We start from the raw sequence: 72,089 nt of genomic DNA on the forward strand, positions 1-72,089 counted from the left end.
ATGTTGATTACCTTTGTGTAATTAGTGACACATCAAATTATAAGGTTTATTTAGTAAAGCTTGTTTGTAAGGTTTTATGTAATAAAAGCTGTTGTATCCATATCATCACTCTTAATTTTTACAAAAATCCAACAAGTTACCGAATAAGAATTTAGGTGATTAAATTATTAGAAGATCCATCATCACTCAAAATTTACAAAAATCCAACAGATTACCAAATAAGAACTCAATTAATTAAATTATTAGAAGATCAATGTTTTGTCAAACTTTGTCTTGAAGTACAAACATAGAGTGAAACGATGGGACAAAAATCTTGCAAATTTCAATTTTTTGAAAATTACCAAAATTATATACAAGTGCTTGGTTAAATAATATTATGAGAGTTTGATATCACATGACATGACCTTAATTTCCACAATTTATAAGATTCTAAAGTTTCACCTCGAAGATAATAATTCAAATCTCGTGTTATGCACTAAATTAAAATGGTAAAAAATAAATCCCTGAAACTAACTTTGTTTTTTTCAGGTCTCACGTTCTCCAATGGCCATGTGATTTGTTTTCCTCTTGCCAAAATTAAAATTTTATCAAGAATTTAAACATACATAAGTTCAAATTAAACTAATGAAAATTAAGTTTTGCAATATTAGAAAATCTTACCAATCAAACAGGAGGCCCGAAGACAAAAATGCTAGCTTTTACCCTTGAGAGCACCTCTTAAATACACGCTAATATATATAACTGAGTCTCTCGATTGTGAATTTGACACCATACTTCCCTCTTGCAATCCTATTTATAGCATGTGTGATCCTCTCTCTCTCTCTCTCTCTCTCTCTCTCTGTGACATAGAAGCACAAAACACGTTCTTGTACGGACAACGTCATTCTCACAAGTATACAAGCATCTCAATTTCACTTTTTCCTGCTTTAAATTTAAGAGTCAAGACTGGCATTTTTTTTTCACTCTTCTCACAAACATAGTAGCAGTATTTTGTTCCATAAAGCAAAAACCAGTAACTATCGCAAGCATTCTTAACTATTGGGAATATCATGTGTACATTTTTTAGGTTTCTACAATCATATAAAATAAATCACAAAACACGTTATTGTACAAACAACGTCATTCTCACAAGTTTACAAGCATCTCACAAACTATTTCACTTTTTTCTGCTTTAAATTTAAGACTGGCATTGATGATGCCGAAAATAGTATCACCAGTGAATCACACGTTCTTCGTACGTCGCAAATGGCACCTACACAACAAAAAGGAAGAACCTAGCAGAGAGTACCAGTGTGATACCGGCCAAACACCCTCCGAAGGTTAAATCAAAACTATTCTCACTGCTCTAGAATGCTAGAGAGGGTAAAATTATGCGTACCTTGGTTTGTGAGGGTGTTTGGGTTTTTATAGTAGCGAGGGCTGCCCCTCTTTTCCTTGGAGTAGAAGTCTTTTCCTTATAGGAGTCTTCTTGGGCGTATTTTACGGGATTCTTTCCATATAGGAGTCCTTAGGTTTCATGAAACGTGGGGAGCAAGTTATTTACTTACACACGCAAACGTGGAGATCAAACATTCCATAGACTGACGCCATCAGTTTATGTTATTCCGTCAGACTAAGACCCGTCAGCTTCAGGATGTCCAGCTTTATGGTACTCAAAATGTGAAGTTCCTTCACTTCAGGTCCCCGTCAGCCTTGAAGAAATGCTGACGACAAACACATCTCATCACCCTTGTCAAGGCGTGTACCGTCACTCTTGTCTATTTAATTTTATCCTCATCACTTGCCCCCTACTCCATACCTCCGTCAGACTCTATATTGACGGGTTATGGAGTTTTTTTTCTAAAGAGGTAGGGATATCGTTCGCATGGATCTGTGCATTTAATGCCTTGGACAGGTGGCTCGTTTCTATTGGCTCTGCTTCTGACGAGACGTCGCTTCGTCTTCCGCGCCATTTTTTCCATATATAAACAGCACTTCCCCTCACTTTTCACCATTTCAACCTTGCTGATCTTTTGGAGAGAGAGACCATCGCCCACCTTTCGTCAGCTTCACTTCCGTCGGCTTATTCGTCGTTGTCTTTAGAGTCATCCAGAAGGCCTCCATACCGGTAAGTTTTCATCTTCTCTCTCCTTCCTTCTTCTTTTTTATTTTTTTATTTTTGCCTCATTAGTGAGGACGTCAGCCTAGGTACTTAGTTTGAACCCGTCACTTGTAGGTAGTCAGATGTCAAGTGACGCGTCTTGTGAGGAGTCGTCAGTCCGCGAAGGAGCGAGCTACGACGAAACCTTTGGTTCTGGAAATGAATTAGACTTCTCCCTTCCGTCAGAGAGAGAGTCGTCAGCCTAATCTCTTGACGGCGATGAGAGTTTTGCTGAGGGAGATGAGGATAAGGGAAGAGGGGATGGAAACGACGGGGATGGAATGGATGTTGACAGAGAGGATAGTGACGGGGATGAGAGATCCAGTGAAGGAACCTCGGAGGGTCCCGGAGATAACCGTCCCTTCATTCTTCCTGAGGATTGGGCCGTCAACAAATTTTCGCCTGGGATGAGTGGTAAAGTTTTTAGGGAGTTACGGGTTCGTTATCAAATCCCAGACCACATCCCCATCCGTCTCCCTAGAGAGGATAAGAGGTGTTACTCCGAGAGGACAGCTGACGTTGGCATGTATGATGCCATGTTTGCTGCGGGCCTGAGGTTACCGTTGACGACTCTACACCGTCAACTCGCTGACTTCCTAGGAATATCTGTCACCTAGATTGCCCCAAACGCCTGGAGGACTTTTATAGGAGCTAAAATCCTATGGGGCAGCCTTAGTGGAGGACACCGTCAACTCACGCTAGGAGAATTTTTTTATTGTTATAGGCCTCATCATATCGCCTCGTCTAAGGGGACATATCACTTTAATGCCCAGGAGAAAGGGTTACGGCTAGTGTCAGATATGCCAGATTCAAATAGGAACTGGAAGAGTAGGTATTTTTTTGTTGAAGGGACGGATTGGATTTGCCGTCAGGAGGAGTGGGCGACGATGCCCCGCGGTTATTTTGACAACACCTGGGCCTTTGTCAAGGATTCAGGTTAATCCCGTCAACTATGTGACTCGTGTTTTTTTTTTGAAGCGACGCTACTAACACTTGTTTATTTCTTTCAGCTTATACCCGTCCGCACATAACTGACGAGCAGGAGGAGTTCATCCAACAGATTCTGGAAATCCCTTTGGAAGACCGTAAGTGCAGGGATTTAATCACCCTTGACACCCTTCACTTATACTGTGGGGGTCCAAATCCATCAGCGGAAGCTCGAAGGTTGGAAGAGTTTGCACGCCGACGTGAGTAGACTTTTATTTTCCCCGTCAGTTTCATTTTTCCGTCCCTTTCCCCAACAGTCTTTCTTGTGTTATAGAGATGGAATCCGCGAAACAAAGGACACGGGCCGCCGCAGCTCGTCAGAAGGAGGAGAGGAAGGCTAAGGAGGCAGGGGGGGACGCCTCGTCAACCCCCAAGGCCGTCACTAAAGTGGCGAAGAGGAAGCCCGACGAGAGCGACAGCCGTCCCTCAAAAAAGGCTGCCGTCACTCCTGCAGACTAACCATTGAAGGAAAAATCCCCTCCGAAGCCTAGCCATGGCGCGAGAAAGGGGGTGATGACTTCTACTAGTCCCGTCAACGAGGGTCCCTGCCGTCTCCTAACCCATAAGGAATATACTGTCGGGGAGGTTGAATCCCTGATAAAACCGACGGACGTAGAGCCCTGTGACCAGGTGGGGACGGAGGATTTAGGGGCGTCGGCCCTCTTCGATCTCTCCAGGGTATGTTTATTACATTTTTGGTTGAACAAGCTTTATCTTGTTTTGGTATACTTTTTGACTGACGGATATGTTCTTTTAGGCCTTGGTGCGTGTCAAGGCCCTTCGCGACCGTTGTGTGGCGAAGGAGGGGGTTGTCACCCGAGTTCGTAAACATAACACGAACCTGTTGAATCAGCAAGCTCAGTACAAGGAAGCCGTCCGTCTCCTCAACAAGGAGCTGCAGGAAGTTAAGGAGAAACTGACGGAGGTCAGCGGTCAGAATGACACGCTCCAGGGAGAGGTGACGGCTCTGGGGGAAAAGTTACAGACGGCGGAGACTGACGCGATTAGAGACTTCAAAGTGTCGCAGTCTTTTATTGACTCATGTGCCCAATATTATGGCACTGGGTTCGATGATTACCTTCGGCAGGTCGCGTTGGCCTTCCCGGAACTGGACTTGTCTGGGATTACCATGGATGATGGAGACAACGGCTCTCCTCAGCGCAACCCTACTCCGAAGCATGACGGTAGTGTAGTCCTAGCCCAGCCTGCTGCTAATCCTGCAGTTTCTGATTCTCCAGCCGTGATAGTGGATATTGAAGACCATCAGGCTGACGGCGACCCTGCTGACGTTCCTGCTGCTTAGTTTTTATTTTGCATTGTAGCTATGTACAAAATAGTTGCATTTTAAATATTTGGAAAACAGTTGTAATTTTAAACAATGTTTAAGTGCCTTTTTGGTTTTCTTCGAGCTTTTGTTTATGTACAGTTGTGTATGTGTTCAATTTCCGTAGCTTTTACATTTCTTTATTGATGATGACCCTAGACGAAATTTTGGTAAAAATTCTCGTCTACTTGGAACACGTCAGCTCTTTGAACTGTTGGAAGCCCCCGTTGGCATGACATCGTGCCTAGTCTCCAAGCCCCGTCAGCTTGGTGACCGTCGGTTTACAGCTCTTGCTGGTTGGTCGCACCGTTTTAAGGTCGTCAATCTCTTAAGACCGTCAGCCTTTTTTTAGTTTTGGCCTTGATGACGGTCATTATTGTAGGTCTTTTGGTTTGAGGGCCACGTCCATATGATGGTAGCTTCATCTATGGGACCGTCAGGTTTCTGGCCTAAGCTCTTGCTGACCTTGTTATCATAGTGGGTCCATTGGTTTTAGGACCCCGTCCATATGATGATAGCCTCATCTATGGGACCGTCAGCTTTTTGGCCTTAGCTTTGCTGACCTTGTTATCTTAGTGGGTCCGTCAGCTTTTAGGACCTTGTCCATGTGATGATAGCTTCATCTATTAGACCGTCAGCTTTTTAGCTTTAGTCTTTCCGGACCGTCATTTTCTCGGCCTTAGCCTTGATGTCTTTGATATCTTTTTTAGTCCGTCAGTTTTTAGGCCTTGATGTCTTTGACACCTTTGTTGGTCCGTCAATTTTTAGGACCTTGTCCATATGATGATTGCTTCATCTATTGGACCGTCAGCTTTTTAGCTTTAGCCTTTTCGGACCGTCATTTTCTCGGCCTTAGCCTTGATGTCTTTGACATCTTTTTTGGTCCGTCAGTTTTTAGGCCTTGATGTCTTTGACACCTTTGTTGGTCCGTCAATTTTTAGGACCTTGTCCATATAATGATTGCTTCATCTATTGGACTGTCAGCTTTTTAGCTTTAGCCTTTTCGAACCGTCATTTTCTTGGCCTTAGCCTTGATGTCTTTGACATCTTTGTTGGTCCGTCAGTTTTCTAGTCCGTGTGTTATGGACTTAGTCGTTTTGGGCTGTGAACTTAGTGGACCGTAGAAAAAATAGATACTTCAGCAATTTTTGAATAAACTCCTCTTATTGCCATGCATTTAAATAAAAGTAATTAAAATCAAATCCTGCCCTTTGGGCTAAAAAGTATTTGTTGCAAAAAACTAAAGTAAATGATAAATCTGAGGAGTAAAACTAAAATTTGCTGGAATAAAAAAGAGGTTGGTCTTCATGCTGCCGCTCCTATTGGTAATACTTTCGTAGGTGCTCGGTGTTCCATGGGTGTGGTAGTTTCTGTCCTTCCAACGTTTCCAGGTGGTAAGTACCTTTTCTCTGTCACGATGTAACTCGGTAAGGTCCTTCCCAATTGGGGCCGAGTTTCCCTTGGGTAAGGTCCCTAGCGGCGCCCATGACCTTTCTAAGAACAAGGTCTCCAACTTGGAAGTCTCTATGTCGGACTCGAGAGTTGTAGTGTTTGGCCATGCGGTCCTGGTACCTAGCGAGCCTTTGTTCTGCTGCTGCTCTGATCTCGTCCACTAGGTCGAGCTGTAGTCGCATAGCCTCGTCATTTTTGTTCTCATCGTGGTTGTGCACCCTGTAGCTTGTGAGTCCAACTTTGGCCGGGATAACTGCTTCGCCTCCGTACGTCAGTCGGAACGGTGTCTCTCCTATGGGTGTTCTTGCCGTCGTCCTGTATGCCCATAGTATACTTGGCAATTCTTCGGGCCATATACCCTTTGCCCCCTCGAGCCGAGTCTTGATAATCTTGAGCAAGGATCGGTTCGTGACTTCGACCTGTCCATTAGCTTAAGGGTGGGCAGGGGAGGAGTAGTGGTTCTTTATTCCTAACTATGAGCAAAAATCCCGAAAGAGGTCGTTGTCGAATTGTCTCCCGTTCTCCGAGACAAAGACTCTAGGAATGCCAAACCTGCATATGATGCATCTCCAGACAAAGCTCCGCACGTTCTTCTCTGTAATCGTGGCCAAAGCTTCAGCTTCCACCCATTTCGTGAAATAGTCAATGCCCACTACCAGGAATTTCAGCTGTCGTACGGCTGTAGGGAATGGTCCCATAATATCTAATCCCCACAGTGCGAACGGCCATGGGGCCATCATCGGGGTCAGCTCTTCGGTTGGTTGTCTAATAATATTGCTGAACCTTTGGCATTTGTCACAGGCCCTGACATAGGCTTCGGCGTCCTTCTGCATGGTGGGCCAATAGTACCCTGCTCGCACAAGCTTGTGTACCAACGATCTGGACCCTGAGTGGTTTCCGCAAATTCCTTCATGTACCTCTCTCATGACGTACTCTGCCTCTTCCGTACCCAAGCATCTCAAATATGGTCGGGAGAAACCTCTTTTATACAGGACGTCTTTTATCAGGACGAACCTCGCCGCCTGGACCTTAAGTTTCCTTGCAGCTTCCTTTTCGTCTGGTAAGACCCCATCTTTTAGGTATGAAACTAACGGCGTTGTCCAACTACTGTCGGAGCATATATCCTGCATGTTGCTGAGATCTATTAGCGGAGAAAGCTGCACTAAAGAGAGTACATTACCCGGGATGACCATTTGTTCTGCTGAAGCGGCCTTCGCAAGGTGGTCGGCTCGCTCGTTTTCTTCTCTGGGAATTTGGACAACTTTGGCTTCTAAGTCATCCACTCTCGCCCTTACTTCATCAAGGTACTTCTTCATCTTTTCGCCCTTGCACTCGTAGTCTCCATTTATTTGGTTAGTGATGACCTGTGAATCGCAGTAGATGACTACCCTCGCGGCTCCTGCTGCTTTGGCGAGGTCGAGCCTTGCTATCAGAGCCTCATACTCTGATTCATTGTTGGTGGCAGGGAAGTCGAGACGGACCATACATTCAATGGTGTCTCCTTCGGGCGATAGTAGCACAATGCCGGCCCCTGCGGCTTGTTTGTTGGACGATCCGTCCGTATATATGCTCCATTGAGGGGACTTTGCTGCCCCCTTGTCTTCATCATGAGTGAACTCAGCTATAAAGTCGGCGACGATCTGTCCCTTGATGGCGGTCCGCGGGCGGTACTGAATATCAAATTCGCTCAATTCTATAGCCCATAACGCCAATCGTCCCGCGGACTCAGGACTGCTCATTGCCCGCCTTAAGGGCTTGTCAGTCAGGACGTTCACCGTATGAGCTTGGAAGTACGGTTTGAGCTTGCGGGCTGTCGTAACTAATGCAAAGGCAAGTTTTTCCATGGGCGGGTATCTTTCTTCGGCACCGTGAAGCGCTCGACTTGCGTAGTACACGGGCTTTTGCACTTTCTCTTCTTCTCTGACCAAGGCCGCGTTAACGGCTGCGGGGGGGACGGCTAGATAGAGAAAAAGCTCTTCTCCTGGCTGCGACGGGCTCAGCAATGGTGGGGAAGAGAGGTAAGCCTTCAATTCTTCGAATGCTTGCTGGCATTCGTCAGTCCACTCGAAGGATTTCTTCAATGTTCGGAAGAAGGGCAAACACTTGTCCGTTGCCCGTGACACGAACCTATTTAGTGCCGCTATCTTTCCATTGAGGCTTTGCGCCTCCTTCACATTTCTTGGTGGTGCCATATCCATAATGGCCCGGATCTTGTCCGGGTTTGCCTCGATTCCCCTCTGAGACACCATGAATCCTAAGAATTTTCCTACCATTACTCCAAAGGCACATTTTCCTAGATTGAGCTTCATGTTGTAGGAGCGAAGTGTGTCGAATGTTTCTTTGAGATCTCCTAGATGATCTTCCTCCCTTCGGCTTTTTACCAGCATGTCGTCCATATAGATCTGGACATTCCTCCCAATCTGCTGCGCGAACATTTTGTTCATGAGTCTTTGGTATGTTGCGCCTGCGTTCTTCAGGCCGAAGGGCATCACCTTGTAACAGAAGAGGCTTTAGCTGGTTACGAACGACATTTTTTCTTGATCAGCTTCATGCATTCGGATTTGGTTGTACCCCGAGAAAGCGTCCATGAAGCTCAGCAACTGGTGTCGGGCCGTAGAGTCTACTAGGACATCGACCCTCAGGAGGGGATAGCTATCCTTGGGGCAGGCCTTGTTAAGGTCGGTGAAGTCCACACACATCCGCCATTTCCCGCTCGCCTTTTTGACCATCACTACATTTGCTAACCAGTCGGGATAGAATACTTCCCTAATGAAGCTCGCTTCCTGTAGCTTTCTGACTTCTTCTGCTATGGCTCGGTCTCGCTCGGGGGCAAACACTCTCTTCTTTTGTCTGATAGGTGGAAAGGCGGGCGATACGTTCAACCTGTGCACCATGACTGAAGGATCTATTCCCGGCATATCTTCATGACCCCACGCGAATACGTCTCGATTGCGTCTGAGGAAGGTTATGAGCTCCTGCCGGATCGTGGTGTTAGCGAGCGTTCCAATTTTGGTCATTCGGCCAGGATCGGAACTGTCAAGGGGTATCTCTTCTAACTTCTCAACCGGCTCCGTTACCGTCCGGTGCTCTTCTATGCTTAAAGCCTGAACCTGATCCTCCATTTCCATCATGGCTATGTAGCATTCGCGCGCAGCCATCTGACTTCCATGCAGTTCCCCTACTCCGTAGTCAGTCAGGAACTTTATCATCAGGTGGTAGGTGGAAGTTACTGCCTTTCATGAATTGAGCGTGGGTCGCCCAAGGATAGCGTTGTAGGCTGACGAGCAATCGACTACCAAGAATGTCACGTCCCTGGCTATCTGTTGAGGGTAATCGCCCACAATTACGGATAATGTGATCGCGCCCAATGGGAATACCCGGCTCCCGCTGAAGCCAACAAGCGGGGCATTTGTTGGGATCAATCGCTCCCTGTCGATCCTCATCTACTGGAACGCTGTGTAGTATAAAATATCTGCTGAACTGCCATTGTCGATCAGCACCCGGTGCATGCTGTAGTCTCCTACCCGCAAGCTGATGACGAGGGCATCGTCATATGGATGGTGAAGGCGTCGCGCGTCTTCTTCTGAGAATCCGATTACAGGACCTTCTCTCCACACTATTTTCGACACGACTCCCGTCCGCTGAACATTTTGTACCATCCGAAGATAGGTCTTGCGGGCTTTCTTGGATGACCTGGCGGCAGCCGTTCCTCCTACGATCATCCTTATATCCCCAATCGGGGCCTCGGTCGCTCATTGTCCCGTCGAGGGTGTTGGTCTTGTGCGGGGGGATCCGTTTTCTCCTTGCTAATGAATCTCTGCAGCTTTCCTTGTCTGATAAGGGCCTCAATCTGCTGCTTGAGGTCATAGCAATCAGACGTGTCGTAGCCATGGTCGCGGTGGAAACGGCAATACTTATCCCGGGAACGTTTGTTGGGGTCACTCTTCAGCTTTCCCGGGAACGTCAGAGCCTCTTCGTCCTTGATTTGCATAAGGACTTGATCTATCGGGGCTGTCAGCGGAGTGAAGCTCGTGAATTTTCCCCCCAGGGGCTTAGGGCGCCTCTCGTCCCTTCGGTCTCCTGTTCTTGCCTTCTTTCGGCCTTGGTCCTACCGAGTGTCTTCCTGCCTTTCTCTTTTCCTGGGCCTCTCTTCCCGAGCTAACAGCGCATCTTCAGCGTTTATATACTTTGTGGCGCGATAAAGTACTTCCGACATGGTCTTTGGGTCGTTTTTGTATAGGGAGAACAAAAACTTACCCTTCTTCAAGCCATTCGTGAATGCCGCAACAAGTATCTTATCGTCGGTTTCGTCGATCAAGAGTGCCTCTTTGTTGAAGCGGGAGATGTAGGCTCTTAAAGTTTCATCTTCTCGCTGCTTCATACTCATCAAGCAAGCCGTAGACTTCTTGTATCGATGGCCTCCAATGAAGTGTGCGGTAAACTGAGCGCTGAGCTCTTTGAAGGTGCTGATGGAGTTTGGTGTCAGTCGGCTGAACCAAATTCTCGCTGCGCCCTTCAGCGTTGTAGGGAAGGCCCTACACATGATGGCGTCCGTTACTCCTTGAAGGTGCATTAAGGTCTTGAAGGTCTCCAGGTGGTCCAGTGGGTCCTTGATCCCGTCATAACTGTCTATCTGCGGCATGCGGAACTTACTCGGTAAAGGGTAGGAGTTGACGGTGGCGGTGAACAGCGAGTCAGTTCGGTTGACAAGGTCGTCAAGGTCGCTTGATACTCGCCCCTTAAGAGCATTCATCATAACCTCCATTTGTTCCTTCATGGCTTGCATCTCCGCGATAACAAGTGGCGGAGTGGTTTCTGCGAGGGAGGGGATGCTTATGTTCTGCCGTTCTGGCTTGCTCGGGGCGTTGCTGGCTTGGGGTCCCTCCTGGTTTCTTCTGTCGGAGCTAGTTCCTTCTTGATCTGCTCCTTGGTTATTAGGAGCCGCATTTTTCTATTTCAGCTGCTCTTCTAGGTCGTGGTTTTGTTTGGTGAGGCGCTCTACGGTTGTGGCGAGTGTCCTGACCTGTCTTTCAAGCGCAATCGTAGGGGCTTCTTCCTCTTGAACGTCGTTAGTGGTCGCCATTGAGCGAGTGAGTACCATGTAACTCTCTTATCTAGGAAGCGATAATGTGCTACGTTTCCCACAGACGACGCCAACTGATGATGCCGAAAATAGTACCACCAGTGAATCACACGTTCCTCGTACATCGCAAATGGCACCTGCACAACAAAAAGGAAGAACCTAGCAGAGAGTACCGGTGTGGTACCGGCCAAACACCCTCCGAAGGTTAAATCAGAACTATTCTCACTGCTCTAGAGTGCTAGAGAGGGTAAAATTATGCGTACCTTGGTTTGTGAGGGTGCTTGGGTTTTTATAGTAGTGAGGGCTGCCCCTCTTTTCCTTGGAGTAGAAGTCTTTTCCTTATAGGAGTCTTCTTGGGCGTATTTTACGGGATTCTTTCCATATAGGAGTCCTTAGGTTTCATGAAACATGGGGAGCAAGTTATTTACTTACACACGCAAACGTGGAGATCAAACATTCCATAGACTGACGCCGTCAGTTTATGTTATTCCGTCAGACTAAGACCCGTTAGCTTCAGGATGTCTAGCTTTATGGTACTCAAAATGTGAAGTTCCTTCACTTCAGGTCCCCGTTAGCCTTGAAGAAATGCTGACGGCAAACACATCTCGTCACCCTTGTCAAGGCGTGTACCGTCACTCTTGTCTATTTAATTTTATCCTCATCAGGCATTTTTTCACTCTTCTCACAAACATAGTAGCAGAATTACTATTTTGTTCCATAAAGCTAAAACCAATGATTATCGCAGAACATTCTTTACTTGTTAACACAGCCACAGCCTATACTGTGGCAGCTTCTTGTTTCAAAAAGCGACAATAGCATTATACAAAATGTGGCCCCTTGTTGCTGTCCCACTCCGACGCGTAAATCATCAACACATAAATGGAGTATGTATGTTATCGGCTTAGAACAAAGGGTACCAAAAATAACATGCAATATTAGCTAAAAATTGTTTGAAAGTTGAAGACTACAAGATCTTATCAGAAAGATAACGTTGGTATAAAAAATGTTATAATGCAAATTGCACCCTCTAAGTCTAGTTGAAATTTATTTCAATTTTCTAACTTTACTTTTATTTAACTCTAAATTTCAAATTTATTTAATTTGGGCATTTTTTTCCAATTTTGTTAAAAATTTTCACTTAAAAAAATATTATTTTCACATGAAAAAAAGCTATAAAATTAATAAAAATATTTTATAGAATTTTTTTCAAAAAATCTTTTTCACTAGTTAATTGCATATTTAACAACAATTTTTTTTAACAAAATTGGATAAAAGACCTGAATTGAATAACTTTAGAATTTAAAGAACTAAATTTCAGTCAAATTTAGTGATCATGCACTTAGTTTAGCCAAAAAAGAAAAAGGTTTGTGTGTGTTTTATTTAGCTTCATTACTTAAAGCTGTCACAATTAAATGAAATGGATGGTACACATAAAAGGTAGGAATGTTTACCAAATTGGTTATTTTCCCAGGCATAAAACATTACACTTTTTTTTTTTTTTTAGAGAGAGAGAGCATAACGCATTACACTTGGACAAGAATAATCAGGTACCCCTATTGAACAAAGGAAGCTGTGTTATGCATCTAGTCGATCAGCCAGGAGAGATGTACAAAATCCAAAGCTAAGAGCACCCAGGTGTGCCAAATATTTGGCATTTAGCACACTAAACATCAAAAAACCTCTCTAGCATATATGAATAGTACCGTTCCAAATTTGGAATGGTACAGACACCAATGCTAAAAAATGTTAGTTTTTAGACTCTAAACACACAATGTTTAACCTAATTTATTGGCAAGTTGATATTTAAGTCAATTATGAAGGTCTAGGTTAAACATTCATCATACATATCATGTAGCGAAAAAGTAAATAAGTCATAGATATGATGACTCAGGAAAACCAATTAAACAATCTAGTTTCAAGGTAAAAAACTTAGAGGAAAACTATCCTAAGATAACAATCCACTATATCAAATAGAAGTTTATAGTCAAGACTATTTAATTCGTAGTAAACTTAACTATGATTACCAAATCTAGTTCTAAAACCCTCAGGCTTCTTTGATGTGAATCTGCTTTAACATGAACCTCCAATTCACACTTAGATCTCCGACATAGACCTCCAGTCTATGACTCCAAGACCACTCATGAAGGTTTAGATCTAGCACTTTTGATAACTAGTATGCAGCAACTCCAAATCTACCGATCCTAAGGATATGTCGATTGATTTCTGGTAATGATATTAAAAGGAGAAGACATAACATTTTAGATCTCAAAAGAGTAAATTCAAAGTCTTCTTCAAAACGTGACTTTGAAAGAAAAAGGCCTTCGATTATACCATTTATCTCGAATTTTGGGATCGTCAACAAAGGTTGCGTACGTTCCAAGCACCCAAAGCATTTCAAGCATAGTAAGCAATCTAAGAGCCACGAGCAAGTGAAACATGGACATATTTCCGTGGGATGCTACTTATCCAATTGAATGTCAAGTAAGCCATCCACTTCATCCAATTTCAATATCACCCGTCTCGTAAAATTGTGTTGCAGTATATACAAAGTATGCAATATGATTTAATATATACTAGTCACTAACCCATGCTATGTACTAGAAAGTTCAAGAAATTTATTTTAATATATTATATGTTTCTTTTTTCTTTATTAACCACTAATAAATAAATTTTGTATATTTGAACAAATAAATCATGGTTTATAGTAACAATTTCCACATTAAAATTGCAATAATATAACACCAAAAACTTACATACAAATAAATACAAAAATAATTTGTTTATGCTTATATGCTTCCACTTCTCATGGCTGAAAATCTTCATTACTGTATACAATTGTATCTTTGTATGATGTAATCTCATTTTTAACCTCAAGACAAAGTTAAATCATGGTCCCAAAGAGCAACATAAAGTTGTTTTCAGGCCCCTAACAGTGTTCTTTCTTTTCCATGGTACCCTACATCTCCCAAAAGTGTAGCTTATATGCATTGAAAAAGAAAATATCTTATAACTTCCTTGACAATAACAAAGACCCACCACATGAAAATGTCCACTTAACAGAATAAGAATCATATTATTTAGTTTCACTAATCCACAATTGAATTTAGTAACTCACATTAAAGATAACACCAAAGACTTTAAATTACATTTAGTCCATCATTTCCATCATGAAAATCAAAAGATATGAGCATGTGGTTTGAAAATCAACCTACAAAATTATCAACCTGCAAAAACATTGTATTTTTCAGACAGAAACACTTAAATTACCAAACAGTATCATAAAGAAACATGAGCATCTGCAACTTTAGGGCCATCAAATATCAAAGGCACCATACATAAGGACTTCCCCAATTGCCATTCCTAAATTCCTATTGAACATTAGAATAATCAACACTATAGTCATTATCACTGTAATTTAACACCCATAACAATTCTTTTTATTATACTGTAACTTGTATACATGTCACGCACAGATGCCCTTATTTGAGAAAAGATTACAACCATTAATTGAAGACATTTCTGCTTGCATTAACTTTTCTCAGGAAGAAGATCATGGAATCCTAATGTCTTCTTAAAGTGTCCAAAGATTGCATTCAAATACAAGAAGACTACTGTATTACTCAACTAAAGGACTATAGTCATCAGTTATCACAAATAGTGTGCTACTCTACTTGAAAGTTAGAAATCCTTAATCCTGAGAATGGAAAAAAGTTAAAGACACAAAGGAGCAATGCTAACTTCATGCTTCTTCATGATCAAGATAGATAAATACACAGCAATTGCAAGAAAAGCAATATTCCCATCAGAGAGGCCCTAACTGCTTGGAGGTAGGAAGCATGTCTAGTACAGAAAAATTACTGTTTGACTTCGTACGTTTTTCATTGGTATCAATGCCCTCTTAGTGTTTTTTGTCCAAAACAGAATTTATCATTCTCAAAACAAATAAAGGTTATCAATTTACTTTGATTCTGTTTAACAACCTATAGTGTGGTGAGTCAATAGTTCTTTCTATATTGTACTTTAGGCTTGTTGCCCCTTTCTACCAACATCCTTCCATGATAAATTTTAATTACGATTGATTAACAGCTGAATCCAAACAAAGCTAAAAGAAAGTACATGACAAGAAGTTGTAAATACCAGAAGATTTTCACACAAACCAATGTAAGTGTGAAATCGTAAACACAAATGCAGAACAGTCAATAGAAGATCATCCTTAAAATAATAAAATAAAATAAAAGGGTATTTACAACCCTTCTCTGATTGAACAAATATGATACTCTCCTACTCAAAATAAAAACATCAACCTCTAAGTTACCTATGCATTGAGGCAATTAGTTTGACACTCAGATAAGATTGCCTTCATCAACATGCTTGTGGATGACATCAAAGTATGTTGATGGATACAAAAATACGTCGGTAAACAACAATGCTGGAGAATTCCACACACACACACACACACACACACACACACACACACAGATATATATATATATATATATATATATATCAAAGTAACAGCTGAAACCCTGTTAGCCAATGTTTTGTGACAACTACATTACAGTGTCACAGGACTTAAAGTATAAATCTCATTATTTTCTTAAGGCATTGTGAACGACAATTAACAAAGACAACAGCATAAAAATGACTACAGATAGGGCATGAATATGAACAATGTACAAATACAAATATGAAACAGGCACAAAATTTACTAACCATCCAGGCTTAAACCCAGTAGCACATGTCACAGCTTCAGAGTCATCACCTATAGCTTCTGCTAGCCTCTCAGAACCCTCTGTTACATTAGTTCCATCAAACCCCATCTGTTCTATAGATCATCATGCACAATTCAAAATCCCATGCAACCCTAAAATCCCTTTTTTTATGAAACCAAAAGGAATAAGTTTCAAATAATAAAGCTCTAACATAAATTTTCTAATTCCTATTGATCAACAGCGAGTCAACAATATCAATAAAAAAATTTTGAAATTTGAAAAAGATCAGATTGTAATTTTTCATACATGAAAAATAGTCCAACATCAGAAAAGGATCCCAATTCTTTAGGTCAATCTTGAAAATTTAATACCCAGAAATGAAGTAGGAAAAGCTATGTGAACATGGGATTATGGAAAATATATGAAATTTTCCCCTGTTCATTGAACACCATATGAGTTGTTATTTCAGATTAGTATGCATGCCCAAGCTGAAGGAAATTAGCAAGAACAATTGGAGTCAGTAAAACTTTTATTAATTTAAAGGGAAAGAGAACATCGTTCATCTAGAATCGAACTCCCCCATATTTCGCAATCGCAGATCTTCAAAATGGTTTTTTGCTTTTGGGTTGTGGGTTTGATATGGTCTGATTATGGTTGTTTGTGGGTGTGGTGGGTTCTGATTGAGGAAGGAGAAGGCAGAGAGCTATATTTTGAGGAAGGAGAAGGAAGAGAGGTTTTTTATTTTGACTGAAATGGTAGAAGCATATTATACGAAAGAAAAAATAAAACAAAAGAAAGACAATAAGAAGCCCGGCCCAGGAGCTTTACAAAACATAGGACGGCCCAGAGAAACACAAACGTAAAAATAATCTATTGGGGAGAGTCTCTAGTATTCTCCAAGGCAGAGAGGTTTAGAAAAGTTTTATGTGCGTGAAATTTTTTTTTTTTTTGTGTTTATTTTTTTTTTAATATTATGCTGATTTGGAAAATTGGGGAAGTTTAAGAGGTTTCGGTTTTATATATATATATATATATATATATATATATATATTGATTATTTTCTCATGCAAAATAAAAATATTTATCTAGTAAATATCCTATTATATAATATTTAATATTGTCCTTTTTTTTAATGTGAAAAGTTTGTGTCTTACCAATTTTATATAATCTATATAATAAACACCAATGTAACATGCCTAAACATATACAAGTAATAAAAACAGAACAAAAAAGATGTTTAATTTTCATTAATTGATGACAATTGACAATACAATAAAAAGATATAACTCCTAGCTACAAAATTTGCAATTTTATGTTCTTCTAAATATAAGATAGATATAAATAAATAAATAAAAATAGGTGTCTATATATTTCTAACTTTTAAGTGAAAAATAAATAAATAAATAAAGAGATTTGTTTTTGGAAATAAAGAAGGCTTTAATTAAATAAATTTACTTATTTCTAGGAACATATTTAAATATGCTTTGGTTTAATGGGTATTATAATAATAATAATAAATTACGTTTTTAGACATTAAAATAAATGTAGTGCTACTTAAAAAGAAAAAGGTAAATTACATATTTAATCTATATTCTTTACAAAATATTTCAATTTAGTGTCTAACATTTCAATTGTATCGATTTAATCTCTATCCTTTTAATGTTGTCTCAATTTAGTTCATGTCGTTATCTCTTGAATGAAAATTGTTGACGTGACAAATAGCCAAAGTAAAAAATTAGTTTTTGTTGATATGGCCATAAATTTTTTTTTTTTTTCTAATTTTGGTTGTATGTCACGTCGTCAATTTTCATCCAAAAAGTAACAGCAAAGATTAAATTGACACGGTATTGAAAGGTAGTGGCAGCTCTAGAATTTTTTTTAGGATGGTTACTAACAAAATTTAATAAAGAGACAATTTGAATATATCAACATCACAAAAAAAATATATGCAAATACATGAAATATTATAATTTTTTGTATTAATAAAGAGAATAAGAAAAAAAATAGACTAATAAAAGATAAAGTCCAAATTGAAAATAGTGATGTGAGAATAATAAAGTATCTACAATAATTTCATAACAAATCTTATGCAACAAGTTGTTAGCCTATAATTGGTGGGTAAAATATGTAAATATTGAACCCAAATTAGAATTAGTAATAGCTTACCACATAAGATATATATTTTGAAAATATTGTGAATGTAGCATTACTCTTATATTTATTGAACTCAAATTCTTATGAGTCTCAAGTAAAAGTGTTCAACATTTTTATTAGAGTGGTCAAAATAGGTTAATTTAGTAAATAAATTTTTTTTTAAGTATATATATATACAATATTTTCAAGTTAGGGTGGTCCCAAAACATATTATTTTAAAATAATATTAATTTAAATTGACACAGTAACAAAAGGTAATGGCGTCTCTATAATTTTTTTTTTTTAGGGTGGTTACTTACAAAATTTAATAAAGAGACAATTTGAATATATCAACTTCACCAAAAAAAATACGCAAATACATGAAATATTACAATTTTTTGTATTAATAAAGAGAATAAGAAAAAAAATAGACTAATAAAAGATAAAGTATAAATTGAAAATACTGATATGAGAATAATAAAGTAACCACAACAATTTCATAACAAATCTTATGCAACAAGTTGTTAGCCTGTTATTGGTGGGTAAAACATATCAATATTGAACCCGAATTAGAATTACTAATAGCTTATCACATAAGATTTGTAAGGATGCATTTTGAATCCTACACCCAAAAAGTAAGTGGATCTAAGCCCAATGAGCCCAATACAATAAATTTGTAGAGAGTGGGTTAAATGGATCTAGGCCCAATGAGCCCAATACAATAAATTTGTAGAGAGTGGGTTGGAAAATTAGGTTATAATGAGTTGGGTAATAATTATAATAGATCCAGATGACAATAAAGTAAAAGTGGACTGATTTTATCTTAAGAAAATCGTCATCGACATAGTCCGAAGATATCAGTTCATGTATATATTACTTAAAGTTGGTTACAAATACAGTATTGATGGCTACAGTATTTTTCTCTTCAATTCTCTGATCCCTTTCTCTTAGGGCTTTCCCTCTAATTTATACTATCTTTCCCTTCACATCTTTACCCTCCACGTGGATAGTAGATTGCTTGTGTTGAGCTTTGTCCCATCAGCACCCTCTTGAAGTCTTTGGGGGTAACTATAAGGCTAAAAAATATTGTTCAGATATCACTTCCTCATTAATGCGGCCAGAGAGTTAGCTACAGAGTATTCAATGCAGTGGTAGCAGCTTTTTCTTAGATATTTCCTAGCTCCCATCCCTCCTGTACAGCCATAAGGCCTATCCTTATCAATAAAACTTCCTAGAATGTCACCTTGGATGATAGGGCACACACTTTGATCTTCGCTTCGTTTAGCCGAGGCGATATTCTTCCTTGGCCTACCTTCCCCAACCCTCTCACTTGTAGCTTATTCATGGGGTTCTGAGTCTTACATCTTCAATACTATTTATATGTCCTCGGACCACTCAACATTCTCGGCCAAGGTCCAAGGCTCAATATATACTTTTGGGCCCCTTATCCTTACAAGATTTATTATGAAAATATTGTGATTGTAGTATTAGTCTTATATTTATTGAACTCAAATTCTTATAAGTCTCAAGTAAAAGTGTTTAACATTTTTATTAGAGTGGTCAAAATAGGTTAATTTAGTAAATAATATTTTTATTAAGTATTTATATTCAATATTTTCAAGTTAGGTTGGTCCCAGAACATATTAATTTAAAATAATTATTTATATAATTTTTTTTGCTTATATAAATTTTTTTTTTTTTTTTGACAAGTGAGGGTGGTCCTAGGACCACCCTCGCATATAAGTAGAGCCGCTAGTGCTGAAAGGTTAGGAACTAAATCGATACAATTGAAAGATGAATGATCAAATAAACATATGGTTTAAAGAATAGAGACTAAATACATAGTTTACCACAAATAAATAAATAAATGTAGTATGATTTTTATGAAATCTAAGGCTAGACCTACTCCACAAGAAGGCAATTGTCTTACGACCCCTTAATGTAAAAATAGTTCCCATAATTTTGGTCAAAATATTATATTTCTATAGTCACTTAAAATAAAATATTTGTAATGTCTATTGATTTTTTTTTTCTCGGAAAAGTAGTCATTTTCTAGTTAAAAATAAAGAAACCCTTATTTCTAGAAGCATTTTTTGAAAAACTAGTCACGATAACCCAATATTTATCTCTTTAACCACTAAGCTCATTCTCCACAAGTCACAAGTAAAGTAAATAAATTTATTTTATTCTTTTATATTATACTTAATTTATATATAATTAATGTTAAAGAATTTAGCATTAGTTTGAGTCTATTGAATGATTATATTGTTAAGTGAAGCTGCAAAATGTAATTAGGCCCTAATGTTCTTCGATTTAAAATCTATTTTATTTTAGTCATATTATAACTTTATATTGTATATAGTGTTTCTTTTATTTGTAATATATTTTATAATTTTAATGTCTACCAGAGAAAATATAAATTCATATATAACTTTAAAAACATACCAAAATAATAATTGAATGAATCTCAAAAGAGATCTTATTGATAATATCATCTAAGATAAGAAAATGAATCTTAAATGACTTCATTGACTTGCACTAAATTAGAATGATAAAAATTAAAAATTAAAAAAAATAGAAAAATCATGCCTAAAATTATTTAACTTTTATTTTCAAGTCTCTACTCTAGTAAAGACGTGGGTTGTTTTCTTTTCATTAAACTCTCAGGATTTCTAGATTAATTTTTAAGGGTCTAATGAACAATAAGATCTAATTATCAAGAATTCAAATAGGCAGAAGTTTAAATTGATTTCAGGGAAATTTTAAATTCTAAATATTAGAAATTCTTACCAAGCAAATAGCTAGGTCCAGAAACAATGCTTCTACCCTTGAGAGAGCACCCCTTAGACACGCTTATAGAATTGAGTCTCTTGTTGCTGATACCACACTCTCTTCTTGCAATCCTATTTATAGAATCATAGTATGTGTGATCCTCTCTCTCTCTCTCTCACCTACAAGCACAAAAGATACGTAATTGTCACAAGTTTACAAACATCTCACAAACTTAAAATTCACTTTTTTTTTCTGCTTTAAATTTACGATTGAGGCATATTTTCACAAATATAGTAACAGTATTTTGTTCCAAAAGGCAACAATCAAGAACATTCTTTGGTTGTTTACGCAGTCCCACTGCTCGGTATAGCTTCTTGTTTCAAAAAGCAGAATCAATTATACTCCCATTTTCATGGACATTCAATCTAGACCGTGAGTTCAAAATGAACAAATAGTGTGCATGAACTGTATATGTTGCAGAGCAACCAATCAGCATCAAATAATTGCAGAACATTCTTAGCTTAGTTTCCAGTCTCATTGCGTCAGCTTCTTGCTTTAAAAAGCATAAGTCAATTATAAAAAATTATCACCATATATAGTTAGGGCATATATACTTATCACACTTACACGTACAGACTTTCAATCTACAAAGAGTAAACGTGCATGAATATAATGTATATTATGCGTAACCCACACTAACAACTTATTTCAAGATGATGTCCCTTTCTAGCTAATCGAGTTTATGATTGACTTTGGTTTTATTTAGCTTCATTGCATAAAGTTGTCTCAAGTAATTGAAATCAAGTTTGTAGCATGAATTTATGTTTAAACCTATCTCTTCTCTATTATTCCGTTATATTTGTAGTTAAAATGAAAAAATTAAAAAGAATATGTGAAATTATACAGAAAGATAGGATTTAAAATAAGAAAATTCACTTAAAGATAAAGATAAATCTTATTGATAAAAATATTGTTAGTATAAAACTTCGTCTATGTGTGAATTAAATTAAATATAATCCAAGAAATAAAGAAAATAGAAATCTACGGAAGTGATAAAAAATAAAAATAAAAAATCAATCAACAAGAACACTAAGAAATTACGTGAAAAATCCTCTACTGTAGAGGGAAAAACCACTGGGCAAATCCAACCACTATAATAAAATAGAAATTTCAACACTTAAGTTATACCCAAAACTTGAGTTCACAATAAATTGGAAAAATACAATAATATCTCTAGGAACAGATACAACCTCACCACAAAACCCGATAGCAAGATCTTTCACTTTGAATACTTCAACTCTCTATGGTTGTAGCACCCAAATAATCGTCCTAAAGAAAAGTAGAAAACCCCAATTTATCTTTCTTGTGTGTCTTGAGTAGAAAAAAATCACATTTTTTTCCTCAGTGCCGCATAAAACACTATTCTTTTTTCTTTCAGTCAATTTCAAAACTGTGTTTCATTCTTCAGTCTCTCTCTAAATCTCTCTCTATCATGAAACCACATGCACAAAGAATTTTTTATAAAAGCTTCTGCCGCCTACACTATTCCTAATTACATTAGGAATAGTATTCTTGTAGTTGCAAACTACTCCACCTATTTCATCTTGAAATAGACTTCCATGTGGGCTGGACTCTATTAGATGCTGTGCACCTCACCAAATATGAGGAAGGGTCACTTAAGAGAGTACGGACATGTTCAAAGAAAAATGACTTATTCAGCAGCTAAAAAGAGTGACCTTATTCAAGTTGGGAAACAAAACACACACACACAAAAAGGAGATAAACACATTTAAAAAGTGACATATTAACTAATTAGAGTAACAAACAATATGACTTTAAATAAAGTAAAATGGAAGAAAAGAATATATATATATATATATATATATCCAACCCTAACTAATTTGTCAAAGATTCATAACTGACCTCAAAATTTTAGAACTAAGCCTTTGTGGTTTGTATAAGTACTATATTGTTGTATGTATGGAGTATATAAATATATAAGAAGTGACTGGAATCGATGCTACATGATCAAAGTAGGGATATATACCAAATTGGTTCACATGGGAATTGAACAAGAATAATAAGGTGGAATAGATACACGAAAACCTAAATCTAATGGGATATATCTAGACGTCAAGTTTGGTAGGTCTAGCCATATTACTGTCCTAATTAACTAATTAGTACCAAACACCTCTCTCAAGAAAATTCTCCAAGCCTTGGGCCAAAATCTTTCAAGGCATAATTACACTTTACCCACCTGTGGTTTGCTTCTAATTCTATGTGCCTACCCATGGTTCAAATTTTGACATTTTGCCCACCTGTGATTGTCACCGTTAATGTGCCGTGTACCCACCTCTCCCTCACCGTTACTCTAACATAGAAATATGTAAAAACCCACTACCATCCAGATCAAAACACTCTCACTCATCTTAAACGTGAAGAACATGAAGAACATACCCAAATTTTGAAAATTTTTGAAACTTGAGTTGGCTCACTAAACCCAGAACATGAAGATTAACCAAAAACTAAGATGAAATAGCATTATGCAAAACAAAAGTAAAGGAATCATACAAGAGAGAATAAATTATTCAAATTTCCTCAACCAAAGATTTCACTCTCATTCTCTTAAATTATTTGGGACCTGAAATATCTGAACTATCAGGAATTTTAATTTTTGGAAGCCCAGAAGAACAAAATTCATAAGATTGAACAATTCAATTTCTTTTCTTCTCTTCCACTACTGAGCATCCAAAAAAAAAAAAAAAAGCGAAAGCTGGAATTCATTTGAGAAAGCTCTAATCACTGATAATTACAAAGTCTACAGCAAAACTCATTTTCCCAAGACAACACTCTCTGCCTCGTCACCTCCGACGTCCTCTCCCATCTAGAAAACGACGAGAACAACCTGTTCGAGCCCACTGGGTTCATCACTGCCTTCTCTACCTGGTCCATCGAGCCCAACCCCCTCTTCCTCCGCTCCTCTCTCTCCTTCTCCAGCCACCTCGCCGAACTCGAGCGAACTCTCGAATCTTCTTCTTCGTCCTCTTCATCGTCGATCGTCGTGGTCGAATCTTCTTCTTCGTCCTCAAAATTTCCAAACTCTCTCTCTCTCTCTCTTTCTCTAAAACTCAAATCGAAACCCAAGCTCAGCCACAATGAACCACTACCACATCTACCAAGCCATTGGCAGAGACAAAAACTCGGTACCGTTCTTGCTCAAATCGAAGTTTCTATTTTTAAATTTTCCCAATTACAGTAACTTAACCTAGTTTGATTTATTTATTAATGTGTTTGTTTGTTTCCAATTTTTGGTTCATTGGATGAGAAATATTAATTTTTGGGTTTAATTTTATATTAATCTTCAAGATTTCTGGGTTTAGTTTTTGGGTATGTTCTTCTACTTTTCTTTAGACTCATTAAACCCAGAACATGATTGTGGGTTTAGTTTGGGTACAATTAGTTTGAACATGAAAAATAGAAAACCTGGGTTTAGTTTTTGGTTAATCTTCATGTTTTGGGTTTAGTGAGCCAACTCAAGTTTCAAAATTTGGGTATGTTCTTCATGTTCTTCATGTTTAAGATTTGAGTTAGAGTGTTTTGATCTAGATGGGAGTGAGTTTTTACATATTTTTGTGTTAGAGTAACGGGGAGGGAGAGGTGGGTACACGGCACATTAACGGTGACAATCACAGGTGGGCAAAGTGTCAAAATTTGAACCATGGGTAGGCACATAGAATTAGAGGCAAATCACAGGTGGGCAAACTGTAATTATCCCATCTTTCAAATTAAAAACCTGTCTTGTAACTGGATCGCTTTAAGGGCAGGCCCATCATCCATAAAAAGTTAAGTCACACTGCATTGATTATCCAAGCCTGAATATTCATAATTAAGAGAAACAAGAATTTGGACCTTAAGGTTGAGCGAGCTTATGCACATCTTTTAACTCCATCTAAACAACTAAACAAGGTGGTTTTGATTGTTCTTAACAAATTTCTAATTAATCCAAAGTTTGTTATACTTACATTTCTAGACATTTAGGCATCACAACCTTACAAATTTAGATGTTTGGAGATATTAAGGGTCTGTTTAGATACCATTTATTACTGAAAACTGAAAATACTATAGTAAAATAATTTTTAAATATGTGAATAGTGTCGTGGAAGCCAGATTCTGTACTTACGGGTTCCGTGAACAGTGCACGGGATCTAGGGAAAAAAAATGCAAACGCACAAAACATGTAACCTGCCACTATCCAAAATCACACTAAATTCTTTGAACCAAACACTACAGTAAAATTCTTTGTTTTATCAACTCAATTTTAAGTAGTTATGGGGGCTTGAGTGTGTAGGTCAAAGTTTTTTTTTCTTTTTTCTTTAAAATATCAAAACACAACATTTTGTCTAACCCCTCAGTTGTTCAAGCTGATTTTGCCTCTTTATTTAATTAAATTTGATGTCTTTCTTCTCAAAATAATAATAATAATAATAATAAGGGTTAGTATGTAAAAAAATTGGATGGTTTGAGTTTAAAAATGCATTTATGTCCCAAAACCCTATCTATTGCCATTTTTAATTTATGTCATGAGTGTAGCTCAAGCTTAGGGTTAAATTTATTACCTTTTTAAAATGAGATTTAATTCTATAAGGATGGGGTGTAAAATCTATGTTTTACACCATCCAATAAGTGATTGCCACGTCAACATTATACTTAAAATTCAATACATCCTTCCACACCTAATAATATCTCAATAAATTTTCAATTTAGTTGGATTTATATATGGATATTAAAATTGATTATGTGTGATTATGTTTATTCTTAAATAAGTGATAAGATGACGTGGCATATTGGAATTAGAGGAATAAAACATAGGTTTTACACCACGTCCTTATAAAATTTAATCTCTTTTAAAATATTGTCTCAATTTATTGCTTTTTAAGTCATAAGATTTAATTTCTAATACTTCAAAACAATATGGTTTCAAATATAATTTTGTAAAAAACAAAGTACAACGTAAATATTTCCACTCCTACCAAAATTACCGTGAGGGTAAATCAAAATCAAAATTATGCGCTTCTCCTTTTTTTTTTTTTTTTTTTTTTTTGGCGATGGCAAATGGCAATTAGACTAGTAATTGTGTTGTCTGTAAATTGTCTTAAAAGTGGACGATGACCGTTCTTTGTATCTTGTCCCAGCCCAGGGACAGAGCTATTCATTGGCATTGGGTGCAAATTGCAACGTGCAATGCCCCCCAAATTTTATTATTAAAAAAAAATACTAATTTAATTTAGCAATTTCGTTCAATAAAATTACACTTGGTCCCCCTTTAACAATATCATTAATCATTTTAAAGTCCTTTAAAGAAGTTATAGATCTAAAATAAATAAATAAAATTAATAAACCAAAAAAATCAGGACAACAACAAAAAATATCAATAGCAAAGCTTTAAAAAAAAAAATTAAGCCTAATCAATCAATTTTACTCAAAACAAACAACCTAACACTTCAAAAAATTTTAAACAAAATAATTTTTCCCTTACCTAGCACCAAATGCACACATAAAAGACACACAAAACTACTAAGCAGCCTACTCAAGAGAAGAGAAAGTGAGAAACTACGGAGATGGTATACTTCTATTTCCATAGGATTTTTTTTTTTTATATACTTCTATTTCCTAACTCCAAGTTTTGGCTTTGTCCATATCTTGTCCCCATCATCCTTAAAGAGATGGTATTGAAATATATATTTACAAATGGAAGGACTTGTAATGGTGTCGTCTTTAATGGAAAATGGCAATTAGACTCATCACATAGAAGCATGGTTTTTTGTTTGTGTTTGGCTAGGTGAGAAACAATGAGAAAATGCAGTCGGTAAGAACCCATTTTTTAGTGATATATGTCCTTTTCCCCCCCTAAAAATATGAATTGGTCCATGTCAAATTATTTGATGCTAAAACTATACCATTACAACACTCTTTTAGACACATAGGATAAAAGTTAACAGAGGTTGACGGAAGGACAAAACTTTTCGGACAAAAGACAAATTTCATACCAATTTTAGAGATGAAAACAATATTTTAGCCAATCTAATTAAAAACTTGCGTATGTCAATTTTTAAGAAACTTCACAGCACATTGTCATGAAATGACACAAAAGGACTACGATAAACACACACACACACAAAAAATAAAAAATAAAAAAATTATACAGCTAAAATGAATAAATCAAAAGTTGCATGATTTAATTGAATTTTAAACAAAGTTAGAGCATGTAATTTTTAATTTAAACTATATGAGCCATAGAAATAGTTTTTCTTATTAAAATTATTAAAATGAACTTATGTAGCAAATGCGCAACACACTGGACATTGACATTGGATAGTTTTTTTTTTTTTTACAAGATAGAATTTCTATTCTACCCTAATCTAAGTGTATATGTGTGTGAAATTCTCTCCTGGAGACTTAAACTCCGGCCCTTACCCCCCACACCTTACAAACACTTATATTTGTGAAATGACCATCGCACCAAGGATGTGCGGTGGTACATTGAATAGTTATTTTTAAAAGAAGAATGTATAATAGGCATTACCCACACAGTGGACTTAATCTATTTGATGAGTTACAAAAGTTTTAATCGTACTCCAGATAGAAAATCCAAAGACTACAAGACCAACAACAGTTAAGAGTGCCTCTCCAAAGATTGGAGAAATAGGTACTTGTCAAAGTGACAAAGTTCCCATATTATGGTTGTAACAATTCTCACAGTGCTCATTAAGCTTTTTAGCCATTTCTCCGTAATGGGAATGATTTTCCACAATTTCAAGGCCTAGGTTGTTTACCATAGTAGCAACTGCTTCATTGCTGCCTAACCCATTAATTATAATCTCGTTTTCAATGAACAACTCCACATCTACTCTAGTGTTGATAGGATAATCCAACAGCACAATATAGTTGCATATATAAGATTCAGATGGATAATGGCATTGCTCCAATGCCATGAGGTTTCGGAAACGGACCTCAGTTGCATCATCCACAGTTAACCTTGGGACCTTCAACAAAGTTTGCATACATTCCAAGCATGGAAGGCATTTTAAGCACGGTAAGCAATTTAAGAACCACGAGATATTGAAGCAAGGAAATATTTCCAAGAGCGGCAACTTCTTGAATTGAATGTCAAGTGGCCTACTCTGACTCTCTTTGTCATTTCTGAACATTACTCCTGCCCCCTACAGCTTTGTTGCACTATATAGATTAGAAATAGTGTCTCCCTTGTCGTATTGAATAGATAGACAGTAGGAATATCTGACCAAATCGGTAAAATGTTTTACTTCCTTCCCATCTGGTATTTTTGACTTAGAAAAAGAAAAATACCCACAAGCAAGATCAAGAAAGGAAATTTCATTGCTTTTCTCAGAATAGGAAATTTGATCATATAACTTCTTAAGAATAAAAAATGGAAGTTGGTTCTCAAGTAACATCAAATCTTCCTTGATGCCATGCTCTAGCCATGGTTTATTTAATATATAATCCTTTTCATCTTCTTTCTTCGCATCATTCTTCAAGAAGGGCTCATTTTCATGACTCCTCAAGATTGGCTCATTTTCTTGACTCCTCTTCTTATTTTCTTGACTCCTCAAGAAGAGCTCGATGATAAAGGTTGAATCCACTAGAACAATTTTCACAAAGTCTTCGCTGTTTAGTTTAGAGATCTCTGCATAACAATGGCGAATCTTTACTTCATTTTCTTCAATGATCCTAGCTATTTCCTTTTGGCATTTTCCAGTCCTATTACAGAAATCCTTGAAGTGTCTCATTTTCAGCATTTCCATACGCTTGGTACGTCTTCATTTTCCTCGTCCCTTAATTCTTTTTCACCCCTCAAATCTTTTTCACCATGGTGAAAAGGGCCTATTGAGATTAGCTTTGGAGTATAGGCCTCTTTGTTTACCTGGCGAAGTTTCTTGGGGACCTTGTAGATGCAACACTCACGCCACTGGACTGGCTCCATGACTAGTGGAACGTCAATGATCAGATCTTCGCATATAAGATTATCATCAATGACTATAGGAACGTCAACAGCAACACTAGTAAGCACCATCTTTCCTAATGACACGAAAACAACTATTTTCTCAAAGTCCATTTTTCCTAATGACAGGAAAACAGTAATCACTAGAAGTTTAAAGGAATTTCATTTTTTCCCCTTTTTGGAAAGTTCAATTATTGTTAAACCGGTCAATGCCATTGAATTACAGGGCTCTTGGCCACTACAATGACATCATTAATTTCTCATGTTATTTCGAGGAAATTAAATTTTACTGTTTTAAACTATATCTCAATTTGTATCTTAAACTTTCAAAATGCACAATTAGCACCCTAAAGTATAACTCGTATTATACTTTGCACTTTTCATCAATTTTGCCATTACCTTGGATGACATTACATGAAAATACTCAATTACCCATCTTTTTAATCCCTTTAAAACAAATGAAAAATTACACTTTACCACTCAAAATATGCTCTCAATTACACTTTACACCGTAAACTCTGGTTTTTTTTTTTTTTTTAATCCAAAATAATGGTAGAATTAATGGTGGGGTACAAAGTATAACACGAGTTATAGTTTAAGGTGCTAATCATGCATTCTGAAAGTTTAAGATGTAAAGTGTAATTTGAAGTATAATTTAGGGTGGTAAAGTATAATTACCCATATTATTCTAAGTGAAATGCAATAGCTTCGATTACTATACCTTCTTTAGCCCTCACGGGATGATATGCCTATCTTCGAGACTATTTCATATTAGGTATTTTCATCTTGCAAAAAAACTTAATAGCCACTAGAGCGATCCTCACTTAAAGATATTCAATTGTACAAGAAAAAAAAACATATAATATTATTGTGGGGCCCGACCCAAAATAATGGGCTAGTCAAACTACAGGCCCGTCCGAGAAGCATCCTGTCCGAGGAGAAGTCACAGCCAAAACCTTATTCAAGCCCAATTGCGGTAAAAGAAACCTGTCCGAGGAGTAACTCCTCCTCGGACATTACGAAGTTCGGACGAAGAGCTCGCCCCCAACCATTGTAGTTCATCCTCCAAGCATATAAAAAAAGAATAAAACCCAAAATATCTCATGGAAAGCTGCCACCACCACATTAAATGTGTCACAACCACCCTCTTGGCCGCATTAATGAGGAAAAGACCCCTGAACAGTACTATCTTGGCCACTGCAACTCACAAGGAAGTGATAAGGGTGTCTGATAGGACAGGTGCTCAAGTGAGGGCTTAGATGATCAACAAGTGTAAGGTTTAGATGAGAATGAGAGAGCTATATAATGTAGTGGAGTCCCTCAAAGAGGGGGACGAAGAAATGTATTCGGCACTCAGGAAATAGAATCTTCTGTTAGATATCCATTCTTGTGTTTTTATTTCTGCAATAATATTGTCCATGCATCAGACCGACTAAGCTCACTGAGGCTAAGTTCTTTGACCCATCCTCTACAAATATTTATTGTGTGTTGCGCCTCGGGCCAAGGCCTGATCAATAGGGTTTGGACCAGGAAAATCGTGCAACTACAATTGGCGCCGTCTGTGGGAAGAACTAGGGCATCAGCTAGCACAACGGTCGAGCATGGCAGAACTAGGTCCACACCAGGAGAATCCTCACCAGGCTAACTCCCAACAGACACAACCCGCCGAGTCCCAGAGGCAAAATAACCCCGCCAACCCAGGCGGCAGGGGGAATCGTGAGGGGAGTGTGCATATTATCTGGACGAGCCAAAGTCACACTCAGATAGGTAGCCACGTGTCCCAGAGGCGAAATAGTCATCAAGCCATGCAGCGAGAGATAGATGACCTGAAAAGGAAGTTACGACGTGTGCAGGGAAAACGATCTCCCTCTGACTCAGACGAGTCTTCTAATGCGGAGGATGCGAGTTACCGACGGAGGTCAAGGACCCCTCCAAGTGAAACCTTTTCCTACGAAAGGGAACCACGCCCTGTACGGAAGTATGAGAGCCCATCCAGCAAAGGTTCGAGGAACGGTGCTATGAAGAAGGCGCTGGACCAGGTTTCAAGGTCACCCTTCACGTATAGAATTGAAGGGGCTAAGCTGCCTCAACGCTTCAACCAACCGGCGTTCGCCATCTATAACGGCCGAGCAGACCCGGTAGAGCATGTGAGTCAGTTTAACCAGAAAATGGCAATCTACTCACAAAATGAAGCCCTAATATGCAAAATCTTCCCATCCAGCTTGGGATCAATGGCGATGAGGTGGTTTAACAGCCTGAAGACAAACTCCATAGGCTCCTACAAGCAGCTCATTCAGGCTTTCTGCTCCCGTTTTATCACAAACACCAGAGTCCCTCGACCCCTCAGTTCGTTATTGTCCTTATCCATGCACGAAGGAGAAATCCTGAAAGCATACTCGGATAGATATTGGGAGGTGTATAACGACTTAGATGACAACCATGATGATGTTACTATCAGCACGTTCAAAAGCAGTCTCCCCACCGAGCATGGCTTAAGGAAATCCCTCACTGGTAAACCAGTTACCGACGTTCATCAGTTGATGGATAGGATCGACAAGTACAAAAGGGTGGAGGAAGATCAGCTGCAAGGAAGGGAAAAGGAGAAGGTCATCCCCCCCAAAGCAAATGATTTTAGGTCGGAACGGTATAACCCTAACCAGCCGAGGAGAGATTTTTCGCGACAGGCTGGACAGAGCAACCCGCAGACAGTGAACGCCGTATTTAGGGAGCCAGTACAACAGGTGCTGGAGACAGTAAGGAACGAGCCCTATTTTAGATGGCCAGGAAAGATGGCTGGAGACCCTTCCAAGCGTAACCAAAACCTATACTGCCACTATCATCAGGACCATGGGCATACCACCAAGGATTGCAGGAATCTATGGAATCACCTAGATCAATTGGTCTGAGAAGGGAAGTTACGTCACCTTCTGCACCCCTCGAGCGGCCATCCTGGTCAAGCAATACAAGAGTCTCGAAAGGATGTGTCCTTAAGACCCCCCGTCGGAACGATACATGTCATCCTCGCCGCACCAGGAAGAACTGGGCCACCCATCCCCAGGGTACTGGCTGTTGATCGGCTCCCTTCCGAGGACAGGCAAAGGGAACCAAAAAGGTCAAAAAAGCGAAGCTCTTTGATACTGGGATTCTCGGACGAGGATAAGAGAGGAACTATTCAACCTCACGACGATGCCTTGGTGGTTACGTTAAGAATTGGAGGCTTCGATGTGAAAAGGGTCTTAGTAGACTCGGGAAGTGCAGTAGAGATAATGTACCCCGATCTATACAAGGGGCTGAACCTGAAACCGGAAGATTTGACAGCCTATGACTCCCCCCTTCTCAGCTTCAAAGGGAGGATTGTTACGCCAAAGGGGCAGATCCGACTACCCATACAGACTGGGTCGGAGGTGGTGGAGGTAAATTTTATCGTGGTCGACGCTTACTCACCCTACACCGCAATAGTTGCCAAGCCATGGATCCACGCCCTAGAAGCCGTATCCTCCACACTTCACCAAAAAGTAAAATACCCATCCAGAGGACAAGTAGAAGAGATCCGAGGAGATCAGGCCGTGGCCAGGCAGTGTATGGTGGCCGCCATCTTATATCGGCCCCGTGCCGAGTCCTCGGCCCCTGAGAGCTTATAACAACCAGCCACCTCGGCAAAGCAAGGCGATGGGCTAGCCGAGGAGATAAGGTGCGAAAGTTTAGATAAGATCGCTGTCAACAACGACCCGGAGAAGTTTTTTCAGGTCGGCTCTGAGTTGCCTTCTCAAGAAAAAAAGGAACTGGTCAGATTTCTCAGAGGGAATGTCGATGTGTTTGCATGGGACGCCTACGACGCCCCGGGAGTTGATCCTAGCCTTATTTGTCACCACCTGAACGTCAACCCCTCTTCCACTCTGAAGAAGCAGCCACCCCGACGCCCTTCAAAGGAACATGCTAGTGCCGTAAGAGACGAAGTGGCAAAACTGAAAAAAGCAGAGGCTATTAAAGAGGTCTTTTACCCCGAATGGTTGGTAAACACGGTGGTGGTAAGGAAGAAGATAGGGAAGTGGAGAGTCTGCGTGGACTTCACGGACCTGAACAAGGCATGCCCAAAGGACCCATTCCCCCTTCCCCGAATCGACAGATTGGTGGATGCAACCGTGGGTCACCCTCGAATGAGCTTTCTGGACGCCTTCCAGGGCTATCATCAGATCCCCCTTGCGCTAGAAGACCAAGAGAAGACGGCTTTCATGACGCCCATCGGAAATTATCACTATAAGGTGATGCCGTTTGGGCTGAAGAACGCAGGCTCAACCTACCAAAGGATGATGACCCGGATGTTCGAGCCACAACTGGGCAAGATCATTGAGGTTTACATAGACGATATGGTTGTGAAGAGTAAAAGGGTGTCCGAGCATGTGAAAGACCTTGAAAAAATCTTCGCTATCTTAAGGGAACACCGGTTGCGGCTGAATGCTTCCAAATGTTCACTGGCATGATTACAGCATTAAATCGGTTCATATCGCGATCAGCGGATCGATGTCGACCTTTTTACCTCCTGATAAACAAGTGGAAAAGGTTTGAATGGTCGGAGGATTGTGTTAGGGCTTTCCAGCAACTTAAGGAATACCTGTCTCGACCACCCATCATGTCCAGCCCTGAGGCAGACGAGGTGCTGTTTGCGTACGTTGCTGTAGCTCCTCATGCTGTAAGCCTTGTACTGATACGGGATGATAATGGGGTGCAGCGACCGGTTTACTATGTGAGCAAATCATTACATGAGGCCGAGGTGCGATACCTACCTTTGGAAAAGGCAATTCTGGCGATAGTACATGCCACCCGGAAGCTCCCTCATTACTTTCAGGCGCATACGGTCATCATACTAACTCAGCTCCCCCTTCGAGCAGTGCTTCGAAGCGCTGACTACACAGGAAGGATCGCCATGTGGAGTGCGCTTTTGGGGGCCTTCGATATTAAATATATGCCCAGATCCTCCATCAAAGGTCAGGTCCTCGCAGACTTAGTAGCGGAGTTTGCTGAACCCTCTATAGAAACAATAACCAAGCAAAAAGACATGGATGGAAAGTCGGTTGGCACAATTTCTGCAGGAGGAACCTTGCATTGGAAGGTCTATGTGGATGGCGCAGCCAACCAGAGAGGATCCGGAATCGGAATAGTTTTAGTATCGCCAAACGGTGCTACCATTGAAAAATCACTGAGGCTCGGGTTCTCGGCTACGAACAATGAAGCCGAATACGAAGCCTTACTTCAAGGGATGACGATGGTTCAAAGATTGGGCGGAAGAGTAATAGAAGCATTCTCGGACTCCAGGTTGGTCGTCGGACAAGTGATGGGTGAGCTGGAAGCCAGAGATGCTAGGATGCAAGAGTATCTAGGACAACTCAAATGCCTACAGACGAGTTTTGAGTCCTTCAATCTAACGCACATTTCCAGGAGTGTAAACACCCATGCAGAATCACTGGCCACTCTCGCCACGTCATCGGCGCATAATCTGCCGCGAATAATCCTTGTTGAAGATCTAGTCCAGGCAAGTCCCATTAGAAGAAACCCGGCCCAAGTCCATCAGATCAGAAAGAGTCCCAGCTGGATGGACCCCATAAAGAACTTCCTCCAAAACGACATCTTACCGGAGGAAAAATTAAAGGCTGGGAAGATACGTAGAAATGCTCCTCGGTTCTGGCTATCGAACGACCACAAACTATATCGGCGCTCCTACTCTGGACCATACCTACTCTGCGTACATCCAGAAGAATCCGAGTCTCTACTTGAAGAGTTACACGAGGGAATTTGTGGAAGTCACACCGGAGGAAGGTCGCTGGCGCACAGGGCACTCACCCAAGGATACTGATGGCTGAACATGCAAAGAGAGACCCAAGAATACGCTAAGAAGTGTGATCAATGCCAAAGATTTGCCCCAAATATCCACCAACCCGGAGGGGTTCTCAACCCCCTCTCTAGCCCATGGCCGTTCGCACAATGGGGTCTTGATATTGTCGGACCTTTCCCCAAAGCTACGGGGAACAAGCGTTACATAATCGTCAGAACCGATTACTTCACTAAATGGGTGGAGGCTGAACCTTTGGCCAACATTAGGGACGTGGATGCCCAGAAATTCATCTGGAAGAACATTATCACCCGCTTCGGAACTCCACGTACACTCATTTCCGACAATGGTCTTCAATTCGACAGTAAGAGCTTTAGGGAGTATTGCCGCGAGTTTGGGATCATTAACCGATATTCCACCCCCGCCTACCCCCAAGGAAATGGGCAAGTCGAGGCCGTGAACAAGGTCATAGTGAACGGACTGAAGAAAAGACTGGATGAGGCAAAGGGGAGATGGGTAGAAGAGCTCCCGCACGTCTTATGGACCTATCAGACAACGCCGCGAAGGTCAACCGGTGAGACCCCCTTTTCGTTGACTTATGGGACTGAGGCCGTGCTCCCAATCGAGAACAATTTTCCCACACTGAGGTCTAACTCGTTTACCCCAAACGGTAACGACGAGTTGTTGGGAAGAAGTCTAGACCTAGCCAAGGAAAGAAGGGAAAAAGCAACGATCTATGGCCTATTATCACCAGAAGCTGAGACAAGGGTATGATGCCAATGTTAAACTGCGACCTCTAGGTTCGGGTGATCTCGTGATGAGGAAGATTCTCGGCAGCGCAAAAAAACCCCTCTTGGGGCAAGCTGGGGCCCAGTTGGGAAGGACCATACCGTGTCACATCTGTGGCCGGGATAGGCGCCTACTATCTAGAAGATTTTGATGAAAAAACTGTACCTCGACCATGGAATGTAAATAACCTCAGAAGATATTATTATTAATGAAAGTGGCTTAGCCCATGTTTTGTTTCGTGATTATCCTCTCCCTACTGGTCTATTTACGACTATTCATAGTTTTAAACAGAACCTAAGTCCTGCATGGCTCCTCGGACCACAGACTTAGGGGAAATTATTACTCATGACAATTTATACAAGTTTTAAACAGAACCTAAGTCCTGCATGGCTCCTTGGACCACAGGCTTAGGGGAAATTATTACTTATGGCAACTATTCATAGTTTTAAACAGAACCTAAGTCCTGCATGGCTCCTCGAACCACAGACTTAGGGGAAATTATTACTCATGACAATTTCTACAAGTTTTAAACAGAACCTAAATCTTACATGGCTCCTCGGACCACAGACTTAGGGGAAATTATTACTTATGTCAACTATTCATAGTTTTAAACAAAACCTAAGTCCTGCATGGCTCCTCGGACCACAGAATTAGGGGAAATTATTACTCATGAAAATTTATACAAGTTTTAAACAGAACCTAAGTCCTGCATGGCTCCTCGGACCACAGACTTAGGGGAAATTATTACTTACGGCAACTATTCATAGTTTTAAACAGAACCTAAGTCCTGCATGGCTCTTCGGACCACAGACTTAGGGGAAATTATTACTTATGGCAACTATTCATAGTTTTAAACAGAACCTAAGTCCTGCATGACTCCTCGGACCACAGACTTAGGGGAAATTATTACTTATGACAGATTGGGAAGTGTCATCCCTTGTAATCCTACGCATGGGAAGTGTCATCCCTCCCTCTATGAAAGCAATCATGGGGATAACAACTTCTCCCTCGCCTCTATCTGTCAATACTCCTTCAAGAGGACAGTACTGCAGCCCCACCCCCGGGGGAATGTGGTATTTTGCCCTAAAGGCCTCCATAGCGACTGGAGTTTTTACTAGTTTTTCGAATCTACCCATCTGAGCTGAACTGAAGGAATGAAAATAAAGACCGAGGAGAAAAGTAAAGTCTGAGGAGGGAATCGGAACGGCAAAATGAACGAAATTTACTGATACCTTCACAAAACGCTCAATGGGATGCCTGGAAATCTCTCTTGGAGGAGACGCTTCACGAAAAACGGCTATGGAGGCTTAGCGGACGCAAGTATTTGTAGATCTCTGGAGTTCGATGGAGTTCTCTGGAATCCTCTGGGGTTTATGAGATGCAGATAAAAAGAAAACTGAACCCCTCTGACATCTTATATAGCCGGGAGAAGAGAGAAAAGATCGCTCCTGCCTAAAAATTCGAGAAAAAATGATGGCCGTTCGATCCACGCCTCACCGTTGGATGAAGGGGACAGAAAGCCTCCGGAAGTAAATGGCCGCGCCTCGTAAATTGTAGCGCGTCCAAAGTAACTGCCCGCACGAGCGCCCCAAGCCCTCCTTACTTCCATCATCTCACTAACATCAAAACCCCGCTTTTCTCCTCGGAAGGAGATAAAAACCGGAGTTTTGAGGGGCTATTGTGGGGCCCGGCCCAAAATAATGGGCTAGTCAAACTACGGGCCCGTCCGAGAAGCATCCTGTCCGAGGAGAAGTCACAGCCAAAACCTTATTCAAGCCCAATTGCGGTAAAAGAAACCTGTCTGAGGAGTAACTCCTCCTCGGACATTACGAAGTTCGGACGAAGAGCTCGCCCCAACCATTGCAGTTCATCCTCCAAGCATATAAAAAAAGAATAAAACCCAAAATATCTCATGAAAAGCTGCCACCACCACATTAAATGTGTCACAACCACCCTCTTGGCCGCATTAATGAGGAAAAGACCCCTGAACAGTACTACCTTGGCCACTGCAACTCACAAGGAAGTGATAAGGGTGTCTGATAGGACAAGTGCTCAAGTGGGGGCTTAGATGATCAACAAGTGTAAGGTTCAGATAAGAATGAGAGAGCTATATAATGTAGTGGAGTCCCTCAAAGAGGGGGACGAAGAAATGTATTCGGCACTCAGGAAATAGAATCTTCTGTTAGATATCCATTCTTGTGTTTTTATTCCTGCAATAATATTGTCCATGCATCAGACCGACTAAGCTCACTGAGGCTAAGTTCTTTGACCCATCCTCTACAAATATTTATTGTGTGTTGCGCCTCAGGCCAAGGCCGGATCAATAGGGTTTGGACCAAGAAAATCGTGCAACTACAATTATTAAAGAAAATGAATTTAAAAACTTATCTAAAAAATTAATAAACAAACATTTATTGTCTTAAGAAAATGTGTATTTGTGCTTATAGGAAAATTTTCCTATTGCACATTGTATATTATACGATTAAAAATAAAACATTCAAGCTAATAATAATTAAGATTTTTTAATAGTAGAATGGTTTTAGTTTTTAATGTAGGCATCACAATAGTCAAAAGAGTACTCCATGTGAAATTTGACATATTATAATTACAACAGCATGATTGATTATATGTACATTATCTTGTACAATAAAATGTATGTACTATCTATTGATTTTTTTTTTTTTCTTTTGGTCTAGAAAAGGTTGTCAATTTCTAGTTTAAAAAAATAAAATAACCTATATATTCTTTTTTGCTCCCTCTCTCTAGAAGTATCTCTTGAAAATCAGTTGCAATCAAACTCATTATTTAAGACAAAGTTTAGCTACAAAATTGGTTATAGTCATAAGTTACAACCTTATTCAATATCTTTTTATTAGAGATGAATTTTGATAAATCCACCTTTAGATGAAATCTTCTTCTTATATTCTTCATACTTTCAAAATTTCTGGAAAATTAAAGATCAATAGCTATATTATCAATAAATTGTTTAAATTGCAAGTTATTATAGTTTAAAATTATGCATAAAATATAAACTTATAGATCATATAGTAAATAATATCCGATTGATACAAAATTTGACAGATGTATTAAGAATGTAAAAAACATGCAATTCCACAGTTAGATTTTCAAAATATGCAATAATATTTATTTTATTGAGTAAGGTCGTAACCTTAGGCTATAGCTAATTTTGTAGCTAAACTTTGTCCCATTATTTTTCCCCTTTTACCACTAAGCTTATTCTCACAAGTAATATTTAAGTTAATAACCTAGAACTAGTTTATTTTAAGAACCGAAAAAAAACTAAAAATCGGTCTTTTTTTCGATTCTTTGACCATTTTGGTTTTTAAAGTCATGGCTTCCATAGAAAGAAGTTCTCTATAAATTAATTAATAACTCCTATCCAAGATTGACTATTTCACAATATATATCAAATAGTCATATTATCAAATGAAAATGAGTTGTTAAGCAAAAGTTGAATACAAAAACTTTGTTATTAATTTTGCATCTCAAAATTTTTTTTTTTTAAAAAAAGATTTTGAATTAAAACAAAAATTTAGATAGAAAATTAAATATATATTCTTTAATTTGATATAAGAGAAAATTGTTTAAGATTATGGCATTAAGCCTCAAATTTTCGATTATGATCTATAGAGATCTTAAATTATATATGTAAGCTCTTTTATTTATTTATAAATATGTGTACTTTCCAAAGCCCCCTCCTTCTCAACATATGCTATGTAAACAAACGTTTAGAATCTTGTAATGTATATTAATTTTTGAAAATTGCTTAAACTACCACAAAATTTATGATAAAAAGCATGGTATTAAAAATCAAATCAAACTGGCTAGTTCAACTAGTCCAATACAAATAGTAAAAAAATGTGTTTTAACCATAAAAACCTCTGGTTCAATCGATAAAAACTGTGAACCGGCTACTTTTCCGATTCTTTGACTGTTCCAGTTTTTAAAATCACAATAAAAAGTTTACAAATTGACAGGAAAATTAATCTAATTGATACCATTACTACAACTAAGAAATAAATACGTTAATTTCCTTTTTGTAATTAGCAACACGTCAATTTATAATGTTTATGTAGGAAAACTTATTTGTAAGGTTTATGTAATAAAACTTGATGTATCCATACTATCATTTTTAATTTTTTTTAAAATCCAACAAGTTACCAAATAAGAATTTAGTTGATTAAATTATTAGAAAATCTATCATCAATCTTAATTTAAAAAAAAAAAAATCCAAATCTTAATTTATTAGATTCTAAAGTTTCACCGATACAAATCAGTGGATATAACTCATCCTTGAAAATCAACTTATAAGGAGAGAGTGTCCAAAAACTTATAAACATATGATTTAACTTACATTTAATCTATATGAGATATTAGGATCATAACATTCAACTAGAAGATAATAATTCAAATCTCACGTCATGCACTAAATTAAAATGGCAAAAAATAAAACCCTAAAACTAACAAACTTTTTTTATTCTAGTCTCACGTTCTCTAATGGCCATGCGATTTCTAACTAACTTCTTAGGGTCTACCGAACATGGATCTAATTTTATCAAGAATTTAAACATACATAAGTATAAATTAAACTCATGAAAATTAAATTTTGCAATAATAGAAAATCTTACCAATCAAACAGGCCCGAAAAGAAAAAATGCTAGCTTTTACCCTTGAGAGCACCTCTTAAATACACACTAATATAATTAAGTCTCTCGTTTGTGAATTTGATAGTAATGCCATACTCTCTTCTTGCAATCCTATTTATAGCCCGTGTGATCCTCTCTCTCTCTCTTTGACATAGAAGCACAAAACATGCCATGGTAAGGACAACGTCATTCTCACAAGTTTACAAGCATCTCACAAACTTTAATTTCACTTTCTTTCTCTCTTTTTTGTGCTTTAAATTTAAAATTGACACATTTTAACTCTTCTCACAAACATAGTAGCAGTATTTTCACTATTTTGTTCCATAAAGCAAAAACCAATAACTGTCGCAGAACATTCTTAACTTGTTTACACAGCCTAGATAAAGTGACAGTCAATTATACCAAATTATCATTGTAGACAGCATAATAGCATATCAATCTATAGCATCAGGTTAAAACAAACTGTTCATGAATTTATGTAAGTTGCTGTCCCACGCGTAAAACATCAACAACACATATCAAGATGATGCTCCTAATAGATGGAGTATGTGATCGGCTTAGAACAAAGGGTACCAAAAAAACGTGCAATATTAGCCAAAAACTATTTGAAAGCTGATGACTGATATTGGCCAAATGGTTTTTAAGGTCTCAAAAGATTCATAAAGTTTTTGGTTCAAAATTTTTCATTCACATCTTGTGGCAATACTAAAGGACTTTACCAGAGATAATAATAGGATGCTCAAAGAACTCTAGACACCCTCATTAGCCAAAATATAAGAGCAGCCCCATTTTCAACTTTTTTTTTTTTTTTTTTTTTTTTTAAGAAAAAAGCTAAAACGTAAGTTGCACCCTCTAAATTTAGTAAAAATTCATTTCAATTCTGTAACTTTACTTTCATTTAATTAAGTTCTCTAAATTTTTGATTTATTCAATTCAGGCATTTTTTCCAATTTTGTTAAAAATTTTCCCTTAAAAAAAATTATTTTCACATGAAAAAGAAAATCTATAAAATTAATAAAAATATTTTATAAATTTTTTATGTAAGAATTTTTTTTTAAATATTTTTCATTAGTTAATTGCATACTTAACAACAATTTTTTAACAAAATTGGATAAAAGACCTAAATTGAATAATTTAAAATTTTCAAAAACTAAATTTCAATCAAATTTAGTGAGTACACTTTGCAGTTTAGCCCCCAAAAAAAATTTTGTTTGCGTGTGTTTTATTCGGCTTCATCACTTAAAGCTGCCACAATTAGGGGTGTCAATTTGGGTTAGCGTGTCGGGTTCGTGTCGTGTCGAGGTAGGGGTATTAGACTAAATGGCTCAACCCTAACCCGACCCATTTAATAATCGTGTCAGGATCCTTCAACCCTAACCCGACCTGTTAATAAGGCGGGTTGACCTGACCCAACCCATTTGACACATTTAATAAACGAATCGTGTTGGGTTGACACGAATATAACACAACCCATTTCAACCTGCATAATATTAAATATAACATCCATCTATAAATTATTATTTTTTACATCCCAAAAACCAATGCATACACTTTATGTCTTCGACCCACATTCAAAATAATATAGTCCAATAAAAATATAACATTCATCTAGAAATAAGTTCTTTACACTCCAAAAGAAGTGCAACACTTCAACCCAAATTCAAAATAATATAGTTTAACAAAAATAAAATAACATAGTTCAACAAAAATATAATATCCTTGGAACTCGCCAAATGCTAAGTATCAATATCGAAAGAATTTGAGCAAATAGTAGACTAATCCTGACTATGACCACAATTATTATCCATAGATTCTTTGTTGATGTCTAAGTTCATAACATCTTCCACAAGCTCATCCAATTTCATTTGTACAAGTTCTACGCCAAAAAAAAAAAAAAAAAAAGTATTAGTAGTTACAAAATATGATCATGCCTCAACAGTTTGACAAGAACTAAATAATAATAATGTAAGAGTAATAATAACTAATGAAACAAATAAGATTACCTTTCTCATTTGTAATTACTTACTTTTCTTTTTAAATTTAAAATATATGTTGGATATAAAAGGTATTTGAAAAATCTAAAATAAAATAATTATTTATTTGTTATACGAGTTAAACGAGTTGTGTTAAGTGGATCATTTTGGGTTTGACACAAATAAATTGGCGTGTCAAACGTGTTTATTGCAGGTTACGCGGGTTGACCCGCTTATGACACGTTTCTTATCGTGTCGCTTTCGGGTCGACCCATTTATGACCCAAACCCATTAAGGCCCAACCCTAACCCGAAAAAAACCGTGTTGGGTTCGTGTCGTGTTCGCGGGTTGGGTCGAACATTGACACCCCTAGCCACAATTAAACGAAATAGATAGTACATAAAAGGTCGGAATATTTACCAAATTGGTTATTTTCCTAGGCATAACACCATAACACATTACACTTTTTTTTTCTTGAGAAAGCTTAACACATTACACTTGGACAAGAAGAATCAGTTGCCCCTATGGGGTTTGACTGCTGAATAAAGGAAGCTATGTTTTTTTTTTTTTTTTTTTTTTTTGGTAAACAGAAGATTTCATTAAACAACTAAGCAATTACAAAAGGTTCAGTGCACATCCTATTAAAATATACACCATTCAATTCATCCTCAAAAACATTGCAAATGTCTACAAGTGGACTTACAAATGAAATAACATCACTTTCCTGAATAGCACCCATTCTAGCAAGCAAATCTGCACACCGGTTGGCTCGATGATAGTAATGTTTAAACTGAATTCACTGGAAGCGCGCTGCCAAGTGCATGCAATCATCCAATATGGGAGAGACAACGTTATTTACATAAGCATTGTTCTTCAAGACTTCCACCACGGCTTGAGCATCCAATTCAACAACAAGGGCTTCAATGTTTAAATTGCAACAAAGAAGAAGACCCTCTCGCAACCCCCATAACTCTGCTGTGAAGCTATTTGTTGAACCAATATGTCTAGTAAAACCCGCAATCCACTCCCCCTGATCATCCCTTACTATGCCACCACTACCAGCTTTATTCGCCTTTCCCAACCATGATCCATTAGTATTAAGTTTCTTCCAACCCAACGAAGGCCTTTCCCATCGAAGACTCCTATTGATTTTCCAATTCGGGCTCCTTGGAGAGTGCACACGGTATATAAATTCCAAGACTTGGTTCATAATATCCTTTGACAGATTTTGGTTCACCCTTTTCCCCTCAAAAATAGCCATATTCCGGTTTATCCATATACACCACACAACAAATGAAAAGATAATTTTCCAAGGAGGTTTTCCTTGGGCACGGCTACACTTGGCTTTCCCATTAAGGTTGATCCAATCTTGGAGATTACTCATCCACAATTCTTGATTAGATATGCTCACACCTAATTGCATCCAAACTCCCTCATTTACTATTAACATTTACTAACTATCGATTGACTGATTGGCCCATGCTTTAATCCCCACTTAACAAGTAAAAAATAAAATTCACATTAAATTCAACCACACCACTTGCAAATTAGATCAAAAGTATAAATTAATTCACTTTATTTAACAATTCAACTCAACTTTGACAATTATTGGTTTTTATAATTCTATTAAGAAAATTGTTGTTGTGTTAACATTTGTTTTTTTCCTTCACTCAATCACTCCCTTGTCCCACGCCCACTATCTTTTTTTTTTTTTTTTAATATTCCTTGTCTAATTGTTTAATTATCTTTAATTTTTATTTTAATTAAGGGATCAAAACAAAAACATAAAATATATATATATATATATATATATACACACACCACAAATATTTATGCAACAGTTTGTACCTTAAGTTTTTTAATTAAATTTAAACACAAGATTGTATTGACCAAAAAAATACAAACAATATTATCCTTTTTAAAATTTAGGTTAAATTTTTTACTTTTTAATTATAGGATTTAGTTTGTAACACCTACAATTATAGGATCTCAAATATAATTTTCCAAGAAAGAAAATAAAACCTAAAATGTATCCAATCCTACCTTATATTTCTTAATTTAATTCAAATACATGATTGTATTGATCAATAAAATACAAATAATGTGTTTTTTAAGGATGATTAATTTTAACATAGTCATATGTTTAAATTTAATTAAAAAAAACCTGATTTTCAATTAAAAATGAAAATGAAAAAAAAAAAAAAAAAAAAAAACTTCATCGATCAGTTGCGCCATCTAATCAATGTACCTAAGTTTTTCTTCTTTTTAATATCTTAGAGGGACACATTTATTAGTTGTGTTTGAGAATGATATTCATTGGTGCCATTCAAATGAGTTCAAGATCATTTATACAAGCAACTCAAGAAAAAGCAATTAATTCCGCTTAATTATAATAAACTAAAGGGGGTCTAAATCACTTTTCACTCTTGACTTTTGTAATCAATATGATTTGGTTTCTCAATTCAAACTTAAATACTTTAGATTTTTAACTAACCACCCAAGACCAAGAGGTTTGTGATTTGATGCATTCTATGCGTGATATTGAAGTTTAAAAAGTGATGTGTTAACTTTTAAACACAACACAAAAAATTAATTAAGAAATTTATTCAAGGGAAAATCTTGTAACAAACTCACTATTGCACACTTTGTAGAGACTGCTTGACCTTGGAAGCTAATTTGTGTGCTATTGGGATTGAGTTGAAAGCCTACCACTTTCTTTGAAATCATGGTCTGAAAGCACGAGTCGATTTAAGTTTAAATTGTGGAATTGTGTGTAGAGAGTGTGCAATAACGAAGGTGTGATAATCATTACACTTTATCTAATATGCAGTTGATATGACACCAATGAATATCATTGTACATTAGCTTTATCATCTTCCTTCAATTTAATATAAATATATATATATATATATATTAATTACTAGCTCAGGGGTCCATTTAAATCCTAAACCAAAGCTAACACCGCCCCTATATCTTAGAGGGACAAGACATTTAATTTTATATATATATATATATATATATATATTAATTACTAGCTCAGGGGTTCATTTAAATCCTAAACCAAAGCTAACACCGCCCCTATATCTTAGAGGGACAAGACATTTAATTTTATAAATATATATATATATATATATATTTATATATATATATATATATATATATTAATTACTAGCTAAATATATATATATATATATATATATATATATTAATTACTAGCTCAGGGGTTCATTTAAATCCTAAACCAAAGCTAACACCGCCCCTATATCTTGGAGGGACAAGACATTTAATTGTGTTTGAGAATTTGATTGGTATTTTTGTTTTTCTCAAATAGATAGAAGTTTCCTCTTTGACTTTTCTTCCTTCAATTTAATATATATATATATATATATATATATATATATATATTAATTACTAGCTTAGGGGTTCATTTAAATCCTAAACCAAAGCTAACACCGCCCCTATATCTTAGAGGGACGACATTTAATTGTGTTTGAGAATTTGATTGGTATTTTTGTTTTTCTCAAATAGATAGAAGTTTCCTCTTAGACTTTTCCTCTTGCCAAAGTAATAATAATAATAATAATAATAATAATAATAATAATAAAGAAAATGCTAACGAGTGTCCTTAGGATGCTGGTTAAGAATCCAATTAAAGAAAATTTTTATAGGAAAAGAAAAAAAAAATTAATATTTTGATATCTTTTTTCATTTCCCATAAAAGTGATATTAAAACTTTCCTAAAATAGATTATTAACGAGTGCCGTAGGAGCACTCGTTAGCATAACCCTAATAATAATAATGATAATGATATAATGATAATGATAACTGAGAAATTATCACGAATTAACGAGCATAGAATAATTAGTGATAAAGAATTCTAAACCGTGTTTTGCAAGAAACAAGCTTCTTGTTTTTCTTCTAATTACGATTTAAAATTTATTGGTGGGCGGATAATGGTGACAAACAAAGAGCATGCACAATACAAAGCAGAAACATTTATGCAATAATCCATTTACTCCACAAATAGCCTATGCTCCTCAAAAACCAATTTGAATTGTTGCAATAAAAACTTTTGAGACCGAGCAAGGTTTCCCAGAAGAAACCAACAACTTCTGCTTTGACTGCTTGGTTATCTTTGCATAATTCCCTCATTCTTTCATTCCCTTTCTATCAAAGAAAACATTGGCTATGGCAGAGGCCATTCTTTCTGCCTTCATTCAAGCAGTGCTTGAGAGATTGTCTACAGAGCTGTTGGACTATGCACATCCAAAGGAAGTTAAAAAGGAGCTGGAGAAGTGGAAAAATACATTGCCAGAAATTAAGGCAGCGCTAGAAGATGCAGAGGAGAAGCAGCAAACTGAGGGGGCGGTGAAAAGGTGGCTGGATGATCTCAGAGACTTCACTTACGATTTGGAAGACATGCTGGATGAGTTTGCCACAGAAGGAAAGCTACACAAGTTGAAGGGTAAAGCTAAGGCCAGCACAAGTAAGGTACAGAAGCTCATCTCTACTTATATTACTTCTTTGAGTCCAAGTGCTCTTATGAGCAATAGTAGGATGGGGTCAAAGATAAATGAAACCAGTGCTAGATTTGAGGATATAATGACAAAAAAAAGTAAGCTGGAATTGAGAGAAAATGTTAATAGGAAGTCGTATGGAACAAGAGGGAGATTGCCCCCAACTTCCTTAGTGAATGAAGCTCATGTTTATGGTAGGGAAGATGATAAAGAGGGTGTACTTCAATTTTTGTTTAGTGAAAATTATAGCGCAGATGAAGTGTCTGTGATTCCCATTGTTGGTATGGGAGGTATAGGAAAGACAACTCTTGCCCAGCTTGTATACAATGATGCTAAAGTGAATAGCTATTTTGATATGAAAGCATGGGTTTGTGTTTCTGAAGAGTTTGATGGTGTTAAGGTTACAAAAACAATTCTAAAATCTTTCTCCTCTGATAACTGTGATGACAATGATTTAAATTTGTTGCAAGTGAAACTAAAGGAAAAACTGTACTCAAAGAAGTTTCTAGTCATTTTGGATGATGTTTGGAATGAAAACTACAACGATTGGACCATTCTCCGTGCTCCTTTTGAAGTAGGGGCTCCAGGAAGTAGGATTGTAATCACAACTCGCAATGAAAGTGTTTCATCAATGATGGGCACCATTCCAACTTATGCTTTGAAAGAGTTGTCAGATGATGCTTCTTTGTCTATATTTAACCGAAATGCATTGGGGACCAAAGACTTCAATGCACATCCAGAACTTAGAGATATTGGTGAGGAAATTGTTAAAAAGTGTAAAGGCTTGCCTTTGGCAGCAAAGACCCTTGGAGGCCTCTTACGCACTAAACTAGACCGTTCTGAGTGGGAAGATGTGCTAAATAGCAAGATATGGGAAATACCAGAAGAGAGAAGTGGAATTGTTCCAGCTCTTATGTTGAGTTACTACCATCTCCCTTCACATTTAAAGAGGTGCTTTGCATATTGCTCAATACTCCCCAAGGACTACGAATTTGAGGAACAGCCGTTGGTACTATTATGGATGGCAGAAGGTTTAATACAACTAGAAGATGGGAGAAAATCACCAGAAGATTTGGGTAGTGAGTATTTTCGCAATCTCTTGTCAAGGTCATTTTTTCAACAATCAAGCAAGGATATATCACGGTTTCTAATGCATGATCTCATCAATGATTTGGCTCAATGGGTTGCAGGAGACATATGCTTTAGAATGGGAGATAAACTGGAGGTTAATAACATAGGGAAATTTTCTAAACAGGTCCGGCATTTATCTTACCTTGGTGGCCGATATGATGGCGCTAAAAGGTTTGAGGCTTTTTCTGAAGCCACATGTATACGTACCTTCCTACCTCTTATGTTGCCAAATCCAGGGAACTGTTACTTGACTAGTAATGTTCCTTTTAATTTTTTTCCAAAATTAAGGGTGCTCTCTTTGAGTGGATACTGCATAACTGAGCTACCTGATTCCATTGTTGATCTGAAGCATCTACGGTACATTGACCTTTCTCACACTAGAATCAGAAGCTTGCCTGAATCAATAGCCTTTCTCTGCAACTTACAAACATTGATATTAGAGAACTGTGTTTATCTAAAGAAATTGCCTTCAAAGTTCGGGAATCTTGTCAAACTGCGCCACCTCAATATTCTAAAAGCAGATTCATTGGAAGGAATGCCTCCACAACTAGGTAAATTAACTTGTCTCCGGACATTGTCTAATCTAGTTGTGGGAAAAGGCCATTGCTCCAAGCTAAAGGAGCTTGGGTTTTTGACACATATTCGAGGGACACTTTGCATTTCAAGATTGGAGAATGTCACTGTACCCAGGGATGCAAGGGATGCTAATTTAATTGGTAAGCCCGGTCTTAATGAGTTGCTGTTGGAATGGAGTAGCAAAATTGATGAGTCACAAGACCGAACAAATGAATTAGACGTACTTGACATGCTACAGCCTCCCAAGGCTTTGAAAAAGCTCACTATCAGGTGCTATGATGGTACAAGATTTCCAACTTGGTTAAGAGGTCATTCATTTCCTAATATGATGCTCCTGAGGATTGAAAATTGTAAAAAGTGCACATCCCTCCCACCAGTCGGACAACTACCATCACTCAAAGCCCTTTTTATCAAAGGAATGGCCAGAGTGAAAAATGTTGGTCCTGAGTTTTATGGGGAAGGTTGTTCACAACCTTTTAGATCCTTGGAAACTTTGTGTTTTGAGAATATGCAGGAATGGGAGAGCTGGACTCCTTACGGAGAATTCCCATGCCTACGCCAGCTTTCGATTACAAGTTGTCCCAAGCTATTGGGGAAGTTACCAAACCAGCTTCCTTCACTGGAAAATTTTGTGATAAATGGATGTGGACAGTTGGTGGTTTCAGTTTCAGGCTTTCCAATGCTATGCAATCTAGAAATTGAGAAATCCAAAGGGGTAGTACAGGGAGGTGAGGTTGAGTTTAGCTCACTAAACTTCACATTTCTTTCAACGTCAGAATTCACATGTCAAACGGAAGGGCCTATACAAGGACTAGAAAAGGTAGAAGACTTGACTATTGATAATTGTGAGGAGCTGGTGTCTTTGTGGTCAAATGATGTGGGATTACAACATCTTCGTTCTCTTCGTGTTCTGAAGATTTCTACTTGTCCCAAACTAATGTCTTTGGAAGAAGAAGTAGAAGAGCATCTGCAATTGGGTTTGCCATCCACACTAAGAGAAATTGAGATCATAAATTGCAATGCCCTGGTATCTCTACCCAAGGCACTGATGTACAACATCACCTGTCTTGAGCGTATTTCTATTGATAGATGTGATTCGTTGACATCCTTTGCAATAGGCCAGCTGCCTCCAACTCTGAAGTGGCTAAAGATTGATCGTTGCAAGAATATGCTGATTTTGCTGGAAAAGGACGATATCAATTATTTCTGCAGCAACAAGTCTCTTCTTGAGTACTTAGAAGCTGTTGAATGTCCTTCACTCAAGTCCTTAACATCAAGTGGAGAGTTACCTGCGACACTTAAACAGCTCCACATTAGCTCTTGTCAAAACCTTGAGTCAATAGCAAAGAGGTTACATGACAACTCATCTCTCGAACGCATTAGCGTTTCAGATTGTGACAACTTTAAATCTTTACCCATGGGCATACACACCCTCAGTTCTCTAGATGAGATTCACATTTGGAATTGTCCAAGTCTTGTAACTTTCCCAGATGGAGGGCTGCTCCCAACCAGCCTGAGAATGCTTTGGATTTTCGGTTGTAAAGATATGCAGGCCCTGCCCAACTGCATTCACAACCTCACCTCTCTTCAAGAATTAAATGTATGGGAGTGTCCAGGCATTGTAAAATTTCCGGAAGAAGGTTTTCCCACCAACATAACATCACTTTTTATCTGTGATCTCAAAATCTATCCAGCCTTGTTTAAGTGGGGTTTGGACAAGTTCACCTTTCTTAGACAACTTAACATTAGAGGTGGATGTCCAAATATAGTTTCCTTTCCAGAGATGATGCTTCCAGCCTCCCTAACGAGCCTCACCATTCAAATCTTTCCGAATCTGAAGTCCCTGTCTTCCAAAGGCTTTCAAATCCTCACGTCTCTTGAATATCTTTCAATCTATCAGTGCGAACGGCTCAAGTCCTTCCCAAAGGATGGCCTGCCGCCCTCACTCCTTGAACTTCATATCCAAAGATGTCCTCTGCTGAAAGAACGCTGCAAGAAATTTGTAGGACAAGAGTGGTCCAAGATAGCCCTCATCCCTTGTGTTCAGATTGATGGCAGGTTCATCTATGACCCAGAAAATGAGAATTGAATTTCGTTAAGACTAGTCCATAAGATAAGAAAGAATAGTAGAAGCAGACACTACACTCTTTTCCAGGTACTTTTATGCAAATATATAATAACAGTTCATAATAAGCATATCACCTGCCTTCCTGAAATTTTATGATAACAATTCTATATTGCATTTACAGGCAGAAAGCTAGCAGAACTCAGTAAGATCCAGAAAAAGTAGAATATGGTAGAATCCAGGGTCAGCTGCATTATTCTCTTTATCTGGTATGTTTTATTGTTGTTTTTATGTAGAGTAGATTGGATTTATTTTTTATGCTGTCGTGAAAACACTCTAGAATTTTTCAATTTCAATGGATTTATTTTGGTATTTAGTTAATTTTTGTTTGATAATTATATGCCGTTGCACTAATAAAGCTTGGCCTTGCCCCAGCCAAACAAAACCACCACAGCCATGGTGTTACCCTCAAGAGTTTTTGGTGATTCTCCTGGAGTGGACTCCACCATCACTCAATCTCATTGTATTGTAGTCATATGTACCTATGTACTTTTGTTTTACCAATATGTAACCATGTACTTGTTGGGCAAACAAAATAATTATAATTTTACTAATAGTGCACGACCTATAACTAGGGCCGGCTCAAGGTATTGTGGGACCTAAGGCAACAACTTCAAGTGAGGTCTATTCTTATATTTTGAATATTAATAGAATATTTATTTAACTTTTTTTTTTTCATTTGAAATCTATTTTTTTTAGAAAAAAAATTACAAATTAAAACAAACTCATCGCATTATTCAATGACTATACAACTAAAATAAACACTATTCATTGAATGAAGTAACCAAATACTAAAAAATTATGATTGAAAATTTTAATAAAGTTATATATTTGATATTTCTAAATAGAATTTGAGTATAAATTTATTTACTAGTGTAAGATTAATGAGTTCTTTTAACATTTATGTGTGAGAGATTAAATGATTGACTCATTCAATGAAAATATTTTCTTTAAATAGTTTTTCTTTGATAAAAAACAACTACTTTTTTTATTTTTTGGTGAATATTTAGGGCTTAATTAATACTTCTATTGGTATAGGAATATCTCTATTGGTAAAATTTTAGGGGTCTTTTTTCATTGGGGGCCTTAGGCGGTTGCCTATTTAGCTCACCCATTGAGCCGGCATTGACTACAACACTAAGGTTAGCTACTATAAATACCTTGCATTGTATCTATTGTAACAAATAGAATTTAATAGTAAGATCTGAAAAACAACATCTGCATCAAAAGGAATTAATCATTGATTATAGAATCAAATTATACTGCGAAGCAACAGAAAATTAAGAAATAAATAAATTTTTTAATATTCTTACAAAATTAACATCGACACTGTTTCTAAGCATTGCATAAGGAGGTATGAATTTTTCTATAAAATTTCTATTTTTAAGGTTGTATTCATTAACACTTATTTTATATATATATATATATATATATATATATAGGTTAGGGTCAAGTTACACCACTCAATATTTTTTAATTGGATGCGAATTTTAACAAATCCACCGTTAGATTACATTATCTTCATATATTCTTCATGCTTGCAAAATTTCAAAGTGATCGAATATTAATAGCCATGTCATCAATCAATTGTTTAAATTCAAGTTTTTGTAGTTTAAAATAATGCATAAAAAATAAGTTTATTGATCGAAAGATAAATAACATCCAATTAACATGAAAATTGGTGTGAGTGTTAAGAATATACATATCATATAATTCAACGGTGAGATTTTCAAAATATGAATTTTATAATAAATTATTGGGTGGTATAACATTACTTAGAGTTACACCTGATGTAACCTGAACCCAGTCCTATATATATATATATATATATATATATATATATTTATTAATACTTATTGTTGAAGTTTCATGTATTGCATCTAGTTATTATATAATTTCCCAATAAAAGTAAGAATGCATTGTTTTGTTTTAGTCACAACTCTCTTAAGCGACACACGATCTCTTAGGTATTTTATAACCACGTCTTCATCTTAATCAACTTTTAGCATTGGTGCACAACATTTTATATTTATGGTAATGATATACTGTACTTAAAACAAATTATGGCCCACAATATTTAGTATTTTTTTTTTCTCTCGTTTATGGTGATGATATCATCACTGAAATATAAATTGTGTAAAATTTATAATTTATTTAAATTTTATTTTTGAGTATTTTATTTATTTTTTTGAGGAAAAAAGTTTTCTAATATTTTTTTCACGCATGCAAAAAATATGGGTCAACCAGTAACCCAATCAACCCAACACACTCGTAACTTATTTAGAATGACCTGTATCCTAATTAACTTGACCCATTTGCCAAGTCTATAAGATAATTTTCTCATCTTTTGGCCGATTAGGGAACTCTGGCTATACTCTTCGAAGGTTCCTAATGTTCATGTTTGTCTACATCTCATCAATTATCTCAACTTTGGTGGAAGCATATAGGTTTGTGAAAGAATCGCTTCCAATTGAATTCTCCAATTTCCCCCCATTTTTAGTTGGATATGTAATATGTGACATTTATTTTATTTTTAAATACTACGTACATACATATCTTACATTTAAATAAAAATATGATAAAATTGAAAGATTTAACGGGAGGAGATTTTATCCCGATAGTTTAAAACCTTAGCCTTTTTTTTTTTCAATAAATGAGATTATTAAAAAAAATCATCACCTGAATACTATTTTCAACGTGTGTGAATTGATTGATTGACATTAAACACGCAACAGGTGGGAATTAACTTGGGCTCCAACTTGTGCATACCATCAATTTCGCATGCACTTGCTATATAAATTTTAATGCTAGCAAGCATGCATGCAAATGTCTCTCTCTCTCTCTCTCTCTCTCTCTCTCTCTCTCCTATATATTAAGTAACCAGATTGAAATAGAGAGCAAAAACAGGCACAAAGAAAACATACCAGAGTAACACAGAAGGCAGGTGAAGAAAAGGAAGAAATGACGTTCGATATTTTAGATCTTTTAAAGGGTAAAAAGAAAGTGGAACCCCCTACAGCAGAAGAATTAGAAAAACATGTATGTTGACAGGAGAGTGTTAGAATTTAAATTTTAGTGATGTTCTTTTCTTTTCTCAATTTAATGAAGGAGAGAAGATCTTTTAGTATCACATGTAAACATTTGGTTTATTTGTTAATATATGGGTCATCATGTTGGCTTCAACTTTAGTGCCCTTGTTGTGTCAGGGGATCAGAGTGGTGATACAGTACAACATGACTTGCGATTCTTGTGCAAAAAAAGTCCTGAAATGCTGTAAAAATTTTCCTGGTATAATTCTAAATCTTTTATCCAAATCAACCTTTTTCGTAATATTATTCATTCTGATCATTTATTTTTGTTGGACATAACTGAAAGATTCATCATCAAATTTCTGTATATACATTTTTTTTATATATAAATGAAATCTAGTTCTTGTCTGATAGAACTCACTTTTTGCAGTTAGGACCTTATGAACAATCAATTCCATTATCAGTTATAATTTATTTGAATTATTATATTTGTTAGGAGTTTCTGAAGCAAATCTTGATGCTACACGCTTACTGGTAACTGTGATTGGTGTGTTTGAACTAGAAAAGCTCGTAAAAACACTCTGGGAAAAGTGTAATAAAAAAGTAAAAATTGTAGAGGAAGAAAGGATAGGAGGAAAAACAAGCAAGGGAGATGGAGGAGGACAAGAGAGCATCGAAGCAGTGAAGGAAAACAAGCTAGCAATGGAGGAGGAGGAGGAGGAGCAAACAAAGAAAGGCAAACATGTAATGGAGGAGGGACAAGCTAGCAATGGAGGACAACAAGGAAATTAACAATGGAGGAGGATAAGGGCGCAGTGGAAAACTAGGATTACACCCCCTTTGCACTTTAAAATAGAAGTTTTACATATATATAATCCCCTTTCGAAAGTTTCTTTCTGAGTTATCATAAGCTTATAGCAATATGATAATTGAAATAAAAATGCTTAGTAGCAAAATTGCTTCTGATTTAGTCGAATCTAAAATTCTCAAACTTTAACAAAACTGCTACCATATATGAAAGAATCCCAACATGCAAGAACCAAAAAGAGGCAGTCAAGTAATTCCATTCCAAGTACATAGAGCTTCACATATTTTTGCGTATAAATGTTAATTCATGAGAAATTGAATATCAATCTAAAAATGTTTTTTTTTTAATTGGTAAAAATATATATACTAAAGAATATGTTCATACAACTCATGATGTTATTCATCCAAAAAATAAATACGTAAATGATACTCATCTTATAAGTTCACTTGCAACAATGTCTTGAAAAAAAAAAATCACTGAATTAAGCAACCACATTGGGATGAAGTGAGATAGAGAATGATATTCTTGGGCTTATAAAGGAATGGGTTTTTCGGCCCAATTTTCTAGTGGAGTGGGAAATAATTTTATAGGCCCAAAATACTCAAAATAGCCTCTCTCTCTCTCTCTCTCTCTCTCTCTCTCTCTCTCTCTCTCTCTCTCTCTCTCTCTCTCTCTCTCTCTCTCTCTCTCTATATATATATATATATATATATATATATATGCACGCACGGCGAAATTGTATACCTATATTTAACGATATCAAAATAGAGAAAATATAGGACAACAATCTTTTGTGACACAATTTTACTACAATTCTGATATAACAGATTGTGATTAATGGAAAAAAAAGTTATGAGTTCATGTAAAAGTGATAGACAATCTATCACATTCTAGCACATAAAATATATATAGTTGTGACAAATTATGTGGTAATGATTGTGGTCCTTAAATAATTTATAGAAATATTTCTTTCCAATCAAAACAAATGTATTCACTCCTTTAATCTCTTCACATGCTACCTACCAGACATTTTAAATTTTTCATTCAAGCTCATTAATTAGCTGATTACATCTGGTTAATTTCTCGTTACCTTCCAAAAGTCTTCATGCAGATGACTTTGACCTGCATAGTAGAAAAGTCTCACGCAACCAGACCACAAATTGGGGTAAGCCTAAGAAAAAATCGGAAAAACAAGAACCATGAAGACTTTTTGAACTTTCCTAGAACAAATTAAGCAAAACTCTTCACTCCTAACTCATTTTCTGAGTCTCTTTGGCAACCAGACCACAAATTGGGGTAAGCCTAAGAAAAAATCAGAAAAACAAGAAATATTGTAGACTATTTGAACTTTCCTAGAACAAATTAAGTAAAATTCTTCACTCCTAACTCATTTTCTGAGTCTCTTTGGTTACTTTTCTATATTTCCTTACAAGCAAATCATGTCAGTTATTGGAGAGGCTGCTCTATCCGGTTTCTTTCAGGTGCTGTTTAGCAAGTTAACCTCCCCGGAATTGTTGGAGTTCTTGAACCAAGATCAAGTTCAAGCTGACCTCAAGAAGTGGAAGACAATGTTACTGAAAATCCGTGCAGTTCTAGATGATGCAGAAGAGAAGCAGATGACAAGCCGGGCTGTGAAGATCTGGTTGGATGAACTCAGGGATTTAGCTTTTGATGTGGAGGACGTCTTGGACAAGTTTGCAACCGAAGCTTTGCAACATAAGTTGAATGCAGAACACAGCACAAGTAAGGAACCCATGCTCATCCCTGCATGTGTTAGTTTTAATCCAAGTTCTGTTATGTTCAATACTAACATGCGGTCCAAGATTAAAGAGATTAATACAAGATTGCAAGAAAGTGTGACACAAAAGAATTATCTGGAATTGAGATACTATGATGGGGGAAGAACTAAAACAGCAAGACTACCCACAACTTCTCTTGTGAATGAAGGTCACGTTTATGGCAGAGATGAAGATAAAAAGGCTATTGTCAACTTGTTGCTGGGTGCTGGATCAAGTGACTCTCAACTCTCTGTGATTCCCATACTTGCTATGGGGGGAATGGGTAAGACAACTCTTGCTCAACTAGTTTACAACGACCATGATGTGAATCGTCATTTTGATATGAAAGCATGGATTTATGTTTCTGATGATTTTGACATTGTAAGGGTGACAAAAGCAATTATACAATCTGTCACTTCTGAGCCCTATGATGTTAATGATTTAGATTTACTTCAAGTCAAACTGAAGAACATATTATTTGGCAAGAAGTTTTTATTCATTTTGGATGATGTTTGGAATGAAAATTACAATAATTGGACTGTCTTACAACGTCCATTTGAATTTGGGGCTCTAGGAAGTAAGGTTGTTGTCACAACTCGAAATGATGGTGTTTCATCATTAATGGGCACTGCTCCAAGTTACAAGTTGAAGGAGTTGTCACCAAATGCTTGTTTGCATGTATTTACCCAACACGCATTGGGGGCAACAGATTTTAGTGAACATTTGGAACTTCAAGAAATTGGCCAAAAAATTATAGAGATGTGTAAGGGCTTGCCTTTGGTAGCAAAAGAACTCGGAGGCCATTTACGCACTAAGCACAACCATGATCAGTGGAAACATGTGCTATATAGCAACATCCGAGATATACCGGAGGAGAAAAGTGCTATTATTCCAACTCTTAGATTGAGTTACCAATACCTCCCTTCACAATTAAAGAGGTGTTTTGCCTATTGTTCAATATTCCCAAAGTCCTACGAATTCGAAGAGATAGAACTAGTCTTGTTATGGATGGCAGAAGGTCTGCTTCAAGAAACAGAAGGAAACAAGCAAATGGAAGATCTTGGTAGTGAGTATTTTCTTGATCTACTAGGGAGATCATTTTTCCAACAATCAAGCAATCATGCATCACGTTTTGTCATGCATGACTTGGTCAATGATCTAGCTCAATGGGCTGCAGGAGACATGTGTTATAGGTTGGACAACAAATTGAATGCTAATAATCAATCCAAGATTCCCACAAAGGTACGCTATTTCTCATATATTCCTTGCTTTTGTGATGGCATCAAAAGATTTGAAGACTTCCACGAAGGCATGTCATTACGGACTTTCCTACCACTACCAGAAAGGAAAGTTTGCTACTTAACAAATCATGTTTCTTATCATATGTTGCCACAATTGAAATGTTTAAGGGTATTATCTTTAAGTGGATATCAAATTGTTGAGCTATCAAGCTCTATTGGTGATTTGATACATTTAAGATACCTCAATCTTTCTGGTACTTTGATTGCAAGTTTACCAGAATCAATAAGTTCCTTATACAATTTGCAAACATTGATATTGAGACGTTGTTTCAAACTTACAAGGTTACCAAAGAAAATTGGGAATCTAGTCAATCTTCGACATCTTGATACTACAGATGCTTATTTAATCAGAGAGATGCCAGTGGGACTAAAAAATTTAAAAAGCCTACAAACACTACCTGAATTTGTTGTGGGAAAAGATACCGGATCTAAGGTAGGAGACTTGATGAACTTGAAGTTTCTTCGCGAAACACTTTGCATTTCAGGCTTAGAGAATGTGCTTAATGTTGAGGATGCTAGAAAGGCTGATTTAAATGGTAAGAACTTAGATGTATTGGTTATGAAATGGGGGTCTGTGCTTAATGATTTACTAGATGCAAGAGTTGCAGCAGATGTTCTTGACATGTTACAACCTCCAACAACGGTAAAAGAACTTTCCATTAAGGGTTATGTCGGTGCAAGATTTCCAACTTGGTTAGGAGATCCTTTATTTTCTAAATTGGTGCTCCTTAAGATGAATAGTTGTGAAAAATGCACATCCTTGCCTGCGATTGGACAATTACCCTCCCTAAAGGATCTTGTCATTATAGGAATGGCTGGGGTGAGAAGTGTTGGTTCTGAGTTTTATGGGGATGGTTTCTTTAATCCTTTTAGATCTTTAGTTAGACTTTGCTTTAAGGATATGCAAGAATGGCAAGACTGGATTCCTTGTGGAGTTGAGTATGAAGAATTCCCTTGCTTGCATGAGCTTTCTATCATTAAATGCCCTAAATTGCAAGGAAAATTGCCCCACCATCTCCCATCATTGGAAAAAATTTCTATTCGTAAATGTGAGCAGTTGGTTGTTTCGATTCCAAACTTTCCAATGCTTCATGAGGTAGAAATCGTCGGATGCAAAGAGGTGATAAGCAAAAGTCCCGTTGAGTTAAGCTCACTGAAGTCCATGGTTCTTTCTATTTCAGATTTGACAAGTTTGACAGAGGAATTCATGCAAGGATCAACAAAGGTAGAATATGTGACAATAGATGATTGTAAGGAGCTAACATCCTTATGGCAAGAGAGGCTCATTTCCCTTGTAACGCTAGATATCAGATCATGCCCAAGACTTGTGAACATCAGTCTACCATATACGTTAAGGACAATGAAAATTAAAAATTGCAATGCTCTGAAATCCTTGCCGATGTCCAATAGTATGTGTATTGAATACGCATATATTGATAACTGCCGTTCTCTCACCTGCATTTCAAGAGGCCAGCTACCTCCAACTTTGAGAAGGCTACACATTAAAAATTGTGAGAATTTGCAAGTTGTGCTTGATGAGGAGGAGGCCTCTTCCTCTTCTTCTTTAGTGAGGAATGAGGGAAATCTTTATGGCAATAGTAGTAGTAATGAGTCACTTCTTGAACACTTGGAGATTAGGGAATGTTCATCTCTAAAATGCTTGTCACCAAGAAACCAGTTTCCTGCTGCCTTGAAAAACCTTTTTGTATACAAATGTCCAGAGCTGGAGTCAATAACAAAAGAGTTACAAAATAATGCCTCTCTTGAACACTTCCAAATTTGTCATTGTGAAAAGCTCAAGTCCTTACCTGAGGGCCTACACAGACTCTGCCACGTCTATGAGATCAAGATATGGGATTGTTCTAGTCTTGTTTCCTTCCCGGATGGAGGTCTCCTCCCAACCAGCCTGAGAAAGCTTTCAATCGAAAACTGTGAGAAACTTGAGGCCTTGCCTAACTGTTTGCCCAACCTCACCTATCTTCAAGAACTAGTTATATGCCGGTGTCCAAGCATCATATCCTTCACGGAAGGGGGTTACCCCACAAATCTTACATCACTTTGGCTGTCAGGGGTTAATATCTGTAAGCAACTATTTGAGTGGGGGATCCACAGACTCACATCTCTTAGAGATCTCAACATTATGGGCGGGTTTCCGAATTTGCAGTCATTTCCTGAGGCTGAGGAAGATGGGAAGACAATGATGATGATGATGATGCTGCCTATCTCTCTCACTAGCCTGAGTATTATAAATTTTCCAAATTTAGTACTCCTGTCCAAGGGCTTTCGACAACTCTCTGCTCTTGAAATGTTGTATATCAAAGATTGTCCTAAACTTGAATACCTCCCAGAGAACGGTCTGCCTCCTTCACTTCTGAAACTTTATATTTATAGGTGTCCTCTACTGGAACAGCACTGCAAGAAAGGCAAAGGTCGAGAGTGGTTCAAAATTGCCAACATCCCTCGTGTTGAGATTGATTGGAGGTCTGTCTATGAGGTGGAGGAGGAGCAAGAATAATTGGTATTTCTCTCTCTCTCTCTGAATGTATATATTTACATATGATTTTTTTAAATTTAATATTACAACGTGATTTTAAGAATTCCAACCCTCACCCAAGTTAATTATTCTTGCAGTATCGCCTGAACTCCTAAAAATTCTTCTCAATACTTGGAGGCACGTTAAATTTTGGGTTGCACTGGTATCTTATTATTATTAGCTCATCAATATCTAGTTTAGTTAATAATTTATTTGAAATACCTAAACGAGGTATTGTATTGCAGAATTTTATGATTGCAAGTAGATATCATGCTGAGGAACACAATGATCAATGGGTATGCACAGAATATCAAGATGCCATTTTCATACTATGCCCGAGTGGAATGACAACCAAAAATCATGTCTTGCACAGATGAATAAAGCATTCTCACCTTTGCTGCAGATGGGCAGGTATCTCATTTATTCCAAAGCAATTATGGTATGAAATAAAATGCCATAGTTTCATCAAAATGTGCACCAACCTTATAAGAAATGATCTGGACCATTCCAAAATTTATGTTGATGTTTGCTCTTAATATTCTGTCGAATAATTATCATATGATGAATTGTTCTCCAAGTTAATGGATTATAAGACCTTGGTGATACAAATTTTATAATTTGATAACTGCTGCTTGTTTATCTCATTTGTCACCTGGTTTTCTTTTGCTATAAACAAGACTTTTCTCTATTTTGTGAACTATGGAAATTTTAATTACAACATTTGGTTAATTTTAGATGAGACTTGCTCAGATTCTGGAAGTGGGAATTCAAACTACATTAATCGGCAAACATCCAGGCCAAGCTCATGAGTTGGCTATTGAGCCTGTGAGACCTCATATCTTTCATACCTGTGGTGAAGATGGATTGGTGCAGTGTGTGAGTTATGGTTCCCTATTGCTAATTTAATCGTTGATTGCTTGGTCTCACTTGGAGGTTTTAGAGAATGAATTCTCTGCTCCATTGAGAGGGAGGTTGGCTCCATAATTCACAAATATTCTTCTCGGTTTTCACATGCCTAGAATATGAGGCACAGATTAAACCCTCCTATTATACTACCAGAACCAAAAAAAAAAAAAAAAAATTTATAGCTTCATTCAGTAAACATTTATTAGTAGGGCTGTAGGAGGGACTTTGCTCCAGTTCTTGAATAAAACAAAAGAGCCCATTAGTAAGGATGCATCCCCCAAAGAAATGCATGAAATAGCAAAAGCAACACTCAAGAACCTGAACTTGTATCTTGCCAAATGTGCAGAGTTTTGCCAAACAAACACTAACTTTAAGATAGCTATGAGTTTTGGACAGAAGTGAGAAACTTTGGCTTCATATTTCTACTTGTTTGATCTGGATTTAAGTTAGTTTTAGTGTTGCAAGATGAATCGTGTTTCGGTGAAAATAACCATCCATAGTATTATATGAAATTAGGAAATAAAAATTCATTGCTGAAGATAGATCTGGTAGAATGTTTAAGGGGATTCCTTATATGCTTACTCCCCCACTTTCTTTTCCATTTCATTTTTCCATGTTCCTCTCCATTGCCCATTTTATGGTCTACTTGGCATTGTGGCACAATCTCCAGTGGACTCAAAACAAAGGAAAGCAGGCATTCTGGTCTGAGAGGGCAAACAACTACTTGACTTTTTCATCTGTGTTAATGTAAATAACAATGTTAGTGCCCTTTTCTTTGATCTCATTCCTCAACCAAAACATCAGCAAGTTAGAGATAACTACTAGAAGTTAATTAGTGATGAATTCTTTTCTCTTTTTTTTCATCTTCAAAGTTTTATCTCTCTAGTATAGTTTTTGCCATAGTAATTTCTTTTCCATAAATGTAACATGGCATTTCTTCTCTTTAAAAAAATGTCACGTAGCAGTATAGCACAAAAAAACTTGTAATAAAAAAATAATTAATAAAGAAATTATTATTAAAAAAAATAAATAAATGCAAGATAAATATTGTCAATGTAAATTTACATAGATACTATAACAAACTTATAAATTTACATAATTATACACTCATTGATGTGGATCCTCTTTGGGCAAAAATGTATAAATTTTACACATTTTTTTCTATCATACATCCACTTATGTAAGTGCTCTAAGACCCCATAGATTTAGCCTCTGCTCAACGTGAGCACATGGGGCATGACGTCCTTCACAAGGGTTCTTTTTGCAGAATACCTGCAGCAGGTAGTGCAGAAAACTGTCTAAGCCATTCCTTTTTCTTTTTTCTTTTTTCTTTTTTTGATAGGAATCTAAGCCATTCTTGTTTCTCAAACACCAGAGCCCCTCCAAAAATTGACCTTCTGTAGCTCTCTCCCTCTAATCCAAGCAGTGGGCAAACTTGACAGAAGACTTGAGCATCAAATGCCAGAATCTGCTATTTTAGTATCTTGACTGTCAGTTACGGAATAAATATGTTTCCTTAAACTGTAATGGGGCATAAACAATTAAAAAGTAAGAATTTTAATTTGGGCAGTTGTACTCCTAAAGAAATAGGCTCATTGTCAATGCAATTTGAGGGCAGAATCAAGCAAAGTAGAATAAGAGAAGAAATAAAATCGCCGCACTGTTGCTTACTTTTCTGCTTGTGCATCGCTCTCCAAAGGTTAGTCCAACAAACAAGCCATAATTACCAAGCATTCCTTTTACAAGAGACTATTTCGTTCAATTCTTACTAGATTTTGTATTACCATCAAAGGGAGAGTAAATAGATGACAATTTCTATAACATTTATCATGATATAAACAGTTCTATAAAATAAATACAAATATCATCATGGTTATAGGTAGACCATATGGTCCATATCTGTAAATTTGCAACTGGCAACTAAGGACCATTTAATCCAACAACACAAATTAGTTCCACACTACCAAATATGTCAAGTAATTTCCTTTATTTGATAAGTCCAAATTTAACCAATTATATGTCAAGTAATTTCTTCTTTTGGGTTAAAAAGAAATTACTATATGTCAAGTAATTTCTGCTTAACCCAAAATGCCAAATTACTATGTCAAGAAATTCATTATTACCATTCACTTCTACAAGGTGCACAGCAAGCGCCACAGTGTCGTCGTTATCTGATCCACATGATGCTTCTGGTTTCCAGAAAGCTGCCTGTGGAAAAAAAGGAAAAAAATATCAAGTTGAGTATCCATGCCAGTTGCTCCCAAGAGTTTTGCAGGCACATTATCAAAGCCCCAGGTCTAGACTGCCAGAGTTCAAAATGGTGAACATTTCAGTTCAAAAGGCATCACCTTTCACCGGTTTGCAACACCCCTTGAGCTCAGAATAGCTCCATGCTTATGTGGCAGTTGCTTCTCTACTTCTCTGTATAGCACATCAATAGTCAAATTCAGAGCTCCACTCTTATGTGGCAGCTGCTTCTCTACTTGTCTGTATGGCACATCAATAACCACATTGAGATATTTCTATGGTCTCATAAAAGCTGCATTTGAGCCATCTAGTGTAAATAGAATATTAAACACTGATAATAATATACCCGAAAATACACGGAAAATGATTGTTCCAATACAAGTTGTGTTTGGACCTGAAGCAGTCCAAAAGGAATGTTAAACATAAATGCAATATGCCTGAAACACTGCAAATGATTTAGTTATTCCAAATGGAATGCTAAGAATTGATCTTTTCAGTTCTACTATTTCCAATTCTTAGTCTCTTAACAACTACTCTTTCTGATTTCTTCATCTTAAGTGTATGTTTCACCCAGGCAACAGATTTACCAGCCATAATACTAAAGGTACTCTAAATATAGAAATTTCAACTAATGTATCTCCAAACACAGAAATTCTGAACATTCAACTAATTTCAGCGTTTAACTATACACTAGCTAAGAATTGCAATGACAACGACTATAATTGATTGAGGATGCACCAGATCTAATTAGCAGTGCATCCTGTACGCAATTGGATACACTGTCAGAAAAGCAAATAGATAGCAAAATGAATGCCAAAGACACATATCCTGGCAGCAAGCTCAGACAACAAATAAATAAATCTTCATCATTGTGTATGTCAAATTGCTACTGTAGTAAGGTAGATTCCAGCTGAAACTACAATTGCAACACCTTAAGGCACCAATACATTTCCAGTTACTGCTTTTTTGTTTAAATTATCAATGAAAATATTATTTCCATTTGCCACTGCTGATTGTAACAAAGGGACGCTGATAGAAGCAAATATATTGGGTAGGATGAGTGGTGTAAGTTACTGGTTTTACAACCGGCTGATCAAATGGCTAATATGACCTTAAGAGCATAGAACCAATAATACCGTAACTCCTCAAATTCAAACCTAAAGCTAAAACAAGATGATTAATTACATATGTGAGACTAAGAGCAAAGCTACCATCCTAGTTTAATGATTAACCAAGAAAACTTTACTACTAAAAACAATACTGAATAACTCCTCTTTTTTTCCCAGGGAAAAGATTCATTAACAACAAAGAAAACAAAGCAAGAACAAAAGAATCGAAAAAAAATAACTGTCATAAACAAGATTGGAGCTTCTGCAACCACAAGCACATCAACTATGGTGGGCATGAAGCTAGAAGAAAGGAAGCATTGAAAAATGCATTGAGAGCCCAACGAGCAAGCTGAGCACATTCATTAGAAAATACAGGTGAGAAATTCGCCATGAACTGACTAAAAAGGGCAAGTGTGATAAAAGGATTTTGTTAAATACATATTCTTATATGTTCCAGAAACTCTGGAACTCCTAATTTGCAAAGTGCGCGTGCACACACATGCTGTTTTTAGTTTTGCGCACGTGCAGCACACATTCTTCATTTGAAATCATAAATGGAAAAAGAGTTTAATCTGAAACTCTGGAACTCCTAATTTGCAAGGTGAGCGCGTGCACCCACACAACATCTTACTTTACCGCGCGTGCAACACACATTCTTCAATTGAAATCATAAATGGAAAAACAGTTTAATCTGAAAGCACTTACTTTAATAATTACATAAACACAATACCTAGCAAAAAAAAATTAATTGTTCTATTAACTCCCAAGCAGTGAAATGATATATTTAGAAATAAGCAGACATTCTCCAAGACTAGTAGACTACCATTATACATCTTCATTATCCAATCATGACAAACCAAACCAGTTCTCCGATAACCACATAACCCTAGTTTAATTAACGATATTGTAAAAAACAAAACAAAACAAAACAAAAATGAAGACAAGCAGTTGAATGATTAATTGCAAATGGTATTTCCCTCCTAACAACTTTTCTCAAGTTGACTTTGCATGCATCTGTCATTATTCGCTCTGCATTTCTTTCTCCAATTTCTTGCATGAATTCATATAGTAGGAAATAAAGCATGAAAAAACTACGTAATTCATTGGTGAATGCATGACTTTTCTTACAAAAGTGATCATTAGCCACCAAACAAATCTGTTCTCCTCAAACAAGGGCAAATTCAGAAAGAAATAAAGAATGTTGAGATGCTATGCATATAATTATGAGTACGTATCTCAAACATCTTACAATCTGTTAGCTTTAGCTCTTAAGCTTTTTGTATTTGTCTCATGTTCAGAGTGTTCATCATCATAAACACAATGTTCATTTCATTCAATAAAAGTCTTATTACCTATAAAATAAAAAACATATCTCAAACATCTGAGTTCCAGAAAACGAATTCTGTATTGCTCAAATTGACAAACAAGAAGCTCTAGTAATCTACCATGCAAAGAAGCTCTCTAAAAGCACCCTCATTCCAACAGAATAATAAACAACATGTAAACATTCATATTATTAATAAAGTCTTATAACCGATAATCTCATAATCTTAACTTGATATGTACAACTGTGTTTTGCTAAAGACATCTGCGTCTACTTTTCTTTTGCTAAGACATCTGTGTCCTACTAAACTGTGTTTCTTCCCAAGGGCGCGAAAAAGCTAAAAAAGAAAACACTGTAGTCATCCATTCATCTTCAAAGGTTTGTTGGTGTATATGTTTTGTTATACCTTCCAATGTCAAAAAGGATCAGCATTCACAAAACCTTCAAAATTCCAACAACCATTCAAAGAAACACCAATTCCCCATCTAACCCTGCAACAAAACAAAATAAAACCCATCTTCACATATCAAAAAATCTTCAAGTTACCATTTTTATTTTCAATTGCTTGTAACCTAAGAAAACACCCATTTGAGCCAAACAAACAGTAATGAAAAAAAAAGCTTCAAAATTTTCAATGTTTGACCTTTGAATCAGTGACCCGGTATGACTCTGGAGTAACCGAAGATAACCACAATCCCGGAAAAACATTCTGAAAAAACAAAGCATCAAAATTAGCTTAATTAGCTCCATGATTATGAGTATAGCTATAATTGTTAGATAATTAAACTGAAATGATTGTATGTTGTGGTTGTGATTGAATTTGAATTTGAAATTGAGAAAATTTTCAGTTACGTCGAGCTGTTTCTGAACGATCTTAGATCGCTTCTTGGGCCTCCGGGCTGGCTTGGACCCAGTGAAGAGCAAAAAGTCTTTCTCGATGTCTTCTTTCGAAAGCGCGATCGAAAAGTTTGGTTTTTTCTCCTTCTTCTCCGAAGATTTCTTTTCCGCAGCGGTTTGGGACCGAGTCGACTCAGCGCGATTCGGTGGCTGGGTTTTCCTGGTCACATGCTGCGCCGCCGTCGCCGCCGCCTCCGGAGGTGGATTCTTAGTAGCCGGTTTTCTCGGCCGGAGATTCCACGTCTTTTGTGGCGGCTCTTCGACTTCTACTTCGACGCCGCTGACGCAGGTGGAAGCGCCGGTTCCGGCGGCTGAGGTTTGATCCGGTGGCTCTTCGGTGTCAGCAGCGTGATCAGGATCGTCGCGGCGATTGTGATCTTCGGTATCAGCTTCGGCATTGGACTTGCTCTTGGTTTTGATACGAATCAGAAGCTTCGATTTCGCTTTCGTATCGGAATCCGCCGATTTCTGGATCGCGCTTCCGAGATTTTCCGAATTTCGCTTCGGAGGAGACTCAGAGAGATCGATAACCGGGCCAGAAATCGCCGCCTTCGACTCAAAGACAGCGCGAACCGGTTTCTTCTTCGCCGCCTTGTCAACCACGACATTCCGGTTCCGATTCTCCGATTCGGCACCCTCCGGAAACGACTCGCCGAGTTTACCAACCCGGTACTGAGTCGACTCAGCGAGTTTGAGGTGACGACTGTAATCGACCAAAGTCGTATAATTCGCCCCAAGGTGCGAGGACGACTCGGACTCCGACTCGTGAGTCGACTCAGTAGCGAGTCCCCGGTGGTGGCGGTGGTGTTGATCGCGACTGTTGTTGACTAAAGGAGAGTAATTCGGCGGGAGATACGAAGAAGCGCCGCCGAAACGAGACGACGAGTCGTGACTCGGCTCGGCGATTTTGAAGCCGAAACTGTTGTAGTGGCTCTGAAGGTTTTGGTAACTATTGATGGCGGTGTTGGAAGGACTCAAAAGCCAATTAAAGCTCGGCTGAGGCTTCGGAGCAGCACCGAAACCCGAAAAAGCCGCATGCGGCGGCCGCGGCTGCGGCTGCGGCGTCTGTGGGGCTCGAACCGGTGGCGTTTCGGTTTCGGACACCGAGTTTCGGAGTACCATGTTTCGAGTTTTTTTTTTTTTTCGGTGAGCTTTAAAAAACAAAAAAAACACAGAGAGAGAGAGAGTTTGAAAACAAAAGCGAAAACGAAAACGAAAACGAAAACGACAGCGTATTGGAATCAGAAAGGACTTGCAGAGTGAGTGAGAATAGTGATTAGAGATTTCTGTGAGTGTGTGAGTGTGTGTGTGTGTGAAGAAAGAGCAGAGAGCGGTTACGATTTATGAAAGTCTGGGATACTCTGATTATGGAAGGAATGATACACAAGGTTCTTGTTTTTCGCTTTTACCTAATTTGCCCCTTTTTTTTAATGCTTGGATTTTGTATTTTCTAAATTAATTTTGTTTTAGATTTTTTTAAAAAAAATTATTGAGAAGAAAGCATTTAGGTTAAACTTAATTGCTTTTTTTTTCTCTCTCTCTTTTAATATACTTCATTATGACTAATTTTGGCAAGCTCATAAATATGGCTCATTAATTTCACACCAAAATAAATATATCTCATCCAGTTGTTTTAAATTTTTCTTTTTTCATTCTTGTGATTTTTGGATTGAAAAATATTAATAGAATTTGGTGTGTACTTTTCGGTCGGCCTTATTCTTAAACCCCATGCATATTAAGGGCCTGTTTGGATTAAAAATTAGCTATAAATTAGGTTAATTTATTGTCAATTCTACTTTACTCTATTTTCCCTCCTCCTTAAACCAAATAGACCATAATAGAATTGATTCCATTTGGGAAGGTGTTAATTAAGCTATAAGGTTTTTAACAAAAATATAAAAAAATCAACCTATGCTCTTTAGTATAAACAAGTCTTCGTTCATTTTTAACAAACTCCACATTTCTTCTACATTGAGAAAACCTTAACTTACACAATTTGTTTTTCTCTCAATAATAAGAAACAAGGTTTGATTCATTGATAAGTCATTATGTGATAATATTTATATTCTTCTTACGTCATTTGATGGAATTAATCTCTTTCGATCATTTTATAACTTCATTAGACATATAGCAAATTCAATTTGAGAAACTATTCATTATTTCAAGAATAATACTTTTTTCTTTCACATAATAATGAATCTTGTTAGTTAATGTGAAGGGAGGGAATGTTGCTCAGAATATTCTTGTTATTATACCGTTATTGTTATTAACTTATTATTATTCACCAATTAAGTAACTTTTGTTTCAAAAAAAATAATAATAATACTGAGTTTTGCAAGTAGAACCTATAATGTATTAGGCCTTTTTGGATATACACCACTGTAAGTTTCTTTAAAAAAACATTCTCCCCTCTTCCCATGTATGTGTGTGTGTTAAAAATATTTAGTATTCTCAAAAAGAATCTATAATGCGTTATCCAATAGGAAATAGGAAAGCCAACTGTACATATATACTCTACTTGCACGTAGCTGAGGGGTTTTAACGGTTTCTGTTAAATATCGTTAAATTATTGTTTTGAAAACTTTCATATCGCCTGTTAAGGTATGACACAATCATAAATAAATACCATATATTGTAAGGAAAATTACAGAAAAATGCTCAGAATTTATTCCTTATTTTCCATCTCCACTTTTCATTTTTATTATTGTCGGCACCTAGGGATCAAATAGATCATAGATGTGAAACTTTTGATAAAACTTTGTACACTTAGTTAACGGGTTTTCAATTTTATTACAAAGAAGGTTCATTCTCAATTTCTCACTCTAACCAAATTTTTCTCTCTATGTTCAATGGCTATCAAATTAATTTATGAACAAGTTTTAGGCGAAGCCCAAAGTTTTATAAACAGTTTACCGCTTTTAATTTTTCTTTTTACCTTTTATTTTCAAAATATGCTATCTAATTTGGTAACGCTTGTTTTGGAAAGTTATAATTAATATAGAACATAATGACACATGCGCCATTTTTTTTTTTTTTTGATGGGACACATGCACTATTTTAGTACACATCATTTTTAACCCAAAAAAAAACTTTATTTGGAAAAGTTTTGGGGTTTGACTACTCAGCTAATTTAAAGATCTAAAATGTGCCACGTAGACAACATGCAGACTATTAGATGCAAATTTGGCGAGGCTCCACATAGGAATTTTATGTGGTTCGCATGTAACAGATTTGGTAAATATTAAAATTTTGTGGGCGCACATATTTTTCTTTTTCTTTTTCTTTTCTTTTTAATCTGCGCACATGTTATTCACTACCTAATTTTTCTATTCTCCTGTCAAAATCATCTTCGTTATCAGATATTGCCTATATATTTTCATTCAAATTAGTTTGAATTAAAACCAAATAAGGAAGGTAAAAATAGATTTGGACCAGAAAGTGAGACAACTGTGAAAACAGTGACCAATGTAAAATTTGTTCTTCTTCTTCTTCATTTTTTTTTTCTTGTTTGTGAATAAAAGATCTAGGTTCAAACTTGTTTAAATTTGTTTCAAAAAAAAAAAAAACTTGTTTAAATTAAAATTTAATTGATGTCTTGACCCGACAATAAAGAACAATTATTGTAAGTTGAAGGGGCGGCTTGATGCATTTGGGGGCCTAAGGCGAAAATTGATCATCTTATTTAGATGCAAAATTACTACTAATTAACATAAACTACATAGAATTTTTTTTTTTTTTGAATTTTTAAGACAAAAAAAATTTGACAAAATTTTTCATACTTGTTGATGTGGTAGATTGATAGTGGTAAGTAAAACAGTGGTGTTAGTGGTAGATTTAGATGAAAACTAGTAAAAGTTTGCTAATTAAACTCTTATTATTATTCTTTTTATTTTTAGAAGTGCAACATTCACAATATTTTTTACAACAAATCCTAGATTTTAAACTGTTTTTTGTTTTTTATTTGAAAATATCACTATAATTATTTTTTTGCCATCAACAATAGGCTGTAATAACTTGCTACTTAGCATTAGTTGTACAAGTGTTGTGAAAAATATTGTGGACGACGTTGCATTTTTCTCTATTTTTTTATTTTTTTTCATCTAATAAAAAAATTTATTTTATTTATTGATTATAAATAATCCTATTGGTTAAAATTTAGGGGCCTTTTTTTTACTTGGGGCCTTAAGCGGTTGCATTTTTTGCTCCACCATAGAGCCGGCCCTGAGTTGAACATCATAAATTATAAATTTTATTACAACTAAAAAAAGTTGAAGGGAAAAATACAATAAAAATAATAATATTGGTAGAGTTTTTTGAGTTCAACTAGTTGACAATTCTTAATACTTTCATTAAAGACATCTCAATTCAAATATTCTCGCTTTCCTAATTAAGGAATCATTTTTAAATATATATATACACACACGCACTTGGCCACCCTTTATATATATATATATATATATATATATACACACACAGAGAGAATACTATGAACTTGGCCACCCTTTTTCACAATACAGCAGTGCAAAAAGGAGATGCAGTTGGAGATTTTCAAGAGGACCAATGTCCATGAGTGTCCCATTGGTTGTGTTGGGGAGTTTACCTTGGTCAAACTAGTAAACCTTTGCATTCAGATTATTACATGTTCAAGGATTGCAGTTTATTTAGTATTCTGGCAGTATATGGTAATACACATAATTTTTTTTTTTTTTCAATAGAGTTATTCTTTCCTAAATTAGCTTACCTTCCCCCCCACACACATTGGTCCACTAAAATTTATAATTAAATTTGTTTAGTGACTATTGTGTGAGATGATAAAATCTTTTTGTCATTAAATAAGAGATCTGAATTTTAAACCCCGCTTACACCAAAAACTAATTAATGTTTTGGTTGGATAATAAGAGCAATCATTATAAAGTGAACGTCGTAGATTTAAATTCTACCATATCTATATTTAAAGAAAAATGGAAGAGGTGGTACCCTTATAGGTTAATTTTGAAATTATTGTAAATTTTTTGTTTCCCCTTTCCTTTTGGCCAGTTTGATTGGGTGGGAAAGGGGAAAGAATGAAAATTATTTGCTCATATTAAATTTTCTCAACTATAATAAATATATGCCAAAACACATAATTATTAAACTTTATATTTATTCCAAAAATGCACTGCACTGTAACATTATATAAGTTGGCTTAAACTTTATACAACCCAACATGATTTAATGTTCTTTTATTATTATTAATTATTTTATAGATATGTTTTAATGCTCTTAAGTATCATATATACCATGCTCTTCCCCTCTTTCTTGTCTATATTAGAACTTTAAAGGTCCCCTTCTCTCCAATCCCATTCATGAAGTTTAGCAACATTTTATTCCAAGGTATTGCCTGAAAAAATTGCCCACTAAATTAGCTAACATAGTCAAATTAAGTAACCTTTAAGTGACATTAGATGATTATTATTATTATTGGGGGACAAGGATCCAAAAACAGGTAAACAGGCAGTCCATGTTACTTCTGAGAAGCTAAAATCCGAAAATTGATCTAGGGCAGTGATCTCATGATTTGAAGGGAGATTGGGGTAACTTAATTGATGAAGATTCCGAGGACATACTTCGGACCTCAGAGGGACGAGCACTAATTGTCTGAAGGGCATAGAGCTAAACCGCCAAAAAAGAAAGAAAACTGACTTGGCATGAAATACGAGAAGGATGAAGAAAGAAGGGTATAAAAGCCATCCCCTCCGCATTAAATACAAGACAACCACTTCTTTGGCCGTATTAATGAGGAAGTGACCATGAACAGTGGTGGCACAGCTAAGATTTTAGTGTAAAACTTGTTGGTATGTTCTGAATGAGACAAGAATTCTAGGAGTGTGATTGTAGCTCTCCAAGTGTAGAACCCAGATGCATTGAAGCTGAATATATAATGCACAAG

At 36.9% G+C, this 72,089-nt stretch overlaps 3 protein-coding genes, 1 long non-coding RNA gene and 1 pseudogene across 13 annotated transcripts; 2 read left to right on the plus strand and 3 right to left on the minus strand.

Annotated features, from left to right (window-relative positions):
* Nucleotides 1-13,674: 13,674 nt before the first annotated feature.
* On the minus strand, nt 13,675-16,260 carry LOC126723191 (uncharacterized). The gene is made up of 2 exons (XR_007654191.1): nt 15,700-16,260; nt 13,675-14,210 (listed from the first exon to the last, which is right to left on the minus strand). It is a non-coding gene; the product is annotated as an uncharacterized LOC126723191 (long non-coding RNA).
* Nucleotides 16,261-27,197: 10,937 nt separating this feature from the next.
* Nucleotides 27,198-28,737, minus strand: LOC126722301 (UPF0481 protein At3g47200-like; annotated as a pseudogene).
* Nucleotides 28,738-46,562: 17,825 nt separating this feature from the next.
* On the plus strand, nt 46,563-50,192 carry LOC126722302 (putative disease resistance RPP13-like protein 1). Its single transcript, XM_050425456.1, has one exon. It carries the CDS (start codon nt 46,680-46,682, stop codon nt 50,190-50,192), a length of 3,513 nt encoding a protein of 1,170 aa, XP_050281413.1. The 5' UTR covers nt 46,563-46,679.
* Nucleotides 50,193-55,875: 5,683 nt separating this feature from the next.
* LOC126722304 (putative disease resistance RPP13-like protein 1) lies at nt 55,876-59,659 on the plus strand. The gene has a single exon (XM_050425457.1). The coding sequence runs from the start codon at nt 55,877-55,879 to the stop codon at nt 59,657-59,659; it is 3,783 nt and encodes a 1,260-aa protein (XP_050281414.1). The 5' UTR covers nt 55,876.
* A 2,230-nt stretch (nt 59,660-61,889) lies between these two features.
* Nucleotides 61,890-67,549, minus strand: LOC126723192 (uncharacterized). 10 transcript variants are annotated; one of them, XM_050426501.1, is made up of 6 exons: nt 66,116-67,548; nt 65,907-65,972; nt 65,670-65,754; nt 63,177-63,224; nt 62,932-63,070; nt 61,890-62,791 (listed from the first exon to the last, which is right to left on the minus strand). In XM_050426501.1, the coding sequence occupies exons 1-3, from the start codon at nt 67,280-67,282 to the stop codon at nt 65,749-65,751; spliced, it is 1,239 nt and encodes a 412-aa protein (XP_050282458.1). In that variant the 5' UTR covers nt 67,283-67,548; the 3' UTR covers nt 61,890-62,791; nt 62,932-63,070; nt 63,177-63,224; nt 65,670-65,748. The 10 variants fall into 10 exon arrangements, with proteins under 10 accessions (XP_050282458.1, XP_050282451.1, XP_050282452.1 ...); XM_050426494.1 differs by lacking the exons at nt 63,177-63,224; nt 65,670-65,754 and having other exon boundaries at nt 61,890-62,051; nt 62,707-62,791; nt 66,116-67,549; XM_050426495.1 differs by lacking the exons at nt 63,177-63,224; nt 65,670-65,754 and having other exon boundaries at nt 61,890-62,054; nt 62,707-62,791; nt 66,116-67,549.
* Between the last annotated feature and the right edge of the window lie 4,540 nt (nt 67,550-72,089).

The sequence above is a fragment of the Quercus robur genome, chromosome 4, assembly GCF_932294415.1.
Source record: "Quercus robur chromosome 4, dhQueRobu3.1, whole genome shotgun sequence".
Classification (NCBI taxonomy): domain Eukaryota; kingdom Viridiplantae; phylum Streptophyta; class Magnoliopsida; order Fagales; family Fagaceae; genus Quercus; species Quercus robur.

Excerpts from the sequence above, each read along its gene's own strand:
- LOC126722304 (XM_050425457.1), top strand. The coding sequence starts at position 55,877 with ATGCGGTCCAAGATTAAAGAGATTAATACAAGATTGCAAGAAAGTGTG.
- LOC126722302 (XM_050425456.1), top strand. The coding sequence starts at position 46,680 with ATGGGAGGTATAGGAAAGACAACTCTTGCCCAGCTTGTATACAATGAT.
- LOC126723192 (XM_050426494.1), bottom strand. The coding sequence starts at position 67,282 with ATGGTACTCCGAAACTCGGTGTCCGAAACCGAAACGCCACCGGTTCGA. Across the intron at positions 65,973-66,115 it reads TCGTTCAGAAACAGCTCGAC|AATGTTTTTCCGGGATTGTG; the intron begins GTAACTGAAAAT and ends TTGTTTTTTCAG. Across the intron at positions 63,071-65,906 it reads ACCGGGTCACTGATTCAAAG|ACAAGTAGAGAAGCAGCTGC; the intron begins GTCAAACATTGA and ends TGTGCCATACAG.